Here is a 69,968-nt window from a genome sequence, read left to right on the forward strand (position 1 = left end):
CAAAAATAGCCCAGCTCTTCTTTGGTCCCAGGCATCACTGTGGTGGGGGACAGTCACCGGCCACTCGGAGTCACACAGGGACAGGACCCCGGCTCGGGGACACGGGGTCCCGGTCGCGTTGCTCCCGCCTCTCCTGCGGGAGGGACCCAGGCGATGACCGCAGGGCCTGGGTGAAAGGGGACTGTCCCACAGGAGTCTGGTCAAGGCAGCAGCTTGTGCAGATGAGCAGAGCTCGGCCGTGGGAAGGGGTGAGCGGTGACTTCAGGGTTGACTGGGGACGTTGCTTCTGGAGAAAGTAAAACAAGAGCTTTGTTGATGTCCTTTATGAGTGTTATCTGCCAGACCCCAGCTTCCTCCTGGCCTCTGGCCTCCGCTGTCTTCTCAGGTCAGCGCACCCGCGGCAGGGAGGTGGCCGCGAGGGCAGCGGCGCACGACAGGAAGCCGTTCCAGCTGTGTCAGAGCAGAGACAAGGCGCCCGCTTCCTGCCACCTCCGTGCCCAGAGCTGATCCTCCGCGTAGGACTCGGGTGCTTGCTGCCCGCCCTTCAGTTTCAGGAAGAAACTGTCCGGCCAGTTTGCAAATCCCAGGTCCGAGTCTCTTCGGGTCCCATCTCGGGAGCCTGAGCTGACCTAGTCCCTCTGATGGGGCCTCCACATGCGCAGTGGTGCCCGGACTCCTGGGGGTGCCTCTGCAAGCCCCTCCCTGTCCCCCCCCCCGGCCTGCACACGGCCGGCCCTGGGTAGTGGCCCTGCTTACTGCCCAGGCCTGACATCTGGCCGCTCAGCCTCCGGACTGGGACCCTCTAATTCCCTCCAATAACAGCCTTGCACTCAAAGGTGCACATTGATCCCTCCCTCCGCTACTGGACATGGCCTGCGAAAGGCTGGAGACTGGGGTTCTGGGTCTGGTGCTGAGCTCCCAGCAGCATCTGGTCTCACCCTCCACGTCCTCCTGCCATGCAGCTCTGGGGCGACTGCCTCTGTGTCACCCGCTCCGTCCCCCTTCACGGGCTGATCTGCTGGCGCTGGAGACGTACCCGCGTGGGGAGCCTCCCCACACCGGCTCCGGGCCTGTTCCCTGCAGCTCTTCCCATTACAGCGCAGTCCACTTTCCAGTAAATACCTGAACTGTTTTCTGTTTTTTCCTTGTTTAAAATGTATTTTTCGTTTACACTTGACACACAGTATTATAGTAGTTTCAGGAACACAACACCTTCCGGTGATCAGCCAGGTACCGGCACTGTTTCAATCCTCGGTTGGGAGTCCGAGAATGCAGAGGGCTGACTGTACTGGCCTTCTTATCCCCTAATTGGCTCATTTTTTTCTTCAAAATTCTACCTTCACAAATCTATAGGGCAGTGGTTCTCAACCTTGCTCATGCCGCGACCCTTTAATACAGTTCCTCATGTTGTGGTGACCCCCAACCGTAAAATTATTTTCGTTGCTACTTCATAACTGTAATGTTGCTACTGTTATGAATCGTCATGTAAATATCTGATATGCAGGATGTATTTAGGTGACCCCTGTGAAAGGGTCCTTCGACCCCCAGGTTGAGAACCGCTGCTCTAGGGGATCAAAACCCACCAACATTCCTCCCTCCCTCCCGCCTTCCTTTCCTCCTTTGTCTCTTTTTCTTTCTCTTTTCCTCACTTTCTTTGTTTCCTTTATTTTTAATTGTTTTTTGCATTCAGTGTCCCTGGATTCAGAAAGCAAACATGTACTGACCACCTGGTCTGACGCTGCGTCAGCTTTTCCAGAAAAGACAATCACTGAGCAGCAGGAACATACGGAGTCCTGCAGCGGGTGCTCACATGAGAAGCACCTTTCCTAACTTCGCATTCACAGTTCTCTGCGTGTGAGTAAAATCCGGTATAAAGCACTTACTCAGGGCCCTCGGTCACTGCTCAATAGGTGGAGCGTCACCCAGCCATGCCAAGGTTGTGGGTTCAATCCCCGGACCAGGGCAGACATACAAGAGTCAACCAATGAATGCATAAACAAGTGGCACAATAAACGGATGTCTCTCTCTCTCTCCATTCCTTTTTCTCAAACCAATAAATAAAAAGCATTTGCTAAGCTCTCATCTTTATGCCTACCACCGCTCCTGAGCTCAAGGGGTTCACCACTTAGGGTGCTCAATTCAAGTTGGAGGCGTGGTTGTCTTAAGGTAGTTTTAAGTGAGGGAGCCAGCGAGGGAGATGGGGATTCACACCCAAAGCTCTATCTCCGGAAGGGAGGCTTAGTCATGTGTTGCTTCTGCCTCCTATTGGGTCAGTTATGCCTGGATTTCTTCTTTGCAGGTGGCTACACTTACCTGGGGAAGCCTGAGCCAGGACAGGTCATTTGTATGGAAAAGCCACTGCAAACAACTCGGGTGGGGCTGCAAACTGGATGGGGCAGGATCTCAGGGAACGCCAGGGCCAAGTGAACAGTGTGGGGCATGCTAGAGGCTCAGATATGGCTGCCAGTCATCTCTACGATGGGTGAGGTCCCAGCACAGGAACAATGACCCCTGCAAGCAGCCCCACCTGGAAGAACCCCTAAGTTCTTGCCCCAGTGCCAGACAATCCAGTTCCTCCCTATATGTCCCTGGACCCCCCAAAGCTGCCACCCAGTGTTGGAGCCCAGAGGTAGCAAGTCCAAGTAAGTTCATGTTCTGGCCCTTTAAGAGGAATTGCCTGGGGCTCCAGCAACCTCCATGTCACTCAGACACATCCCTGCTGGTTTTTATAGCCCAAAGTTATGGAAACTTCTCTTCCCAGCTCTGGAACCCTGGTGTGGGGTTGGGGTCCCTTGCTTCTCATAGGAGGTCCCCTCAGTCGTGACATCCCTCCTGATTGAAAAGTGACACCACACACGGGTATTGGGCCGGTCTGTTCCATGTCTCCACCTCTCCTCCGTCTCGGTGTGCCTTCTTTCATTCTCTAGTTGAGGACTTCCGTTCAGCCAGATTCCAGGCAGTTCTGGATGACGGTTGTTCTGAGTTTTAGTTGTAATTTTGATATGGTTGTGGGAGGCGGTGAGCACCGGTGTTCATCTACTCCGCCATCTTCCATTTGGCCATTCTTCACTTGAATGAGCTTCTCCCAAAATGGGACCATTCCAAGTAATTTTCAGGCACATTGGGAAGTTACATCAATTTTTTTTCAGGTGACGGGTTTCCCCTTAATCAGCTCCTTTTCTCCCTCAGGTCTGCTGACTCTAAAGTGGGGGAAACTCACCCAGGAACATCGTCCTCATCAGCAAAAAAATGGCTGGTTTTTCAACCTCCCGTCAGCAGGTGACAATGACGAAGCCAGTATCTCACCACAGTGACCTAGGTGTATGGATCACCAGGATGACTCTCTTTAAGACTTTGAGGCTTTAAAATGTGCCTTCTTCCCACCATCGGCATCGAGATGTACTGAGAGAGAAACAAAGCGAGTGGGGGGTGGGGGAAGGAGCTCCTTTCCCTTACGAGCTGCAGTTGGAACTGTGCTCCAATATGTCTCTTTTATTGCCGATAGTTCATCAGTTCTGAGTCAGACGGGGGTGAGGCCAGAGATAAAATGAAGAAAAGCAGACCTTGTTTAATCACCAATGAGCCGCGTTTAGGAAAAAATGCCTGCACCCTGGTCACTTAGCCATGAGCAAATTATCATCATTCAGTTCCTTAAATAGGGACAGAAAGTCCTGGACATTTATATCCACAAAATTATAATTAAAGTGGAGACAATGTTCTAGACGCCCCAGATGGAATGTTGATATCCTTATTCCAAAAATATAAAGAGCCCCTTGCCTGCAGCTTATAAAAAAATTATAGATAACACAAGTCATATTTTCCAGAGACTGGTCACAATTCATTAAGAAAAATATACAGAAATGGGCAGGGAATAGAGTTTTAAAGAATTTTTCAAAAATAGCTGTTCATACTGGAATGGAAGAAAGCAGTGAGCAGGGAGGAGGGGTCAGTGGGGGGAAGAGGAATCTGTAATACTTTCAACAATAAAGATTAATTTTAAAAAAATCAAGCAAGCAAGAACTGAGGGTGCCCTGAGAATTAAGGTGTCTATTGGCTGTGAAACCCTAGGAGAGCACCGGTGAGATACTTACGTCAGGGACCATTGATGGGCCTGTAAGTGTGGGTGCAGTGCTGTGACCTCAAGTAAAGACACTCTGGAGTCTGAGTACAAACCCAGGGGTGTTGCTCCTGGAGTGGAGCTGACAACAGCCAGTGCCCAGTGAATGTATGGTGCCACAGGCCATCTTTCACTGGACGAAGAAATAGCTCCTAAGAGAAAACCAGGCACCCCCGACGGATGCGATTTTGATGCAAGTTGAAACACAATGTCACGTTTTACTACTGAGATCGTTGGAAAACTGCCAATGGAAAATATGGAGAATCCTATATAATAAAAGCCTAATATGCTAAGTGGCCGTTCAACTAATCAAAGCGTAATATGCTAATGATATGCTAAGGGCTCTCAACCACTCACTATAACATGTACTGACCACCAGGGGGCAGGTGATCCAACCAGTAAATGAGCTTGCTGCTGGGGTCTGGCTGATCAGGACTGAGTGAGATGGGTTGGACCTGCCCTGGAGCCCTCCCGTGGTTCCTCCCTGGCTGGCCAACCTCCAACATCTCTCCCCGACCCCTATCGTGCACTGGTGGGGTTCCTTGCCTGGCTTGCACCCTCTCACAATCCGGGATCCCTCAGGGGATGCCGGAGAGCTGGTTTCAGCCTGATCCCGCAGGTCAGGCTGAGGGATCCCACTGGTGCATGAATTCATGCACTGGGCCTCTAGTAAGAGAATAAGAACTTATCCAGGCCTTTTGGATGTGAGCAGACTGTCCATGATCCATTATCCTTCCTTTGGACTGTCAGTCATGATAGCGAGGCCCGTCCCCCCTCCACATTCCACGGCTCTGCCACTAACCTCTGACCTCTGACCTCCAACCTCTGACCTCCGACCTCTGACCTCAGAGCCACGAATCCAGGCCAAGATCCTGCCAGTGCAGTGGTGCCAACAGAGCAGGCAGAGCTTGGGGAGGGCGAGCTGGTGCTCTAAGGGCGCCTTCTCCTGTGTTTATGGGCTCAGCGAGGGAGATGGGGTGCCTTCTCCTGTATGCACAGGCTGCCTCACTGCTGGTTAAATCGTTCAGTGCTTAGTCATTCTGCTGTGCTCACGGCCCTTTTGCACGTGATGCCCAGCGCCACCTGGGTCTCTGCCCTGGCCCTCGTCTTTTGCGGCTGGATCCTTTTCGGGCTGGAAGCTCGTCCCTGACACAGGGTAGGTATTGAGAAACGTTAGGGTCTTAGACGACAGCCGGTGACCACACGTTGGATGACAACACTTCCTTCCGGAGGCGGATGGATGGGAGAGGGCTATGGCATCTTTTTGTTGTTGTTCAGACTCATTTGTCTAATTATGCAGATTATTCTTCTAGAACAATGCACGTCACCATCAGGGGACATCATTTTACACCTGAAATGTTCACTGACTTGTATTTGTCAGTTTTATAGGGACCACCCTTCATTTTAAACCTGTGTTACTTCTAGCAATACCTTTGCCTGATTTCTAGGTACACAGCAGGGCTGCAGCTGGCGGGGGAGCTTGGCTCAGGGTCAGGCCTTAAGACAAAAGGTGGGTAATTATGAGTGAAGGGAAGGGAGGTGTGAGCGATGGCCCAGGCGTGGAAGGTGGAAGTGACTCAGGAGAGGCGGAAGTTCTAACAATAGATGCTAACGATGTGGATGTTTGATGATATAAGACACAAGACAAAATTTCCTAAGAAAGAGTGACTACCTTCTAGAAGGTTCCCTGCAGTGGCGTTCCTCACGGCAAGTCCCACAGAGTTTAAGAAGCTGAAGCCCTGCGGCATGTTTGGAAACCAAGGCGCTGCTGCTGTGGCACTGGGCTCCCCTCATCCTGTGCGCTCAGCGGTTCCGGTTCCCGGCCTCGCCAGAGACGGGCAGTTTGGCCAGGGCCCCAGAGCTACCGTGAGAGCCGAGGGACCCTGCGGGCACACGTCCCCCACGGGGTGCCACGGCCGTGAAGCGCAGGCTCCACTCCTTTGCATCCTCAGCAGCAGCAGCCTGGCCCCAGGACCCGGTGAGCACGCAGGGAACCCCGCGAGGGGGGCTGCGCCCAGTTCAGGGCAAAGCGTCTGTGCACAGAAGCGGAGCCACAGCAGCAGCCGTCCTGGCCACCTTTCCTCGGAGACGTCCTCGGCGGGGGGTGGGGGGTGGGGGTGGGGGTGTGTACGCTTTCTCCCTCGGGATCTGGGAAGTTCGGCGACTGTCATTAAAGCTCAGGAGTGACTGTTCGCACAGTGGCTGGCCCATTGCCACCCTGAGGCTCTACAGGTCGTGGCCGTGCGGCTGGGCTGAACTGCAGCCCGGCTGGAGAAAATCCGGTTCCTAAACCCCGGGCCAGAGCCTCGAGCGGCCAGTGTGCTGTGGGGAAGCACAGCGGGAATGGCTGCCATGGGCACAGCGCCTAGCGCTTCAACAGTCCCCGAGGCCACGGGGCCACGGACCGTCCGTGGGCGAAGAGACAGAATGAGGGGGCTCTGCATAGATTTGGGACAAAGTGAAAATGGGGAGGCACTCTGCTTACAGAATTACAGAAAACTGGGGGGAAGGACTCAACGGGAGGGAAAAAGAGGAAGGTAAGGAAAGGACAGGAAGGAATTCATCCTGAGAATAACTGATTCCACTCACCCCAAATGGGGCAGTGCACCCCCGAGACAGAGCCACCAGGACTCCCCTGGGGAGAGGGACTGAACATGGGAGCGACTGCAATATCATGGGAAGGATTTAAAAATGTACAGGAAGATGCAGACGTGAGACGCTGGTGAACACCAACGCAGATACGAGGGCAGAGCGGCTGGCGGCTGTGGCAAACGGGCGTGAACGTCTGACCTCCACGCAAGTTGAGTTCCAGCTCCCAGGGAAATGTGATGGGCTGCCCCGCTGGCTGCGGACTGAGCTCACACAACCTTTTTTAAAGTTGAATTTATTGGGCTGACATTGGTTAACAAAATTATACAGGTTTCAGGTGTACAAGTCCATAACAAATCACCTGTACACTGTGTTGTGTGCTCACCACCCAAGTCAAGTCTCCCCTTTACCTGCTGCTACCTCCCCGCCCCCCCCCCCACCCCCAGTAATCACCACAGTGTTGTCTTGTCTATGAGTTTTTTTTTGTTTTTGCTTAATCCCTTCACCCAGCCCACAGCCCCTCCCCTCTGACAGCTGTCAGTCAGTTCTATGTGTGTACGAGCCTTCTCCTGTTCTGTGTGTGCGTGTCCGAGTCTGCTCATGTTCTGTGTGTCTGAGTCTGCTTCTGTTCTGTGTGTGTGTACGAGTCTGCTCCTGTTCTGTGTGTGTGTCTGAGTCTGCTCCTGTTCTGTGTGTGTGTACGAGCCTTCTCCTGTTCTGTGTGTGTGTGTGAGTCTGCTCCTGTTCTGTGTGTGCGAGTCTGCTCCTGTTCTGTGTGTCCGAGTCTGCTCCTGTTCTGTGTGTGTGTACGAGCCTTCTCCTGTTCTGTGTGTGTGTGTGTGTCTGAGTCTGCTCCTGTTCTGTGTGTGTGTACGAGCCTTCTCCTGTTCTGTGTGTGTGTGTGTGTCTGAGTCTGCTCATGTTCTGTGTGTCTGAGTCTGCTCCTGTTCTGTGTGTCTGAGTCTGCTCCTGTTCTGTGTGTGTGTGTCTGAGTCTGCTCCTGTTCTGTGTGTGTGTCTGAGTCTGCTCCTGTTCTGTGTGTGTGTATGAGTCTGCTCCTGTTCTGTGTGTGTGTCTGAGTCTGCTACCGTTCTGTGTGTGTGTACGAGCCTTCTCCTGTTCTGTGTGTGTGTGTGTGTGTCTGAGTCTGCTCCTGTTCTGTGTGTGCGAGTCTGCTCCTGTTCTGTGTGTCCGAGTCTGCTCCTGTTCTGTGTGTGTGTCTGAGTCTGCTCCTGTTCTGTGTGTGTGTCTGAGTCTGCTCCTGTTCTGTGTGTACCAGTCTGCTCCTGTTCTGTGTGTGTGTCCGAGTCTGCTCCTGTTTGGTCAGGCACCTTCTTAGAAGAAAGAATCAGACGGAGGCTTTGTGAACAGGCCTGACCACAGGCCGGGGACCTCTGCCTGACCACACCCTGCACCTGCTCTCACCCGCCGAGATAACCTGGGAGCCAGCCCATCCGTGTGGGCTCTGGCGGGGGTGGGGAGGGAGTAGGGTTTAACAATAAAAGTTGTATTTTCCTATATACCCCCCTCCCCAGCACACACACATGCATACTATCATCCCTGAGCTTCCACGAGGAGAGATCACCACTTTCTTACCAAACCAGGAATTTTGCTTTGCTGCTGAGTTCGTTGGCAACACCCCGCGGAGTCTGGTCCATAAGTCAGACTACCTGGGCCTGGAGACCCGACCCTGGGCTCCACCTGAGACAGGCACTGCGCCACTCGCCGCCGGGCCTGTGAGCCTCGGGCTGGGTGCACGTGAGTATCCTCCCCCGCACCCCGAGCAGAGGAGAGCGCCAGGAGCACGATGCAGGGCCTCTGTGGGCAGAGGCACGCGAGCAGCTGCTGGTATGAGCGCATTGAGTTTGAGGGCATTCGGTTTCTGGTCGACCAGTTAGCTGGTCAGGATTCAGTGTCAGTTGGTTAAATTCTATTCTAGACTCAGGACACAAAGATTCTGAGGAATAAGACATGGCGTTTGTCCAGCTCACATTGAGGAACTGCTGGGAAAAGGGGACAGAGGGATGGAAATAAAACAGATTAGTGCTCACTCCCCGGTGATACTGAGGAAATGCTGACCTTCTCTGACCACACCCCTCAGCCAGACACAGCAGCAGGCAAGTGGGCCCGACAGGGTTCTGCGAAAAGCAGCGTATTTTGTAGGCCATGAAGTCCATCGGATCATCATCACTGCTGCGTGTCATAGAAACTCCATGTAGCCCTACTTTTGTATGTGGGCAAACAGGCCCAGGTGAGCTCAGGTCGGGAGCCAACGAGAGGGGAACGATGCTTGTAAGCAGAAAAGCCATTTCTCGGGCTCCGAAGCCAACTATTACCCACACGTGGTGTTCCGAAGTGCACACTAGCTCTTCAAACAGACATTGATCTGGTTTTTATCACAAAATGCCCTCATGTCTTTGAAGTCTCATCTGCTTCTCTTTTCTGTGTGAGGAGCTAAGATCTGAATAAACCCTTTCATCTGGATTTCAAAAGCCCTTATCCTCACAGTGCAGGCGCTCCATAGGCAGCTGATAGCTGATAAATAAACAGAAGCTCCTCCCGCCAGCTAAAAATACACGTGCTGGCTGCTCCTGCCTGTTCTCAATCATTCCAGGGGGCGGGCGGGGAGATTTGTCATGATAAGAGACCCCCAAATGCCATTAAGCCTTTTTAGAGGATGAAAGCGCAGTTTCAAAGGGGTGAGATGAGCCCCACTCCTGCTCACCTCCTCCTGTGAAATACAACGGTGTTATCATGAGCAGTCACAGCAGCCACACCACGAAATCATCAAGAGTAATTCCGTTCTTTTCGGTGGTTAGCAAATTGTCTGGGGATGCGCAGGGATGGAGGACCTGAGAGGCGTCTGACCTACTTACACAGGGAAAGAGCAGAGGCAGGGTTGCACAGGCCGTGGGGCCGGTGTGCCTGGCGGTGACTGAGGGCGGCCGGCCGGCAGAGAGGGGCTGGGCAGGGCCTGGGCGCTCGCGAGCATCTGTGCTGTCATGCATCCCAGCTCTGGTTTTCCTCTCCGTCCCCTCTGCTCATCGTCAATAGACTTGCAAACACAGAAGCGGTGGTTTTGGTTGCTATTTAAAAAGCAGTCAAAATAAATGCTCAGTTAAAAGAAATAAGGGAACACCAATCTAGCCAGCCTAACTTATTAAAGGCTCTGGGCACCCATTCCTCTTCAAGTGTCTTTGATGTTTTCCTGGAATTCTGCGTGGGAGCCAGGAGGGTGAGGGCCTGCGAGGCAGGTGCCCATGTCACAGCCAGCAGCCCAGGCACCCGGAGCACCTGGATGGGGCCTGGTTTGGAAACGTGACTCATTAACACGCACAGGCCTGCCCTGAGGCCAGGGAGCCGCGGCTGCTCCTCCCCAGCGTGGCCCCCTAATGAAGTTCCGGCCCCGCTTTCACTGCGGGAACAGTTCAATCCTGAGAAGGTTAGGGCTTGACCAGAAAGTAGAAAAGCCTGGTATGTGGCCCAGGAGTCTCTCGATGGGACTGAGTCGGTGCAGCAGGCACTGGAGGCTGTGTGTGCGCGTGTGTGCGAGCGTGTGCGTGTGCGTGTGTGTGTGTGTGTGTGTGTGTGTTGGGGGGCGGGGGTTGGTTAAGGTGTTTGGGAAGCGATTTGTGGGTGAAATAATTCCCGAGACTGCTCACTGCGAACACGCAGCGCGGGGCGGGAGCTCTGAACGCCGGCTCTGCGTGGAGCCCGTTTGCCTGGGGTCCAACCAAGCATCTCCGCCGGCTGCCGGTGCACGGGGTCCCCTTGGGCGAGCGAACCGAGCAGCCTGGAGGGTATCGGTCTGACCTCTACGCCTGCTGCTGATTCACACAGTGGCCTGAGAGCCTCGCTCCACTGTGGGCGACACTTCCTGGTGGAAACTCTCAGAAACTCATCCACGATCATAAAAATGAAGAGAGAAAAAGAAGAATAAAAATGATTCAGGGGCCCTGCATCATGGCAACGGATGAGACGCGGTCAGAGACCAGCCAGGCCCTTGGGTCTGTCCAGCCACCCGTGTCCACAGGGGCCCCGTGGCCCCTCCTCCATAGACCTGTTCCCGTCCCCGCTTCTTTCTGAGGAAACGTGCTCCGCCCCCTCCCCCACATGCTCTCAGCCCTGCCACTAGCCCAGCGGTTCTCAGCCTGTGGGGCGCGACCCTTTGGGCGTCGAACGACCCTTTCACAGGGGTCGCCTAAGACCATCGGAAAACACATATATAATTACATATTGTTTTTGTGATTAATCATTATGCTTTAATTATGTTCAATTTGTAACAGTGAAATTGGGGGTCAGCACAACATGAGGAACTGTATTAAAGGGTCGCGGCATTAGATAGGTTGAGAACCACTGCCCTAGTCAATCAGGGCACCGAGCCCAGGGCCACAGAACTGAGCCCTGGGCAGAGGCGAGGGGATGGCTGTGCAGTGCCAGCCAGCACTGGAGCCATGGGACCTCGGGTGCTCTGCCGTCCTGGCTGGGAACAGCAGGGTCCCCCGGAATCCAAGGGAAAGCAGCCAACGGCGTGGAGAGAATGGGGCATGCGGCTGCTCCCGCTCTAGTCTGCCTGCTGGGCCTGTGAGGGTGGCGAGGGCGGGAGCTGTCCCAGCTGGTGTGGGGCTCCCCTGGCGGTAGAAGCACAGTGACCGGATAGGCCATCCATCTGAAGGGATTTTCCCTTAAAGAATGTTCAGGAGTCAGAAAGAACTCACACGAGGCTGTGGCCTGGGTACATATTTAATTAACATATGTGATCGGTTACAAAGTCATGCGGTGCCTTATTTACCGAAAAGCAGGAGTCACGCAGTACACAGTGTGTTAGACATAAAATCAGAAGATAAACAGAGTTCTTCCTAAATGAAATCTGACAATGGGTTTCCAAAACCTTCATTTCCAGCCTTGCTCCGAGCTGCGTCTCCTGAAGCTGAGTTGCCAGGTGCAGCATTTTGAACATTTAGTTCCCCGAATCCCGATACCGTGACTTAAATGCTCCAATTACTTTGGCCCAGTGACAAACCCCGCCGCACCCCCAGCCGCATGCTGCCCTGAGCGGGTTGGCACTTTCAGGGCATCGCAGCTCCGTCCAGTACAACCTGTGCGACGGGGCGAAGAGCGCGATGGCCAGGGAAGGCGGTCTGCTCTGCGACACCCGTCAGCACACCACGGACCTGACGTCCAGGACCTGCCGGTGGCCTGGGCCTTGGGTGTGGACACCTGGGTGTCAGAGTCCGCGCTCACCCGTTGCTGTCGATGGGGACAGTGGGCTCCAGGTCGCTTTTCTCTAAGCAAGACGCCCCAGGATTTCGAGTGGGGCTCCTCCCCGCTGTGCTGTCATGCAGTGCCTTCCCGCGACCTGCACCTGGTCCTGGACCGCGAGGGGAAGCTGCTTTTCAATCCCGAAGCCAGCAGCTCTGACCTGTCTCCTCCGTGGGCCCACACTCACTTCCTCACCACTTCCTCTCTCCTTCCCCTCTTCCCAGGACCCTTTCTCTCCCACGCCTGCTCTGTCCCAGACACAGGGTCAGGGCCTGCTGCAGGGAATGACTTCCCTGAGAAATGGTTAGCCTATTACGTGACTCTCCAGTGGTGGGATGTGTGAGGGGCGGGCAGCGTGGCAGAGCCCGGCGGGTGCTCGTTAGTTTACCGGACGGGCTGCTGGGCGGGTTTCCTTGAAGGTACTGTGTGGCTGGTGCTCATTCTCTGGGAGACAATGGTTGGCTCCCGGCTGACGGGAATGTGTGCCCATCAGCCCGGCCAGCGCAGGCTGCAGAGGGTCAGAGCGGGAGGCTGTCCTCGCAGAGCTCTTTGCTTTTGCTCTGATCTGCCGTCAGCGCCCGCTGTGCAGAGCGCCAGGCAGCCCTGAGCGGGATCCTTCCAGACGTCTGATTGTATTGGTTTGAAGGCAAAGTGATGGGACTGCCTTAGTGAGCTCTGGATTTCTGAAGGGGTCTGTCTGGGAGAAAGGACGTGTGTGGCAATGTGATTGTGTGTGCACACATGTATGAGTGTGAGTGTATGTGTGTGTGTGCATGTGTACGCACTCATGGGTGCATGTGTGGATGTATGTGTTGCGTGTGTGTGGGGAGTGAATGGCGTGTGTGTGTGTGTGTGTGTGTGTGTGTGTGTGAGTAGGGTGTTCATATGAACAAGTACTGCTTTAGTAGACAAACATGGAACACAGAATCCACAGTCTGAGTCTTGCTTCTGGTTCAACTTAAAACTACCTCAACCCAGGCAGAAAGACTCCGTGATGGCGTCCCTGGCCGAACCCTGTTCCCCCAAGAAGGAGACACGATGCCCCCCGCTCCCCTGACCACTGTCTGCACCCAGGCCGACTGGCTGTGCCTGCGCCCTCCGCACCGCCCTCCTTCCCCAGGGGGTGTCCTTGGGGAGGGGTTGGAGGGCGGAGCCACGGAGAAGCAGGTGGTGCACAGTTTCTTTCCCGGGAAGGGCATCCTAGGTTGTCTAACTGCCCAGAATAAAAGAATGTATTGTCTTTGTGTTACCATGGAGATGTCTAGTAACACAGTTTTTCTTTTTTCTCTTTTTTCTAAGTTTAAAAATACTTCCAAAAGATTTCAAAGACATTTTCTAGGGCAACTTTGATGTGTCTGCAATTTTTATTAGGGGGTGTGATATCTGTATTCCTCATTGTATTCATACAGTGAAGAGCTTCGTGTGTGTGTGTGTGTCTATGGCTTGACATTTTAAATCGTATGTACATGTATGTACCCATGTCACTGTGTGCCTGGAAGGTGTTCCTTTCTCTGTAGCCTCCATAGCTGCCCTCGGGGTCTCCCGCCTCTGCCTCCAGGGGTCAGCGTGTGCAAGGTGAACGACAAGTCCATACACTGGCAGGGCAGGGCGCGCGGTCCACCGGGTTCCGACAGCCCACGTCTGTCACTGGAGCCTCTGGGCAAGCCCTACAATATCTAGCTGATTCTCTGGGCATTTTCAAACATATGCATAACATATCTGAATTTTTAAGTAAATTTAAAATTTTCTTAAAAATGTTTTGGCATCCAAGGGAAAATGACTGGCCTTGCCCCTTGGCTGCTGGCTTCCGGCTGTGTGAGAAGGCGAAGGGCTGGGATTTAACGGCAGGTGTGGACTCGGGGGAGGAGGCGCCAGAGGTCCCCGAGCGGCTGCCCTGCTGTGCGGTCGCCTTCATGACCGAGGCGTGTGACCTGGCCCTACTGTCCAGGGCTGTGACAGCGTGTCCTTGAAGGGGCTTTCTTGACAAATGTGACCACTCACTCCACAGGGACGAGGCTGGCAGTGGCCTGCGCCGCCCGTGCAGCCTGGCAGCGGGCAGAAGGCTCTGGCTGCGAGGCAGCCTTCGAGGGGACAGGAACAGGAGGAATCTCCCCACACCCTCCTGCAGGCGGATGCGGTGACATAACGGCTTCATGCTCCTGCTCTGAGGGAACAGCTGCCACAGGGGCTGCAAACGTGGGAACCAGGAGCGCGAAAGACACGGGAAGGAGAGGGGCGGGCGCCAGCACGGAGCCAGGGGACCCTCTGCGGAACAGTCAGGATTTCATAGCCCTTCCCAGCACGTTCTCGTGGAATTCACTCAGCGGCCTCACCTAGTCACCCTCTTACTGGGTGATTCTCCTTATCACTCCGTCAGGTAAATGATGACTCATCCAATCTCACCTACTGAAGCGAAGACGGACCACCCAGGACTCACACAGCGGAATGCGGAATGAGGTGTGAACTCAGCAGGCTGCACGGGCAGCCGAGGCGGGCGGGGCTGTGCGTACTGTGGTGGCAATTCACTAACACGGCAGAACAGGGGGGGATGGGGCGGCTAAAGGGGTGTTACTTGGCAAAACGCAGGGTATTTTAAAGCTCTCGCTCACTTACAAACCCCCACATCAGTCAAGTGCACCTTCCAAAGACAACGGGGTGTTGTCATCGGCATTTACGAACAGACAGCAGCCAGGACGTCAGTCACTCCAGGGGATGGCGTTTCCCGGTTTCGTAGCCAGCCCCCTGGACGTTGGGGATAAACAGCAACTGCTTTAGTTCGCGTTCTGGTGTTGAAATGTCAGACTTTTATATGGGCACGGATTGGAAACAACGCGAACATGGAAGCTGTGCGCCCACACGCTGGAGAAGAGCTGCAGCTATGACAGAGCCCGTTGCCGATCTCAGGTCATGGATTTCATACAGAATTTGGAACTTTATGGGGGTGTCTGGGGAGGCGTGGGGAAGAATTGGTATCGATGTGCTCACATAGATGATGTACAAACACAACCTATTCCTGATTGTATCTCTTGCTTATAACCTCCAGCTACATGAAGATTCTCTAAGGGGAAGATCAACATTTTAAATAACTTGCATAAGAAATTGGATAGTGGCTGCCTCATAAAACTCTTGCCAGCTTTTACTAACCAAGGTCAGAAATCATTTGGCGGGTGACGCCCCGGATCAGAATTCAAACAACAAGACCCGTGACCTCCCTGCAGCCAGCCTCCACCCTGTGCTTTGCCAGACCAAGGCGGGGCGGTCCCTGCCTTCCCAACGCGGCCGCGCTCAGCGCTGCCCGCGCTTCCTATGGTCCCTTGCCTTGGGCAGAACTTGCCCGTGCTGATCGGGTTTGGCAGCAGCGCGCTCTCAGGCATATGATCTGAGTGGCGCGTAGTGAGGAGTGCAGGCAGGACGAGGACACTGGGAAAGAAGCCTTTCGGACAATGCTGGCAGAGCGTGTGAGCCGCCCGGCCCCGGTGGGTGTCGGGGAGCAGAGCCCGGAGGGAGGAGAGTCGTCTGCTGGGAACGCAGGGGTCGTGGAGGAGCAACTCACAGGACGACTCTCCGGCCGCTGCACGGCTACTTCATGAACTCCTGATAGAACTCGGAGCGCACGAAGCGGGGCAGCGAATCCTTCTCCATCAGGGCGTGCACCCTCTTCTGGGCCACGTCGAAGCTGCTGGGCGAGGGCTCCACCAGGTTCCTCACTGTGATGTCCTTGGTGAAGTGGTCGATGTTCACCTGCGGGCAGCAGACAGCCGGTCAGGGCGGGCAGGGACGGGGACTTCCCCCGGAGAGTGAGGACGGTGCTTCTACTTCCTAGGTCGTGGGGAAGGCCACTCGGGTTAGGACGCGGCCAGTTAGACACGCACCGGGCGTCAGCCTTTCCTCTGCGGGGTGGGGGTGGGGGTGCCTGTCTGTGTGAAGGTGAAGTGGCTTCTTCACGGTCACAGAGCTAAGGGGTGTGTTTGAATCCATGGGTCTCGCCTGGAGGCAGGCCGTTTAGTGAGGCCTCGGTCCTTAGACGGGCACCACCTGCTGGTGCTGGTAACTCAGCCAGGTCCTACCCATGTTGAAACTGCATTCCCAGGGCCTCGTTTCCTGACAACACCCATGTTTGCATGAGGGACTTGAGAACGTTTTCCAGGAGCCCTCGCCTGGATTCCATGAAGAGGAACGGAGTTGGTGGGAAGGCAGGTTAGATTGGGGAATCCCAGGTAGTAGGGAACTGTGTGTCAGATTTAACACGGAACTCATGTCCGTGATGACATCATGAAGAGAGACTCATGCTGGCAGGGAAAGTGTGGCCAGCGCCCTGGCTCCTCCTCACAGGCTGGGAGGCTGAGGGCGGCGGGGGAGGCCTGCAGAGGAACTCAAGCTAATTTCCACCGCAGCATGGAACCCCGTAATCTCCAGGACGCTCTCTCCCCCGCCCCTTGACCCACAGGCCCCTACACACCGTGCTCCTCCCTGCAGCTTCTAGAGGGGCTCACCTGTGGGTAGTAAGGTCTACACTTGGTCCATACATTCAAACATCCGCCTCTAAACAGGATTAGCGATGACTTATTCATAACCAGAGTCTGGAGAACATATGGAGGAAAGGGATATCGGGGGAGCCCCTCGCACCACCTAGAGAAGATGGCTGCCCACCTGTGGGGCTCCTCGGACCACGCGGGGCTGGCTGCAATCCCCGGCTGGGTTAAGGAATGCAACGTGGTCCTAGAGATCTGACCCAGCACCGAGCACAGCTGTGCTGTGGTGTCCTGAGTCCACACAGAGCAGGTATCTGGCCCCAGAGCTTTTCTGAAATCAACACATCTGGTTGTTGGTGGCCAATTGATGGTAGCCTGTCTTCCAACTGTGCCATCTGGCGACAATCTGACTTCCATGAGCAGGCACCCTGCTGCCCTGACCAGAGTATAAATGCATAAATGGGGGTGTAGACAAAGGGATGAGGAGGGTGGAGGGGAAAATGAGTTTACATGGGAAGAAAGGGAAGGGAAGGGGAAGAGAGAAATGATAGGAGGTAGGAACACTCACTAGTGTTAACTAGTTGGGACGCTGACGCGTGTGTTTTCACATCCACAGCTTATTGCCATCCTGACAGCCCTGCCAGGTGTCTTCATTCCCCCTTTTCGCGAAGGAGGGCACTAGGTTCGGAGGGACCCGCTGATTCATTCAAGACCACACTCGGGTGTCATTGCTGCTGCTGCTGAGTGAGACCACACTGCCTGCGCGTCCAGGCAGGATGAGTCCCAGCTGCTTGGCCACACTGCTCCGCCCCTGCACCCAGTAGGTGCTCAAGAAAGGTGGCCACGCCCCGTCAGAGTGGCCTCGGGCTGCAGACCTTTTCCTAGGTGTGACCCCTTCCTGGGACATCGCTGAGGGAGCCTCACAGACCACGCTCACCCAGCGCCCCCCTGGACCCACCTCTTTAGGGGCCTCGGTCTGGATGAACTCTTCATAAATTTTCTTCGCCTTCTCCGCCATCTTGGCCGCCGACTTGGTCTTCTTGAAGTCCTCACAGGCCATCCAGAACTCTAAGTTCTCCTCACTGAATTCAGACTTCAGGAAGCTCTTGAAGCTGGCGAGTCCATCTAGCAAGGAAGAAAGCCATGGAGGAAACGGACCCAGTACCTACCATCTCCCTGTGCCCTGTCTCTCACCCGCCTGTCACCTTCTGTCCGTCCCTGTCCTGCTGACTGGCCTGGGCTTCCTTACTGCCGATCTCTGTCCCTTACGGAGGAGCCTTACAACTGTGAACGCGTGGACTTCCCATTACGCACCCAGGAGGCAGGAGTAATTAATATCCTATCTTCCGGCTGAGGCCAGAGCGGCTCAGTAAGTGCCCTTAGTAACCAACTGGCAGGTGGCGGAGCTGGGGTGTCAGGCGGGTGTCCGTGTTGCGAGAGGCTGACCAGCGTAGGCATCCAGGACGCTGTGACCTGGTGCACTTGGCACTCGCTCGCTTAGGGTTCCTTTAGAAACTGCACTGGAAACGGATTGGCAGTGAAAGTGGCAGGAACACTGACGACCGCCCCGTTCTCTCTTTCTACAGGTGCTGTCTGCGCAGGTCAGGCGCTAGGATGAGTCGTTATAAGTAAACAGACGGTTCTGCCAAAGGGAGCGGGGGGAATCTGGGGAAGTAGGGATAGATGAAGAAACACAAAAGGCATGCAACAGTGAAGGGGACACCAGGAGGACGAGGAGCAGTGACAGAGGGGCCTCCCCGCCCCCGAAGGAGGGGCCGGCTGTTCAGGCCTGAAGGGGGTGGGAGCAGCGAGGACTGTGCCACCGAGCAGCGACCAGGCCAGCACTCACACATCGGTCTTTAAAACGTGTTAAAGGTACAGCCACACACAGACACGGGCCTGGGCCTGCCTGAGCCCGATGCCTGCCTTTGCTGGTTTGTTGCTTGTGCCCTACCCTCCACTGTAACCGCCACGCGGCAGGCAGCAGCGCGGTGAGGGAGGAGGCGCCAGCACGGAATAAAGGGACTCGCGTCTTCATGATCCCCCTCCTCTTTCGAGCTGACCGACTCTCTACAAACACAGATCTCAAACAGCGATTCTAACAAGTCTGCATAGAGTCCACGTCGTCCATTTAGCACCTCAGGAAGGTCCCCAAGGGAGGAGCAGAGGTGCCAGCTGCACTGGCAGCCACGGTGACACGCGGCCCTCCCGGCGGAGCGGGAGTGACTGTCCCAGGACATCGGGGCCGGTTTCCCCCTCACTGGCCCCATCAGCAGGCCTTCCGCAAGCTCGTAGCTCTGGCTGGGAACATTTTCCTACTGAATTCATTTCCTTTCACCTAATTTCATCTGTTTCCCATTCCTCAAGTTGGTCTCCTCCTTTTCACAGACTGTCCCTGTGTTAGTCGCTGCCAAGCACAGGGATTTCTACAACGGGCTGCAGCTCCGTGAGGGTTGAACCAGGACAGATGGGGTCCTGCTGTCAACGTCGCGTCTGGATACGTTCAGGGTCTCCGTGTCCCGCCAAGTCCCTGCAACCGCGTCCACCTCTATCGGGGCGGGATGGCTCCGCGATAGTGAGCCTGGGCCCGGGCACCGTGACCTGGATTTCAACAGACACTCGCATGTCACCCCCTCCCTGTGCTGACCCTGAAACACAGCTCCACTGAACACCTGAGAGTACGCCTGGCGAGGGCAGCTCTGATAAGCAATGTCCTCTAGGAGCCTGGCTGGAAAGTCACTTACAACCGTCTCACATGGTGGCCCGGGCAGTAGGCGGCTCCCTCTCTCCCTCTCATTGCCTGCGGCTCGCTGCAGCCCAGGGCCATGCTGTCACCCGCTGTGCTGCGGGAGCCAGGCCCGCTTCTCCCCTCACCGTTCTCTGTTTCCTTTTTGTTTGTTCGTTTGTGTTAATCCTCACCTGAGGATATTTTTCTCAATGATTTTAGAGAGAGTGGAAGGGAGACAGAGAGAGGGAGAAAGATGCGAGAGACACATCGACTGGTTGCCTCCTACATGCACCCTGACCAGGTTTGGAACCTGCAACTCAGGTACGTGCACTTGACTGAGAATCGAACCCTCGACCCATCAGTGCGGGGCCGACTCCCTAACCACTGAGCTACTGTCCAGGGCTCATGTTTCTTAAACAAAGGTGTCAGGTAGTCCCTGTGGGAATGGGAACCTTCCCAGGCACTTTCCAGATGCCAGGAAGTGCGGACGGGACAGCCTGCTGAGTTCTCACAGGATCGGCTCTGAGGCCGGAGGACACAGCCTCCCTGAGTCTGCGGCCAATTTCCTGCCGTAGCTCCATCGGGCACTCGGAGTCATTCTGCCTCTTTGTAAAAGGGAGAGAGAAAATTCCAGTGCCCCACTCACTATTCATCCTGAGGACAGCGCCAGGATTCCCAGACGATGCTCACAACGGAATGAGCTGGAAATACCCGTCTGGGCCTGGGCGCTGACGTCGCGGCGCGCACTGAACCCCACAATATTATTTCAAGGATTTTTGTCCACAGGCGCACTTTAAGCCCGGAATCATGCAATGGCTTTGTGCTCTGTTGGTCTGGGGGTGTTTAAAGCTGTTCTTTCCTCATCTGGCTTCTGAGGATTCCCTGGCGGCCCCTTACGAGGACCCTCTGACACCTTCCCCCCTCGTACCTTTCCCTCTTTAACCTCTGGCTCATTCCTCAGAGATGCTCTCCGTTACTCCTGGGGAAGTCCTAGTGGGTCTGACTTTAACAGACTCCAGACCACATGTCTCTATTCTGCAAGCAACACACGTCTCTTCTTTGCCCATCCCAGCCCCCTGCCCACTCCACACGCCAGTAGAGTGCCCTCCCCACATTCCTGACCATCTGCACAGCCTCCGGACACCTCCTGGCACACCTGGTCAGGCATCACTGCCGAGGAAGCCCAGACCCGCCTGGTCCTCCCCTGGGAACCTGGGCTGTGACGTCGGCGACAATCCCAGAGCCGCCCTAATGAGTGGGCCACACACACATGCACATATCTCTTCCCCTCTGAGACGCAGAAACTATCACTGCAGAATCTCTGGCCTTAAGCTCACACCGGTTTGCAAACTGAAAGACTTCAGTCCCTCAGCGGATGCTGAGGAGTTATCACTAACTGCCGCACTCACCTTCCCCATCTTCTCATCCCAGTAGCTTCATCCCCCAAAGCCTAAACCACAAGCTTACCGCCCTCAGCACCTGCATGGCTGAAACGGACCGTGCGCATAAATAACACCCTTCTCCTCAGTGGTTTTGACAACATGGAAATAGTTCTGCTAATTCTCAGGTTTCTGGACACTAGCAATAAACGCCCGGCCCCGGGCACCTAGCTCACAGTGCTTCACACTGCCGCCTGCCAGCTGGCTGCCGACCCAGAGCCCCTGCCGAAGACAGTGAGGAAGTCGGCTGATAAACATGAATGTTTTCCTCTTCGTTGACCTCATGGAATTTTGGGCTCCAGAAGCAACAGAATTCATTGTCACCCATTAAGTCACTAAACATTTATTGGGCACTTTATAGGTCAGGGCAGGACACTCTGTTCAGCACAAACCGTAAAAAGAATCAACAATGATTGAGAAAGTTCCAGATTGGAAGAGTTGGTGTTTTGCCTTGAGATGTTGAGCTGGTAAGCAGAAACTTTCCCACCCAAACAAGATAAAATGTCCGTATACAGTTGAACACACATTATTTGTTACATACTCTGCCCATTAGTCATGAAGATCCCGTGAAAAGGTTTGTAAATCCTTGTTTTCGCAAAGCATCAAACAAAATGTCACATTCCATTCTTGCGGTGAAGATGCGGAAATATGGGTTAGATATCTTAGGTAGAATAATGTCTAGCGTGAACTATTCAACAAATATTTATTTTCCGCATACTGTGCACTTCCTGTTGTAAAATAATGGGGGTCAGAAGGCCAAGGCCAGGCTGCCCAGCAGTTTGTAATCTATAGGAGGAGGGGAACGACTCTAAACGGAATACAGAGTAGCACATGTTGAGCTGAGTGGCCAGCGTGAAGGGGCACAGACAATGTGCGGACAAGTGTGTCTGGAAGCTCAGAGGGCGGGAAGGGCAGGCCCCGAGATGCACTTTGACAGGAGAGGGAGGTTCCCGCAGGAAAGGTGTGATGCAAAGCAGTGCCTGCAAAGGGCTCGCCCGTGGGAAGCCGGGAAAGCCGGCCGACGGGGCAGGCAGTGTGATGGCAGACCAGCCAGAGCACCGTGGAGAGTCTTGAACATTGGAAATGGCACTCGATCCCGTCAGCCTTGGGAATGCGCGGGATATGGGTCAGGGGAAGTGTGCCCACGTGCGCTGGCATTGCCTGGGCAGCAGTTCTCGCTGACACCTCAGTCATGCCTGGAATGAAGCTCTGATAGGCACACTGCCAGCGGGGAAGCCGGGCTGGGCCGTCACAGCCCCGGTCAGAGGGTCACAGAGCATGAGCAGCGCCCGGGCCCCACGCCTACGGGCTGACCCTGCGCTCAGCCCTTATTGCCCACCACAAGGCTCAGCTGCAAGGACAGGGCCTCCCTTCCTGATGAACATACTAAGGGCACACGGCCAGGACACGGGCACACAGGGCGGCGGACATGACATGAGCGTAAGCTGGCTCTCGGGACACTCACCCTCCTGTCCTCACCACACCCCTCGGCACCCTCCCTTGCTGAGGTCGCTTTGGAAATTTTAAGAAACGACAAAGTCAGGGGGAAAGGACGCGGCCTTGGAAGGCGTCCCCGCCTCCGGCCCTCGCGGCTCTGTCAGACCCAGTGGGGACTTACAGCTGCTCTGCAGGAGCTTGTCCAGGGAGTCGCGCCACTGCAGGGCCTCCTCCAGCGACGGCCTGGGTCAGGGAGACAGAATGAGGCGACGCCGTTAGTGGGCACAGACTCCAGCAGCCAGGCCTGTCCACAGCCCAGGGAGCCGGAGCTGTTCTCCTGCCCACACTGCGTTTGCTGAGGGGCTGCCCTCAGCGTCTGTCTGTACACGTTCACCTCTTTTTGGACAATTTGGTCAGGTCTGTCCCTTCTTAGACGTGGAGTCTATTCACCATGGAGCTGTGGGGTGTTCGTGTACATTCACGGAAGTGTTTTTTCCTAAACGTAACAATGAAAGCCTGGGTCCACGCAGGGATGCGCCCATGTTCTCGTCTCACAGTGCCCGCCAGCCACCTGGCTCGGCCCGCGAAGGGCACGGCCGCCACAGCAGGGCCGCCGCCACCTCCTCGGGCCTCTGGACGATGGGACGTCTCTGTGGCAAGTCCACACTTTAAAAATCTGGGTGCGTTTTCCCTGCCCAGTGAGGACAGGCTAGTGCCTGAGCAAGGGCCCCTCTTCTGAGGGGCAGTGTGGTTCCCCCAAGAGCAGGAGCGGCACAGCCCTCCTGGCGGGCTCCCAGGAGACCAGCCAGTGCCTGACTTCCCCGCGGGTGGTCACGGTCAGGCTGGGCTGGCTGGGGCCTCCTGGCTGGGGCCTCCTGGACTCACCTGCTCTAAGGCTCAGGTTACAACGTGACTTCCTCATCCTCACATCGCATCAAGGCAGACTAACCAGGCCTTCCTGAGCATAGTGAAGCCAGTTAAAGGCGTTTTTCCTAAATAGGAGTTTCCTTAGCTCTTGTGTACCTATAGCTCAGACAGTCCAGGAAAACTCCTGCTTCTGGTTTTAAACACAGCATCTTAGGGCTTTAATTGTTCAGACTGGCAGTGAGGTTGATGAGGGGATGCTACCACTCGCTTTGCTGCCTGAGCTAAAGTGCTAGAATAACTTGTTCGCATCTCGCTGCCTACCGGCAGAACATGTACAGATTTGGAGTCACAATTCTGTGACTTTTCATAGAGTTTTAAGTTTTTACTACTGAGAGTAGCAATTCTGGTGAAATACCATTAGGGGTTTCTTCTTTTTTCCTGGCAAGAATCTTAGGCATCATAGATCAAAAATGCAGTGCTCATTTTGGGAATTTAATTCTGCAAGCGACCCCCTTCCCGCCCTGGGTGCTGGAGTGCAGGAGGGGACGGGGTGGGAAGCGGGCTTGCCAGTGTATCCCTTTATTTTTCTGCCTCATTTTTTTCTACCCAGAAAAGGACCTGGTTCTTAGTGGCCTGAACCCTCCTGGCTCTCTGTGCCCCCTCTCCGCCTCCCCCCGCACCCCCTGAGAGCCTGTCCTGTTCTGCTTGATTCACACTGACATTTCTGACCAGGCTTCCACACCTTCCCTCCCTCCACGGTGGGCGAGGTGTTGCATGTTCTAGAAGCCCACCGAGCCTCCGTGGACCGTGGGTAGATACAGCAGGACACGAAACCACTGGATGAAAGAGACAGGCCTGCCTCACACCGGGTCCTCCCTGATTATGTGAAGCGACATCACCGCCCCTGTCCTTGTCCATGTGATTAAATTCTTGGAAAGGACACGTGCACAGCCCACTCAGGGGCTGGATTAGTGCAAACTGATCTGGGGATGCAGCCACACAAGACTCATGCCCGCGGCCCGCAGCCCAGGCTGCGATGAGCGCGGGGGGAACAGGCTCGTCCTGCCCGATTCTCAGAATCTGCGGCCTCGTTAAAGCTGACTTCTTCGGAAACAACATGGATGCAGCTCTGATGACCTCCGAGGGCGCTGGTCCGCAAGGCTGTGGCTGAGTGCGGCCTGGAGTGCGCCTCCTGCGGGTGTGGGCGGGGGAGCTTCCCAGGGAAAGAAACAGGCGTGAGAGCCAAGCGGCCGGCGAAGGCCACACTGTCCTGTGGGTCTAACAGCCAGGTGCGCGCTGGGGCAGGTGCTTGCTGCGGGTAGGTGCGCGCTGGGACAGGTGCGCGCTGCCCATCCTGAGAGCCCCCCACCCCGGGGTGCCTGCAGCACTAGCCTGCCCCCGGCCACTAGGACATAAATGAACAAGGGTTCCGTTTGCCCACAGGGAGTCTGGGCGAGGAGAGCCACAGTAACCCAGAACTTCGACAGGAAGCGTTTTAGCCGAGAACGACCCTGCAGCTCTGCCCTGACGAGGGGCGCCCCACCAGGCCTTCCCCCTCTCTGGGCACCAGGGCTCCTCTCGGTGTTCCACATCCACAGCCTCTCACCCGCCTAAGCCCGTCTGGCAGTGTCCCCACAGGCTCCCGCCCTCGGCAGGGAAAGGGCCTCGGCTCACTCCCTGGCACGTGTCAGTGCTCACTCTGCTCTCACAGGGCCCCGCAGAGCGGGCTGCGCAGGACTAGTCTCTCGTCCGTGAACAGTGACCGAGCCCCCCAGGGCCGGCAGCGACCGGCACCGAGGACGGGGAGCAGGTGAAAGCACCGGCCACTGCTGACGTCGATCTGGCCGGCACAGCGTGCGGACGGACACACTCCAGACCTGTCCACAGGCCGGGCGCCCCCTGTGCGTGGGCTCAGTCTGGAGTTACTAAGCGGGAAAACAACAGCCAGAGAAACGGAGTTAAAAATGGGTGACCCGGCAGGGAGAGAAGGAGCCTGGAGAGTGTAACCTAAGCGGCAGGAACAGTGACATACGGTGGGTGCTATAAGCCACGAGGAGAGACACGAGTGCCTGCAAACTGCATCGATGTGGCTGTTCATTTGCGGGCTGTTCACGGTGAGGACCGTGGCCGACACTGAGGGATGCTCCAGGAGACGGGGGGGGGGGGGGGGAGTGGAGCCTCGGGGGAAGAGACACGGGGTCCGGGGGGCCAGTGAGGGAGCTGGTGCTCAGGCGGCCGACAGTGGGCAGAGTCAAATGCTGGGGGGCAGGGGGAGCAGTGGGCGACTTTAAACCTGACGAGGAGGAGTCAGAGGGGAGGCTAGGACAGCGACCTTCCAGGCCCAGAGGTGCCCAACAGAAAGAGAGAAAAGGCCGGCACCGAGGGCGGGGGGCCTGGGCCGAGGGCTGAGGGCAGAGGGGCGGGAGGGCAGGGGGCGGAGAGGGGGTGTAGAGGGCGGGGGACGGGGGCTGGTGCCGAGGGCAGAGGGCAGGGGGTGGGAGGGCATTGTTCAGAGTGGACGGGCACCTGTCCCAGTGGGAGGGTCCAGGGGGACAGAGCGATTAGCCAGTCTGAACCTGGCAGGGGAGCTGGCTTGGGGGTCGGGACAAAGGCAACTTTTTTCTATTTTTTTCCATGATTCAATATTCTTTTTCCCAATGAGAAGAATAAAGATATATCCAAAAAGTAGAAAATGCTTGTTTAAAAAAGGTTGCTTTTTTAGCGGATGAGGGGGTTAAAAATACCATCAGGTTTATTTTACCCTCTGAGGTTTATTTCTGCTCTGGGAGAAGAACATGAGTGAAAAACAATTCAGAGGAATGTTAAAGTGGGGGCAGAGGCCGCGGGAGGACACGGTGCAGTCCTGTCCCGTTGGCTGGGAATGCGCCCCCTAGGAGGGGGCGGCTGGGCCGGGCCGCGAGCTCAGTGGGAACGGTCTCCGGGGACAGGACAGATTTTCCAAAGCAATTCCAACTCCTCAGGAAGACGGGGAGGACAGGAGAACGGTCCCGCAGCAGCTCAGGTTTTCTCCCAAAGCTGCTCTGCCCGGGCCCTGGGCACCGAATGGACCCATGGCTGCGGGCGTTAGGGCAGAGCATTGAGGCGGACTGTGGTCCGGGGTTCATTGTAAAACGAATTCCAGAGGCCAGTGAGCACCACCTCGCTCGCTTCAAAACAGACTCTCTGGCCCCAGCCGGTGTGCCTCAGTGGATAGAGCGTCGGCCTGAGGACCAAAGGGTCCGGGTTCGATTCCGATCAAGGGCAGGTGCCTCAGTTGCAGGCTTCTCCTTGGCCCAGGCCCTGGCCAGGCGCGTGCAGGAGGCAACCAGTCGATGTGTCTCTCTGGCATCGATGTTTCTCTCTGTCCCTCCCTCTCTCTTCCACTCTCTCTAAAAATCAATGGAAAAATATCCTCGGAGGAGGATTAACAACAACAAACAAACCGGACTCTGACCAGCTGCTGCTGCGGAACGAGGTGCCTGCTCACGGGACTGGCGCCCCTTCCTAAACGCGGGAAACTGCCCCTCTGAGGCTGGGGAGCTGGGAAGTGACGAGAACAGGAGGAGGGAGAGGCCACGCAGGCGAGGGAGAACGATGAAAAAGGAGGACCTGTCGGCTCCCACCAGGCCAGCCTGTTCAGTCCAAGGTCATTTGAACAAAGAAAAGCTGGGCCAATGGATACAGTTGATGACGTTAAAAAGAAAGGGCGGCTAAAAGGGAGTCCTGTATTTTTACACGCGGCTGCGGTGCCTCCGGTGTGCGGGCAGAGGAGAGATGGGCTTCGAGTCCATCTGGCCTGCCTCCTCCGGGCTGACCTCCTGCACGGCCCCTCCGGGCGCTCAGAGGGCAGGCGCTGGGTGTCCCGGCAGGACAGGCTGCGGCTGCAAGGCCAGCGTGTGAATGCTGCCCTGCTGAGCTATTGAGGAGCCAGTGCCGGGGAGCCGGCGTCCCTGACAAGATGCCTGAGTCTTTAGACCTACACCGTGTGTGTGTGTGTGTGTGTGTGTGTGTGTGTGTGTGTGGTGGGGGTGGGGGTGGGGGCCGCCGGCAGAAGCCCAGGCGGGGATACTGGGTTCGGGCGGGGAGAGACTGAGCGCTGTGCAGGACATGGAAAGACCTGGATGAGTGCACATCCTCCAGCAAGGAGCAGTCTGTGCCCCTCCGCTGGGCCTGGCACTGTCTGCCCCTGCACTGGGCTGGGCACTGTCTGCCCCTCCGCTGGGCTGGGCACTGTCTGCCCCTCCGCTGGGCCGGGCACTGTCTGCCCCTCCGCTGGGCCGGGCACTGTCTGCCCCTGCACTGGGCTGGGCACTGTCTGCCCCTCCGCTGGGCCGGGCACTGTCTGCCCCTCCGCTGGGCCGGGCACTGTCTGCCCCTGCACTGGGCCGGGCACTGTCTGCCCCTGCACTGGGCCGGGCACTGTCTGCCCCTCCGCTGGGCCGGGCACTGTCTGCCCCTGCACTGGGCCGGGCACTGTCTGCCCCTTCACTGGGCTGGGCACTGTCTGCCCCTCCGCTGGGCCGGGCACTGTCTGCCCCTTCACTGGGCTGGGCACTGTCTGCCCCTCCGCTGGGCCGGGCACTGTCTGCCCCTTCACTGGGCTGGGCACTGTCTGCCCCTCCGCTGGGCTGGGCACTGTCTGCCCCTCCGCTGGGCCGGGCACTGTCTGCCCCTTCACTGGGCTGGGCACTGTCTGCCCCTCCGCTGGGCCGGGCACTGTCTGCCCCTTCACTGGGCTGGGCACTGTCTGCCCCTCCGCTGGGCCGGGCACTGTCTGCCCCTTCACTGGGCTGGGCACTGTCTGCCCCTCCGCTGGGCTGGGCACTGTCTGCCCCTGCACTGGGCTGGGCACTGTCTGCCCCTCCGCTGGGCTGGGCACTGTCTGCCCCTCCGCTGGGCTGGGCACTGTCTGCCCCTGCACTGGGCCTGGCACTGTCTGCCCCTCCGCTGGGCCTGGCACTGTCTGCCCCTGCACTGGGCCGGGCACTGTCTGCCCCTCCGCTGGGCCAGGCCCTGTCTGCCCCTTCACTGGGCCGGGCACTGTCTCGGAGAAGAAACTAAGAGGCTTCAGTTGTCTGCCTGGTCGCAGCCTCTTCCTCAGGGCAGCCCCGGTGTCTCCCTGGGAGGGCGGCACCAGATGGGCGCCCGGGCCCAGCACGAACTGGGTCACAGAGTGTCACCTGCCCCTGGAGGCCGGAGAGCGGGTGGCGAGGGGTGGCACCTGCTGTCTATAGGGCTGGGCCTGGCTCCCAGCAAGGTCCTTTGTGTATAACCATCCTGCCACATGCACACTCACTCCCGGCTCAGGAGCCCAGAGAGGCGCATCGCAGGCAGCTCTGTGCCCCAGCGCCAGCGAGTGAGGGGCTGGGTGAGGACAGGGAGCACGCAGCCGCCCTGCGGACGCGCGGGGACCCACACCCAGGACTCACTTCTGGGTCTTGGCGGGCTTCTCCGGCTTCTCGTTGTAGGGAATGACCAGGTCGGCAGCCGGGTCTGGCTTCTGCAGGAGCGTCCCCAACTTGATCTTAATCTCCTTGGCCCTGAGGGGAGAGACAGAGGCTGAGAACGGCCCCGGACCTGACAGGGGCGCTGCCTTCTGTGTCGGAAACACAGTGAGCAAAGCCCGCTGCTCCCCCCCGCCCCCCCACTGCTGTGGCGGGAGGGACACTGTGCAGACACTGGGACCCAGGGTCCACGGCTGACGCTGGAGCTCCCCCTGCCCTCTTCTGCGCTATCTCCCCTTGATCTTGTTTGTGTGCGTCCCTCAGGCTGCACATGGCGGACACTGTAGCACGACTCCTGTTTCCAGGTGAAGAAACTGAATGAGACTTTAAATAGCTCACTCCGAGGCCGGCGTGAGGGGTGGAGGAGGCCGCGCCGTCTGCCTCGGGCGCACTGCCCCCTGGCGCTGAGGGGTCTCCGCCGGGCCCTGCCATTAATTAGACGCGGAACTTTTGAAAAGATAATCACGTTTCGCGGCCTGAGCTCTGTTCCTTCCTCTGTAAGATGAGTCAGTGCGGACGTGTTCTTCAGCTGTCCTGCCGACGCACACGGCCGCTCGGCCGGGCGCCTGTCCGCCATGGGGACTGTTTACCGGGCTGGTTTCCCAGCGCCCGCCATGTTCCCCAAGGGCCGTCGCCGTGTCCTCTGCACAGTGAGCCCCCACCGAGCAGCCCCCGCGGCCGCCGGGCAGCCCTCAGCGCGTCCTGCCCCTTCCATGCCCACGCGTGGGTGAGTCGTGTGGTCGGGGTTCTGGGCTCGGCTCCAACCGTGTGCAGGCCCAGTTTCCAAACTGACCTGCTAAGTTGTCTGTTGTTTCATCACGAGTCTGAACTCAAAAAGGCACCCAGCAAATCTTGAGCGTGGGCCCCGAGACCAGCGTGGGTGCCGGCGGAGCCCATGCCCGGCCCTGCCGCTGGGCGCCCCGCTGCCTGAGGGATGGAGTTTGTCGTATTGCGGGGTGGTGACTGATGTATGTGTCTGTTCTCCAAGCTAAAGGGGGAAACTGAGTCTTAATACCTTTTAATTCCTCTGCGTAGAGCAGTGCTTGGTAACAGAGTCAACATACAAAAATATTTGCCAAAGTGAACTAAAAATATCTCGCGTCTGTTGCTCACAACGTGCTACCATTAATCTCCCGGTCGAGGCCACCATAACCAAAGTCTTAAAGGGCCGGATGGACCACGCTGTGGCCGGAGAGGCTTAGCCATATAAACACTCCCTCGCCCGTTCACGCGGAGGTGGCAGGGCGGCCGTGTAAGTGAATAAAATGCATAAGGTTAGCGATGATGGGTGTTTAGGAGAGAAAGATAACACACTGTAATTTACAAAACTCCGTGACACTGAAGCGTACCATCGCTGCCTTTAGGGTGTAAACATGATTCCAAACTATGACTTGGAGCCCGTCGCCTCCACCCCGTCGGCCCTTTCGGCTCTTCCTGGTCTGTACGGCCCAGGACCTGCTCGTGGCCGAGCCGAGGGGCCCACACCGCAGCCGCCAAGCCGAGGGGCTGAAGGCAGACCACGGGCCCCTTTGATTCCAGGCTCTGCGTGCGGCTTGCATTAGCCGGTGAGCGTTCTTCTCTCCTCGCCGCCGGGACTGAGGAAAGGGCCGTCCTCACAGAGTCCCCATGGGGGGCACCGGGTCTGGGAGCCACCCCACACTGCAGCCTCCTCAGTCGCTCCAGCTGCAGCCCGAGCTCCTGACAAAACTCAGCCACGTGTGCCGTCAACACCCAGTTAAAGCAACCGAAAAAGCCCCCCAGTCACCAAGGACGTCACCCACCACTCCCCACATGGCCCCTCTGGAGAGGAGACTCGCCACGTTATATACGTGTCTAAGATAGGCAACATCTGTGCCACACACCGCGGGCCAGCGTGCAGAGCGGCCGGCCACAGCGCCCGCCTCTGGGGGAACTCCCTCCCCCGCTCCCCGGCAGGGGGGCACCTGCCTTCACTTCCAGCCTTGACCGAGTTCACTCTCCAACGTTTAAACAATGATCTGCTACTGAACACGTCCTGTGGGCTTGGGCTCGGGGGGCTGGTCCTTCAGGGTTTCATTTTGCTTTTCCCCTCTGTTCTCTCTCTCTCTCTCTCTCTCTCTCTCTCTCTCTCTCTCTCTCTGAGCTGATGGCTTTTGTGAGAGGCAGAGGGATATGTGTGCCTCCCGCTGGGAAGGGCAGCTGGGGAGACTCTGAACCGCGGGCTTGCTCTGTAGCACCGACTCCACCTGCCCAGGATTTCCGGGGTCACTTTTGGGCGCCATGTCCCCTCAAAACAGTGTCTGTACGTGGCGATTAGGTGACAAGACGGCCCCAAACCTTCCCACGCAGAATGAGCCGCGCGTAGAGCATTTCTCCTGTCACTGCTCAGGTGGGTTTAGGGGTGACCTGTACACCCACTGGCACCTGGAGCTTCACTGACAGAAGCCAGAGCCCCGTGCCCCCAGCACAGGCCCCACAGCCTGCCCGGGGCTGGGCACGGAGGAAGGCGGTCTCAGGGTCACCTCCAGGTTCAAGGTCGGCCTTAAGGGGAGCATGTGCGTGGGACGTCCACTAGGAGTTTGCGAGGACACAGAGTGAGAGTTATTATTGCGTCACACACAACAGGAAAACTTCAAGGCCGACAGACGCTGAAGCACGTGAAATATTTTGCTTTTTTTAAACAAGGATTAAGTGTCACTGTCTTTCTTTGCTGCTCTAGAGCTTCTGGAAGGATTTCATTCCTCGCCCCCCCCCCGCCCCCCCCCCCCCCCGACAACGCAGGGAGGCACCACCAGGGAAGGTCAGACCAACAGCAGCTCACACCGACCACGGGGTTTCCCCTCGAACGTGACCTCGGTGGGTCTGACAGAGGGGACGTTCAAACCACTCCCTCCGTGCAGAGCCTCCCCAGGAGTTTCCCGTTAGCTGGTGGGCAGGTCGGACGCTGCCTGGCGCTTTCCACGCGACATCGATGCTTGTGAGCGGCAGGCGGTTCCGTCCCCTCTCGTCTCAGCCGCTCCCTCTGTTCACCAGGGAAAGCTGGTTTTGAAGTAAAATCAACTGCAAACGCCTGGGTGGGCTTTTACTAAACGGTCAGAGGTCAGAGGACGATGCTGCTCTCCCTGGTGACCCACAGGAGGGGGTTCGCACGGCCCAGGGCGCGGGTAATTGCAGGCTGTGCAGCTTTAAGTCCGCGCCCCGCATGTGCCTGGGCTGTAATCAAATTTCAGAAAGTTCTGGCCGCCTCACTCCTTCCTGCTCACGGCAGACCGAGTGCACGCGTGGGAGAGTCCAGATCGCTAAAAGCAGAGACATGGCTGAGCTGTTAGAAACATTGTTACAGTCAAGCAACACTGCTCAACTATTCATAAAGGCCTGTCAAGGGTTCGAAGACGCCCCTCGCCTCGGAGAGCTGGGAGCAGCCAGAAGCGGGCGCACATGCGAAGTGCACGCTGGCTGCTCCCTGTCATTGATGCGAGCGGACGGGAGACCTGCTGATACAGAACAAGGGCCGGAGTCCAGGGCTCGGGCACACACTCTGGGATGACCCTGCCGCGGGACAGCAGCCCCACTGTCCCAGCCCCTGCGCTCCTCCACCCTCCCGCCCGGCACTCAGGGCTCACTGCCCATCTCTCGCAGGAGAAGGTCCCATCCCCGGGAGCACAGTCCATGTGGGTTCTTTGCACCCTTCTGGACACAGCCCTGGGCCTGGCATGAAGAAGCTCTACAAAGTCTGGCTCTGAAAACTGATGAATCAATAAATGAATGGATCGAATTGCCAGGTTATAGAAAAGCTGCATCCTGGGGTGGGGCATGAGACATTGGGGGTGCCGTCAAGGACGAGGTGTCTCTAATGGGACAGGCTGGGGCAGCATTTCCAACAGACAAGTGGGCTCCCACGGGGCATCTGCCTTGGTGCCTCCCCCAGCAGGACGGCTCTGCTGGGAAGAGGCCGGAGGGTCCACACAGTCCCCAACCCTGAGACCAGGCTCGTCAGGACTTAAGCAAGTAGCTCTGAGGCGCAGGTGTCCCCTGACCCAGCCACATGGGGGGCAGGCAGGCAGGAAGACGAGGAGGGGAGCTGGGAAGCTCAGGACGTGGACTCTGTAACCATTCCCAGAAGAGGTTCCTGCCTGCCAGGGCCCGCCAGGGACCACCTGATTCCATCCGGTCCACCCGCGCCCGGGCTGCGGGGCGGTTGGGCTGGATTGGACCAGATGGAGGACTGAATCAGTGGGGAGGGAGCTGGAGAGCGGACCTGCCCCGGGCTGTCTGCCTCAGAGGAAACCCCACAAAGCTGCTCCCACCGGAGTACAAGGACCGTTCTAGGCTCCCACAAACATAATGAATACCCAGGAAAGAGAACTGAGATGAAGAAAATGCAAAAAAGTGTATATGGTATCATTATTATTAATGTCCTATGACATAACTCTAGGAATGATAGCGGCGTGTCCGAACAATTAATCATAACCTGGTGGTGTTTTAGGCTTTTGCTCATAGTGGTGATTGATTTCCTAACGGCCACGTCAAACTATAAGATGCTGGGAAATAAGTCGACAATGGCAGGTGTATCCACTGTGTCCACGGAAGGCACGTTGCTCTGATATAACCTCCCAACTCTTGGTATCTCCTCACCTCTCCCTTCAGCCTGAGTAGCGTCTCCTTTTGCTCGCTTATTTACTCAACAAATAAAAATATGTTTATGAAATACTTGTCAGGTGCCACACACTATTACAGGTTTGCAATCCCATGAGACAAAAGACAGGGTCCTCTAGTGGAGTTTATATTTTAGTTGGGCAAGACGAACAGAAAACAAAGAAGGAGGGAAGGAAGGAAGGAAGGAAGGAAGGAAGGAAGGAAGGAAGGAAGGGAAGGGAGGGAGGAGGGAGGAGGGAGGAGGGAGGAGGGAGGAGGGAGGAGGGAGGAGGGAGGAGGGAGGAGGGAGGAGGGAGGAGGGAGGGTAGCACAGGAGTCCACACGCTCAGGTTATATCCCAGCTCTTACTGACCAGTTGAGTGACTTCAATTCTAAGCTTCCATTTCCTATGCAAAATGGTGACGTATGGTTTTCCTCTCATGTGTGGTGTGTGTGGTGTGTGTATGCATGTGTGCATGTGTGGTGTGTGCATGTGTGGTGTGTGTGCATGTGGTGTGTATGTATGTATGTGTGTGGTGTATGTGTGTGGTGTATGTATGTGTGGTGTATGGATGTGTAGTGTGTGTGGTGTGTGTGTGTGTGGTGTGTGTGGTGTGTGTGGAGTGTGTGTGTGGTGTGTGTGTGGTGTGTATGGGGTGTGTGGTGTGTGTATGGTGTGTGTGGTGTGGTGTGTGTGTGGTGTGTATGGTGTGTGTGTGTGTGTGTGGTGTGTGGTGTGTGTGTGTGGTGTGTATGGTGTGTGTGTGTGTGTGTGGTGTGTGTGTGGTGTGTATGGTGTGTGTGTGTGTGTGTGGGGTGTGGGGTGTGTGTGGTGTGTGTGTGTGTGGTGTGTGTGGAGTGTGGTGTGTGTGGAGTGTGTGGGGGGTGTGTGTGTGGTGTGTATGGGGTGTGTGGTGTGTGTGTGGGGTGTGTGTGGTGTGTGTGTGTGTGTGTGGTGTGGTGTGTGTGTGGTGTGTGTGTGTGTGGTGTGTGTGTGGTGTGTATGGTGTGTGTGTGTGGTGTGTGTGTGTGAGGAGGCTAAAGGAGAGTGTGATTAGAGTGTAGAAGAGCAGGTGGCACAGTCGACAGGGTACAGATGTGCCCTAGGCCTGACTCTCATGTACATCGGTCCTACTATCCCCACCCCGGGGTCTTACCCGTGGGTAGTGTTTGATGCACGTTTATGGAATGTATGGATAAATATATAGAATAGAACAGAACGCAGATCTGGGTGACGGATCCCGTCAGTGACTCTGAACGCAGAGAAGACATGTGCATCCCTGAGAGCCCCGCAGGGAGCGAGGAGCCCAGCACAGCCGACCTCCGTGTCCTATGCCCCCTGTGCTGCTACTGAAAATGGGGGAAAAACAAAACTGAGTATTATTGTTTTTTCAAACACAGCCACTCCCCATGCAGGGGTTCCCATGGACATGGCGCTGTTTCCCACGGTGCTATGGCCTGTCTCTCACCCCATCAGTCAGGGGGGCTATGGGGGTGATGAAGGAGAGAGCGAGGAGACAAGACAGATGGGGCAGAGGCATTTGTCCTTTGACCTTCAATTCCCTGTCTCATCCCAGATATTGTTGGCAGCGCTTCTGGGTTTTGGTAATTCAATTTGGAGGGCGGACAGTGACCAGTGGGAAATGGTCCTCGCGCTGAGGAAGACAGGACTTGGTGGTTTATTTTGAGTTCCCGAGGCGGAGGGGTCAGGAGGCGTTCCCACGGGAGCCGGGAGCCCGGCGGCCGCCCCTGCACTCAGTCCCAGAGGCTCTGCCGCCCGCGGCCCCCTCATGTAACCTGCTTTCTGTTGTACAAAAGAAGGGCAGGGGGGATAAAGGGTGTCGGAGAAAGAGGGGGAAAGGAGACCAGCATTCACGGAGACGGTAGTTGTCGTCGGCGTGGCCGACATCTCAGTAAAGCGAAGTCCCAGGCAGTCATGCGTCCTCTCATGAGAAGGTGTCTAACAGACACCCTCATGCCTCTGCCCGCTTGCAAACATCACCTTTGCCAAATTTCTAAGAGGGCTTGTTGATCCCAACAATGACCTATGCTGACGGCTTCTTGTCTGAAGGACGGAATTTGACCTCTTCTCTGCCCCGTCTTGTAGCAGCATCCCCTTGTCCTGAGATGCCGGTCCTCACGGTCTGCCGCTCACTGCTCACGCATGTTTCCATGTCCACGCCTCTCGGGCTCGAAGGAGCCGCCCCTGGGCCAGCACTGCGAGGGCTGGGCATCGCTCCTGACCGCACGCCGCGGCCACCTCGCAGAGGCCTCGCCTCCTGGGTGGGGCTGCCGGGGGTGGAAGGAGCCCTTGCCTGGAAGTTAGCAACTGGGACTCAGGATGGCGAGTGGACCGTCCGACCTCGGGCCAGACGTGAGAGTTCCTTCTCTGTGCCTCTTCCCTGGTGAGGCAGGGATGCAGGGTTAGCTAAGAGCCCAATTAGATAATAGCAAATACGCAGCCCAGGGGAGTCTGAGGACCATCGGGCCAGAAGGGAGATGAGCTACAAGGAAGATGAAACGTTGTGAGAGGTCACAGGACGGGTCGCTTCCCGAGGGTGGGTGCTGGGGGATCTGGCCGGGCCCGAGAGGCTGGGAGGAACGGGTCTTGGTTTGGATCCCAGCTCCCAGGGCCCTTCCCACAGCTGATGCAGCGCCCACATCTTCCTCAGACATTTTCTGAAATCACCTGTCGCAGGTCATAATCCTGGCACCTCCTCACCAGCTTTCTCACCGAATCCCCCCTCTGGGTGCGCAGCGAAGTCTGCCCGCGGCACCCACGCCTCCTGAGCTGGAGGACTTGGGCTCCCTGAATGCGGGGTTACTGGGCAGGAGTTAGAGGACTGGGCTCGGGTGGAACAAGGCCCAGGGACCCAGCACATGGTCACCCAGCGGCAGCAAGAGGATGAAGCGTGTCTGTGGGCTGAGGACACAGAGATCTGACAGGTGCGGAGCAGGTCCACGCGTGGGACAGGCAGTCACGGCTGGAGGAGGGCAGCAGATATGAGGTGCGACCAGGGAAAGGAGACCGAGGACTGGGAGCAGGGCCAGAGAGGGGCCAGGGACACCACGGAAAGAAGGGAGCAGTGTCTTCGGAAGGGAAAGCCCCCACTTAAACCCTTGGGATGCAGCCTGCAAACAGGAGACAGGACAGCCCGCGAGGCTCGGCGCCGGGCATGGGGGGGTCAGGTCCCAGGCAGCAGCTGCGTCCCCACCGCTCCTGGGGGGGGGCGGGGCACTAGCAAATGACCCCCACGTCCATGTCCTCACTCCTGGGCACAGTTGCCTCATGGGCAGAGGGGCTTTGCAGATGCTGACAAGTGAAGGGTCTGGAGGGGGAGCACCCCGGCTTTCCTGGCTGGGGTCCATGCCCCCGAGTCCTCATAAGAGGAGCCAAGAGGGTGGGGGTCTGGAGGTGATGGACAGTACAGCGGGGCATGCGGGGAGCTGAGGGTGGGGCCAGGAGCCAGGCCGGCAGGTGCCTCCGCGTGGGGACGCAGGGAAGGCTTCCTCCCTGGAGGCTGCGGAGGAACAGAGACCGACTCACTGCCCCGCCGCCCCGGGGTCAGGCGGCCAGTGTGTGCGGTTTGGGAACCACCGAGCCTGTGGCGGCTGCTCCACAGGAACCGGAAACCAACCGCCCTCCGGCTTTGGTTTTCCAGACGTGTTACCTGGCCACGCTGACGGCGGCCACTGTGCTCCCGTGTTCGCTCGTCACTCACATGTCTAGGAACAGACCGGCCTAGCTCTGCAGCCTCTCCTGAGTGTCGCCTTTGCCATGCTCCGTCTCTGACCTCCCTCCTGCGCCAGCTGCTTGCTGACCTGCTCCTCCTCCTCGCCTGGCCCCCATGCACATCGGGCTCCAGAAGCTCAGGCCTCAGTCTTCCTCTGCACGCGGAAGGGGCAGGTGTTGGCCGTACTCACCGGCTTCAGCTCACAGCACGTGCTGAGCTACCCTGGAGTCGTGCCCATGACAGTTATAGCTGCTGCTTTTTCATCAAATCAGTAACTATAAACTGCCCCGGAGGTCAGGGGAGGGGTTCAGGTGTGACAGCATCGAAGAAGCCGTGACGGACAGGTGGGCAGTGTTCACAGGAAGACGCCCTTCTCCTCCTGAGCGGAGTCGCCCTCCGGCCCAGATTCAGCCGCAGCCCATTTACCCTGTCCCCAGGCTCGGTGGGCTCTCCGCGCCCCTCTCTCGGGCCCAGATTCAGCCACAGCCCATTTACCCTGTCCCCAGGCTCGGTGGGCTCTCCGCGCCCCTCTCTCGGGCCCAGATTCAGCCACAGCCCATTTACCCTGTCCCCAGGCTCGGTGGGCTCTCCGCGCCCCCTCTCGGGCCCAGATTCAGCCGCAGCCCATTTACCCTGTCCCCCGGCTCGGTGGGCTCTCCGCGCCCCTCTCTCGGGCCCAGATTCAGCCACAGCCCATTTACCCTGTCCCCAGGCTCGGTGGGCTCTCCGCGCCCCCTCTCGGGCCCAGATTCAGCCGCAGCCCATTTACCCTGTCCCCCGGCTCGGTGGGCTCTCCGCGCCCCTCTCGGGCCCAGATTCAGCCGCAGCCCATTTACCCTGTCCCCAGGCTCGGTGGGCTCTCCGCGCCCCTCTCGGGCCCAGATTCAGCCGCAGCCCATTTACCCTGTCCCCCGGCTCGGTGGGCTCTCCGTGCCCCTCTCGGGCCCAGATTCAGCCGCAGCCCATTTACCCTGTCCCCAGGCTCGGTGGGCTCTCCGCGCCCCCTCTCGGGCCCAGATTCAGCCGCAGCCCATTTACCCTGTCCCCCGGCTCGGTGGGCTCTCCGCGCCCCTCTCGGGCCCAGATTCAGCCGCAGCCCATTTACCCTGTCCCCCGGCTCGGTGGGCTCTCCGTGCCCCTCTCGGGCCCAGATTCAGCCGCAGCCCATTTACCCTGTCCCCCGGCTCGGTGGGCTCTCCGCGCCCCCTCTCGGGCCCAGATTCAGCCGCAGCCCATTTGCCCTGTCCCCCGGCTCGGTGGGCTCTCCGCGCCCCTCTCTCTCGGGCCCGTGTCCCGGTGTCCCGTTTACTTTCTAACGTCGCCTGCGAAGAGCTGATCTGTTTGCGTCCGTCTGGCCGCCAGGTCTCCCAATACGAAGGTAACAGGAAAACCACACGCGAAGAGAGAGCACGCACTACCGGCTTACCCAGCACACAGGAGGCAAACCTTATGTGCTCATGTCAGTCCAGCGAGGCAGGTACACGTCACCCCGTCTGACACGTGGAAACCTGAGTCACAGAGGAGTTAGGGGGTTTGCCCCAAATCAGCCAGGAAATGAGCGTGGAGGAGTCCCACCCAGCCACTTCCAGCCCTCGCTCTCAGTCCCATCCACAGTCACCTCTCGGGCGTTGGGACATTCTAACTGCAGCTCATGCACAGCAGTGGGAAAAGTCCTTTCTTCTTAATGACTGTAGTTTGGTCACCAAAACATGTTGAAAGAGCCCTAGCTGGTTCGGCTCAGTGGATAGAGCGACGGCCTGCAGGCTGAAGGGTCCCGGGTTCAATTCTGGTCAAGGGCACATGCCCGGGTTGCGGGTTCTATCCCCAGTAGAGGGTGTGCAGGAGGCAGGTGATCAATCATTCTCTCTCATCATTGATGTTTCTATCTCTCTCTCCCTCTTCCTCCCTCTCTGAAATCAACAAAAATATTAAAATCAAAACAGGAAAAAAGTTTTTCAAAGATAGAAGAATAAATATTTTAAAAGACACACAAAATTCATTAATTAAAGTTCATCAGATAAAATAAAATGAAGGGACATGTGGAGACCTTGACCTGACTCCTCGCTCACTGTGGTCTGGACCTGCTTTCATCTGCAGGAGAGGGAGCTGCTCTGTGACCTGCTCCTCTTAGTCTGTGAGTCTGAGCTGCTCGTGGGGCGGAGAGGACACAGGCATCGCGGCAGAAGCCGTCGGTTCCAGCAGTCAGACTTGCACTGTGTGCCCGCGTGGGGCCAAAACGGCGCAAGCTGCCCCTGTGTACACGGTCCCGATTGTCAATTGTCTCGCTATTCTTGTCGTCTATGGAGACAGGAGCCATGTCTTAAGCCAGCATCCGTTTAATGAAATGTGTTCCAAAGTGGCTGACCGGAGCTGCAGTCCAGCCACCCACCCTCCCATTTCAGCCTCGCTACAACGCCATCCGTCTGGACCAGGAGGGGCACAGCTTGGCTGCTCCCGGTGAACCTGGAGGCTAGGTGCCCGGGGGCAGTTAGAAAGTTCTAGGAGCCTTTTTGAGCCTGTGGATGAGAACGTTGAGAAAATCCCCGCTTACAAAGAGCTTTTCCCAGGAAGCGCAGCTACAGAGAAAATGCAGAACGCGACCAAGGATGCCGGAGAGAGGCGGGCGTTCGCCTGGGGAGAGGGATCCCTCCGCCCGCTCCGGCCCCGCGGGAGGAAACTGCTTCCTCAGATCAGGCTCATCTTCACGCGCGTTCCACTTGTCTGCGTGGGTCTTAATCCATCTTTTTCCACGTCAAGAAAGTAGCAGGTGTGTGTGTGGGGAGATGTGTGTGAGCACGTGTGTGTGAGCACGTGTGTGTGAGCGTGTGTGTGTGAGCGTGTGTGTGTGAGCACGTGTGTGAGCACGTGTGTGTGTGAGCATGTGTGTATGTGAGCGCGCACATGCATGTGAGTGTTGGTGACTTGAGGGATGCGGAAGCAGAGTCAGACTGGAAACCCCTGCCCAGACCTCAGAGGCCGGCTCTTCTGAGAAAGGCCTGCTCACTGTGACCTTGCGCTGGGCCCACGGGCCAGCTGACTCAGGTGTGTCTCACAAACTATTAAATCAGTTGCCAAAAGACAGCCAACGGCATCGTTCATGAACATCCGATTCTTCCCAAGCTTCCCGAGTGCCCCCAGACGAGTGTCTCATCTGAAGACACATGCTCTGTACAAGCAAAGGTCAGGGAGGAGCGGCCGGCCACACGCAGGCCCAGGGCAGAGCGCGCCCTTTGTCAGGTGTGTTCACCTCGTGCTGCAGCTCTGGCTGCGAGAGCTCCGGCATCTTTCTAGAATGTAGTGAGACTGTCCAGAAGGGCTGGGGGTTGCTCTGAGCGGCGTCTGGGGAGCCGTGGGGAAGGAAAGCGACCCCTGTGGGAGGCGGGGTGACCTGCCCTGCGGTTCGGGAAGCTGCGTGCTCACCAGGAATCTACTGTCCGAGGCAGTCATACTTCTCGGCTGAGTCCTTTCCACCCCGAATGGCTTCCTTGTGAAGGAACAGCATTTCAAGCCTGTTTCATCTGGACATGGCGACTGAGCAGCCTCGCAGAGAAGCCCCTGTGGGGACTTGGCAGGAGCGCTGTGGTCGGGGGAGTGAGGCCGAGGTGCGTGAGCGCAGGCTGTGTGTGTGTGGACACTGCCTCCTGCGGGGTGACCGCCCCACAGAATTCCCTGGAAGGACCTGCTTCCCAAGCCTGGTCTCGAGGCCTGTGCCCTCCTCCAGGCGGAAGGAGCTGCTGGGGTTACGGTGCCTGGCGTGGGCTCGTGCAGTCAGAAGCAGTCTCCTGGGCGTGAGGGGCCCCCCTTCCCGTGGGGTGAAAGCAGTCGGGGCGCCACCCCCACGGTCAGGCTGTCCATCCTCACCTCACCTTTGTCCTCCTGCCCACAGGGAACTTAGACTTTTAAGAGGGAACTAGAGTAACTGTGAGCAAAGCATAAGACTCTCGGACCGTTAGGAGCCCGACGTCTGAGCCGATGGGCGTGCGCACCCTAAGAGTTACAGGAATCGGAGGCCTCCCTCCCTTTCCCAGAACCCCCCAGAACAAGGTCAGCCGCGCCCACCGCATCCACACCTGCATTGTTCACCAACTGGGAGTTGATTCTGAACTGTCACAAGTATTTAAAAATATATATTTGCCTTGACTTTAGAGAGGAAGAGAGAGAAACATCAATGATGAGAGAGAATCATTGTTGGCTGCCTCCTGTACCCCCTTACCCCCACTGGGGATCGAGCCCGCAACCTGGGCATGTGTCCTGACTGGGAATCTAACTGTGACCTCCTGGTTCATAGGTCCATGCTCACCCACGGAGCCACGCTGGCCGGGCTGTCACAAGTATTTTAAAGAAATATGGGTTCCTGGTTTAGTTCACTGGGATCCAAAGAGCTGGAAGGAAAAGCGCACGTTTAATTGAATGGCGCTTCCAGTCCGCATGCCAGTTCCCTGGCCTCCCTGCAGGCTGTGGGTGAGTGTGGACTCGGAGGAGAAAGGCAACCTTTCCCCAAACACGGTGTCCCAACTAGAAACAACAGAGTGGGCAAGCTGAGCGCTCCGGGGCCGACGCGCTGACCCTCTCTGACAGGTGGGTAATGAACCCCGGGCAGGCCGGCCAGCACCACGCCCTGCAGTGAGCGGAGGCCGGGTTCCCGCCAGGACCCCCGGCCCTCCCCCCCCTCCCCCCACCCCGGACCCTTTCCCTGTTTATGGAGCCAGTTACACTGAGAGGTCTGTCCTTCAAATAAAGACAGAAGCCTTTGATTGGGGGAGTTAAGGGACTCTCAACTCATCTCAGTGTGAGCCCTGGGTTTGTGTGATTCTGTGCCTGAGGGGGTCCTGGGCCGCCCTTCCAGTCTTGGGGCGGGGTGAGTGCATGGGTGCCAGCTCGGCAGGCCCCTGGGCAGAGGGCTGCACCACCCCCCCTGCTGGGAGGCAGGTGTGGAGTGAAGTACACAGATTCCTGTAGAGAAGCCGGGGGTGGGGGGGCGCTTGGTGAGGTGCTCTGTGCAGTCAGTAAGGGGACTTGAAGGGTGGGGACAGGCACTGGGGACAACCCCCTCCATCACACTGTTGGCGGGAGTGGGCACCTCCCACACCCGCTCGGTCAAGTGCTCCCACTAGGACGGCAAACGTCCCCACGCAGATGAGCACGGCCTCTGTCCCTCTGGGTCTTCCGCGTGTTTGCATTTGCGCAACCGCAGCCAGTAAACTGCAGAAGGAGCGCTGGTCAAGGGCTGGGTTATCAGCCTAATAGTAACAAGTTCAATAACAGCAAAAGCACGTGAGGCCCCGTTCGGATCTTGGTTCAAACACTCCGAATGCAAAGACCAGGGCGGGTGTTTGGATGCTGGCGGGATGGTTACTGATATTAAAGAACTGTTAACGTTTAAGTATGGTCATGGCTTTTAATGTCTCCTCATGTTTCATGAAGAGCTGGTATGGCTTTTACAAACAGACACCTGCCAAAGGGATTATGGATGACATGGAAAACACGCTGTCCTCTCTACAAATTCACCTGTTATTTAAAAAAGGTGAGGTTATGATGAGGAAGCAGAAAAAGAAATAAGTCTTCTCATTATTTCATTTATTTCCTTCAGCACCTCTCCCAACAGGATACACCCCTCACTTACAGGGAAATGAAACTGGGGGCGGTGGGGTGACTTCAGGCTCAGCCCGCGAGGAAGGCGCAGGCAGCGTCCCCACCCCATGTCCCTCCTCGGCCTCACCGCTGCCGGTGGCCTTACGGCAGCGGACGGACTGGCCACAGCCCTCCTCGCTCTGGGTTTCTCCAACATCCCAACACTGCCCTCTCCGGAGTCACCCTCTGGGGCCGCCAAATGTGAGCCGCGGCCCCGCTGTCCACCGTCGGGCACTCGGCCGGGCAGTGCAGCCGCCATCTGAGCCGAGGGCAACTGCAAAGGCAGGAAGACAGGCCTCCGGTCCCTGTTACCCATGAGGGGTCCTGACAGGACTAATTAAAGTTGAGGTCCTTTGCCTTCTGGCCAGCAGGACAGACAGAAGCCATCAGCACGGCCTCAGAGGCACCAGCCACCTCGTGTCATCTCTCCCCTAACAGTGCACAGTGCTCGCTAAGGAAAAGCAAAGCAGATGGCCTTCCCAGGCTGCCAGGCCTGGGCTCTGGGATCTCAGGGTTCTGAGTGGGGATCTGGGATTCAGCCCAGCCCAGACCACAGGCCCCGCCCAGGCCACAGGACTAGAAGAAAGGTGAGGACACAGGGGCTGCGTGTCAGGGGCTACGTGTCAGGGGCCACATGACTGGGGCTTCGTGTCAGGGGCCATGTGGCTGGGACTGCATGATAGGGGCTGCATGTCAGGGGCCACATGACCGGGGCCGCGTGACAGGGGCCGTGTGACAGGGACCACATGACTGGGGCTGCGTGACAGGGGCCGCGTGTCCAGGGCTGGTGAGAAACAGCAGTACAGTTTGCTGACATCCGCCAACAGCTGCAGGCCTGCCATCCTGGATTATTCAGTGCCTACTGCGTGCCAGGCACAGGCTGGCTTCTGGGTAATTTCATTTCTTAGGCAATAAAACTCTTTCCCCTGAGCACCTCTCTTGACTCTTGAGCTGTGCCTGCGGTCTGGGCCGACAGGCGCCCAGGAGGGACCGGCGATGGGGAAGCCGGCGACCCCCGGGGGCTGGGGAGAGAGATGGATTGTGCAAAGATGCTGAGCAGCACCCCACGCTGGGCAGCCCCCGCCCCGGCTGCACACGGCTGCCTTGCCGGATTCGCCCCCTCTTTCGGGCCGGACCTGGCTGACTGCCCGGCCTGTTCGGGGCCATGGTGAGCCTTAGGCAGGCATCACCCCCTGCAACTCGGGCAGCGTTCTCCCTGAACCGAAAGCTCCCGAGCCCCATGAGGTGCCCCCGCCCCCCGCTTTCTTAGCACTGGGAGCCTTTACTCCTTCACAGGGATCCCGACACAGAGGGCGGAGTTCTTCCTTTTCTCCCAAACTGGCCGACATGTCCTTGCAGGGCCTTCTGCCCTCATAGCTAAGGCAGGTGTGAAGGTTTGAAAGGCGAGCCAGGAAAATCATCAACACTGTTTCATCAATAAGGATGGAAACAAAGGTTTTCTCAGTGACCGCCCCCCCCCCCCCATTTCATTAAGCAGCCCACCACGCTCTGCACATGGCAAAGTGGCACTGAAATATCTGCACTGTCCTACGGCAAGGCTCCCCCGGCTGCTGCCCGCCTCACACTCACTGCTCCCGAAAGGGTGACGAAACCCAGCTGGACTTTGCCACTCTCTCGGGCCTGCGCTTCAGGTGACCCCAGGTCTGTCCGCATGACCTTTCCTTGGCCCCAGTTCATGGCCACAGCCTTTAACTCAGCTCAGCTGCCTGCAGGACTCGCTCGTGCCGCAGGGAAAGCGGTGTGTCCAGCCCCACAGCCCAGGAGCCTTGGCGCCTCTGCGGCTTAGCAACCTGGAAAGAAGGTTCCGTAAGGAGTGGTCCTGCTGACAGGCCCTTCTCCGGTCCAGACCGTCCGCGTTAGACCGATGGCGTCAGTGAAGAGGGTAAACGAGCGTTTAGGGAAACGAGGGAGCAGCGTCACCTGCCCCTTTACTGTGCGCAGCTCCTGACTCTCCCCGTGTCACCGCACGCGACACAGCAGAGGCCCGTGTGCACCGGGGACCACACGCACCCACACCAGCAGCCTCTGTGGTGCCACCTGCACAGGTGGAGGGGGCGGCCCTCCGTCAGCACCCCGGGGACATCCTCTGTCCGAAGCTGTGTCTTTGTTATCCTTCACCGCCCTGTCGGCTGAGACTGAACCTGGCATGGGACTTGTCCACAGGCGTGGACAGAGGCAACCATAGGCACCCGCCGCTGCATGTTATGGGTACGTTTTGGGGAACACTCTCATCTTTTCCCCAAGAGCAGTGTTCACTTTAGAAATTAAATTTCTTCAGAGAAATTCAAGAGACTCTGGAAATAAAATGAATGTTCAAAAGAAGACTAAATCCGAAGCTGAAAGTCGCTGGGAAAGCGAGGCTTCAGCTCGCCCAACTCCGTCCTCCCCCAGCACATGTCCCAGTGCGCCGCAGGGAGCAGCTGGGGGCGGCCTGGTGGCTCACATGCTTGGACTCTTTAAATATTTACAAATGTGTGAGTTCAATGTTGACTTTAAATAGGCAAAAGTCTCAAAAATCTAAATGTGTAAAGAAAGAATCATTTCCATAAATACGCCAGGGCTGACTGGGGGTTGGCGCTTCTCCACGCGTGGGGACAGGAGGGTCCCACAGGGCTACAGCCCCCCACCCCTGTCCATCTGCATCGGAGTCCCTGCGGCCACAGCCAAGACGGCAGCACCAGGTGGTTCTTGGCCATTTTTCGTTAATCGACTCTTTTCTGCTCTAAAACTTTTAGAGAGAAATTATTTAGGAAAATGTCCCTTTAATCACATCTCTTGCCAGTCCCTGGGTGTTTCTCACTTTACTTAAATGAATTTAGAATTGCCCGACCAGCATGGCTCAGAGGTTGAGTGTCAAGCTATGAACCAGGAGGTCACAGTCAATTCCCCATCAGGGCACATACCTGGGTTGCGGGCTTGATCCCCAGTGGGGGGCAAGCAGGAGGCAGTCAGTCTGTGATTCTCTCTCATCTTTGATGTTTCTATCTCTCCCTCTCCCTTCCTCTCTGACATCAATAAAAATATTTAAAAAAATAAGTGAAGCGAGAACTGGAAAGGACGTTAGTGAACAAGTGACGAAGCTTTCCTTTGTTGCATCAGGAAACAGAATCCTGGGAGAGAGAATAACTGACCGTGGGTGCAAATTCAGATCGTGACCAAACTGAGTCCGTCAGTCTGCTGCTCACCAGCGCTTTCCACTGTGACGAATGACGAGGTAATCGGGTTTTGTAAGCGAATTCTATTTCCAAGGCAATGGAGAACTCCCAGTTGAATGCTTCATGGAGCTTGCCATTAAAAGCAGGCGGTTTTGTAATGCACGTATGCTGTCCTGATTTGGCTCATGTGGGTTTTAAATGCCTGTAAGCACGGAGCCTCACCGTGTTCCCTTCGAGGGAAGGAATGAAAGGTGGAAGCATGGGGGTGTGGGGTGTGGGGTGGGGAGGCGGAGAGTGGAGCCAGGAGAGCAGGTTGGTTGGGAAGCATTAATTCAAATGTGGCTTTCCCGTTAGGATACTCGGTCTCTCCAGGAGTACCGTGTGCTACAGGCTCACCACCTCCATGTTTGCCAGCCCCACCCAGGCAGCATTGCGATCGGAACGGGGACTCCGTTTACAATGGTACCAAATGCTGAAAAAGACATTCAAGGAATAGGACAGTGATGTCAGAGCCTACCACACGCCAGAGAATCAAAAGGGTCCGGAGGCCCGTGCCAAAGGCGCTTCTCCTCCCGCCTCCGCAGGTCCTGCGTGAGCGTTAGTCATGTCCTGGACTTAGAGCGGACTGTGCACTAAGAGGGACAAGAAGCGGTACTGAATGTTGAGTGAATCAGACGTGAAGGTGAGCGGGTCAGTGCGGGAAGTGTTCCGTCCGCACGCCCCGGGGAGCGCGGTGCATGCTGACAAGAACGTCAAAGCGACATCAGTGCCACGGCCAACCGTCTGCAGGCAGCTGCCCGTGACAGACCAAACGCCAGGCGGGCTCCACGGCCCACACAACGCCCGGCACACCGTTGTCCCAACCACTCCCGAGCCGACCACTCCCCAAACAATACGGGGCGCTCGAGCCAGTACAGGAAAGTACAGAAGGATTTCAAACATCAAGTGGGCTCTAGGCACCTGTTTAAAGTTGTGACAGGCAGGTTGCGATTCTCAGATTTGCAAAAATAGAAAAGGAACTAACAAGGCATCATCTCATATTCAGGGAACTTGGGCGCCTCCCTCACCTGCCCGTGTTCTCCTGTCCCCGCCTCTCTAGAGAGAGGGACAGGCAGGGCACCGACAGCAGCCAGCACTGACACCTGGCCAGCACCACCCCTGCTTACAACCTATCTACATGGCAGCTCCTTACTGTTGCATGAATCTCTTTAATAATAATCTGTGCTTCTGACAACAGCGAGTAAGAGCGGGTTTCATTCCAGTCCCAGTGTCGTTGTGGACAAGTCCCTTTGCTACAATGCTACTCTTTAAACAGCATCTGGAGGTTATTTCTAGGGTAAAAGCCATCAAAAAGAAGGCTTGAGCTGAGAGACAAGAAGTCCTGGAGGCCCCCTGGACTGCTGGGCCTTCCTAGCCAGCGCCTAGGGGCGACTCGGGGCGCACAGGGATCACCTGGTTCCCTTCAAAAAACGGAGGTTGGCCCACCTTACTCAGACCCACTCCTGGAGAAACGCCCTCCTTGTCTGCATCGGCCAGGATTGTGGGTTAAATTTTCCAACAAGTCAGACAGGTGCTCTGACTGCTACGCCCAGACACCCCCCCCCCCCCGTAGGATCCCCCAGAAAACTGTCCAGCTTAAGGGAGCCAGGGGGGCTCACAAGCGTCTCCATCTGCCAAGAAGAATGGCAGCCGATACATGACCTCCATGGCCAGCGCCTTCTGTCCGCAGCCCTGCTGCTTCCTTCTACGGAGAGTGCGAAGGCCTGGGCCACGCAAGCCCCTGCCCCCGCCCCCCAACCAGGCGAACGGGGACTGTCACTGGGCGCAGGCGGTGTTGCCTTTCCACAGTCACCAACCCTCACACCCAGACCAGGCAGGCAGCTTGGCTCCCTTTCACCGAGAGGGAAACTGAGACGCAGAGAGGAAGGGAGCTGCCCGATTCACTCCGAGGGCATGGGGGAGCAGGCTTGGAGCCAGGCAGTGCGGTGTGAGTCCTGCTGGACCTTGAACGCACAGCCTTGCCCGTGTGCGCGGCAGATGCTCCAGGGCACAGGGTCCCCTGTGTCCCTGTCCTGGCTCCGCTCTCTCCAGCCCTCACCGGCTCACAGCGGAGACAGCTGTCCCTGCAACCAAGCACCGTCCACCTGCTCCCCCAGGGCTCTGGGTGCCTCCCCAGCAGACGCCCTATCTCCCCGTCCACCTGCTCCCCCCAGGGCTCTGGGTGCCTCCCCAGCAGACGCCCTATCTCCCCGTCCACCTGCTCCCCCCAGGGCTCTGGGTGCCTCCCCAGCAGACGCCCTATCTCCGCGCTTGAGCCGAGCCAGAGCTCACCTTTCCAGGCAGGAGTGGGGCAGGGCGGCCAGTCCTTTGCACATGTTGCCGGCGGGCTCTTCGCTGTGAGCACAGTCTCAGCAGATGCGTCTGCGAAGGAACTTCACTTCGGGAGTGTCTGGGCCGGCTCCCCCTCGACTCCAAGGGGGCCCTGGCGCCGCGGGGCCGGTGGCCAATCCAGAGCCCGCAGGGGCGGGGCGGGGTGGGGGGGCGGGGCCAGGCGGCCTGCAGACCCCGGGCTGGGATCCGCACCAGCGTCCCCTGTTCCACCGGGTCTGGAGCCCCGGCAGCCGCGGGCGCGGCGTGAAGCGGTGAGGAAGCAACTCAGGTCCGTCCAGGTCGCGCCCTGGCAGGACTTCCAGGGCCCCGTGGACACAGATCCCTCGATCCCGGGGATGAAGGATGGAAACGTGGACTAAGGCAGCAACACCTGTACACCTCCCTGCTATTTCCTTACAGTACCTGCTAACCCAGCGGTTCTCAACCTGTGGGTCGCAACCCCTTTGGGGGTCGAACGACCCTTTCACAGGGGTCGCCTGAGACCATCGGAAAACACATATATAATTACATATTGTTCTTGTGATTAATCACTATGCTTTAATTATGTCCAATTTGTAACAATGAAATTGGGGGACACCACAACATGAGGAACTGTATGGAAGGGTCGCGGCGTTAGGAAGGTTGAGAACCACCCATGACGAAGAGATCTGGGGGTTTGTCTTTGTAGTTTTCTTCGGAGCAGTGTAATTTTTAAAGGAAGACGTTTCACTGTGAACCTGCATTTAATTGCGTTACAGTTGAGATAACGTGGCCTGGAGATTTTAAGTTCTGTTGAAATAAATGTGTTGTGTTTTTGGTAAATATCCCGTATGTGCGTGGACATGTATGTCTTTCTGTTGGGGCGGGCATGGCCCTGCACATCTGTAGCTACGGTGACTACTTCACTCGAGTCTCCACACCTTTTCTGTGTATCAGTTACTGATGGAAATTCTTTAATATTCCCAATGTGAGATGATTTTCCAAGTTCTAGTCACTGGGACAGTATTTGCTTTGTACATTTTGAAGCTTTATTGTTAGGTCCCTACAAGGCCATGATCTTTGTACCTTTTAACTGAGTAGGCTTTCTAAGAATCTGTATCTAATACCTATGATTGTCTCTTTCAATGAATTTTGCTCTCAAATCTATCTTATCTGATATGAATATTTCTCCCTCACTTGTTTTGATTAGTAGTGACCTATGTTAGTAATTTCTGGTTTTGGTTTTTTTTTTTTTATTAAAAAACATATCTCCATGTTTCAAATCCAATAGTCTATGTCCCTTCATAATTGGTAAGTGTAATTCCTTTTCCATTTGTTGATCAGGCATGTGGTTATACTCTGTGTGAACATTTTTTATCCTTTTTCTAAACATGGAGTTTATTTATTCCTTTCCTTTAGGCTTGACTCATTTGATGGTTATGCATCCTATTATTTTAATGGCTACCCATACATTTTAATATGCTTATTAAATTCATTTTAAGTCTAAACTTTACTTAGTAACTCTCTCCTGGCCCCTGATAAAACAAAAGCCTGGGCTCCCACTCTACCTCCTCCTCCTGCTGCTAAAGAAAACCGCCCACACAACAGTAACTCACTGTTTCCTTTCTCACTGTCTCAGGGCTGGTCCACGGAGCTAGTCCTCGCCCCTCTGGGGTGAACCTCTGGCACTCTCTGTCTCCCACTCTACTGTCTCCGTTTATTTTCCCTCTTGTCTTAGTGTTTCTGTCTGAGAGGACCTGTGGGTGTGGACTTCACAAATCATTGTATTTCTAAAAAAAACCACTCTGCTGGTTGCAGAGTCTTAGTTGCAGAATTCAGTGCCTGTTCGCTGAGCAGTGTGATTTACCGCTTTCTCGCATCTGTGATTTGCTAACTGTCCCGTGGGCCGTGGCTGCTGGGGGTGAGGTCTCTCTGGGATCCATTGGGGTTTCCTCCAATGAGTAGAAAGGGCCTCGTGTGTCTCGGTTTCTAACCCTGCCAGGGTGTTTCTTCGGCGAGATTTTTGGACAAGGCTTCATTTCTCAGGTCTCTGTTCTCTCTCGGAGCTTCCAGTGGGCAAGGCTGAGTCACTTTCTGAACCATTTCCTGCCTTCACTTGATGTTTTTCATATCTTTAAACTTCCGAGTGACATTCGAAAGGGTTTTCTCAATGTTATCAGCCAGGTCACTAATTCTGAATTCAGCTGTGGCAATTCTACCCTTTACCCTTGACGTGAGGTGTTTACTTTCTTAAAATTTAGAGAGCTGTAAATTTAATTTCTTAGATTTCTACTGGACCTATTTGAATAACTATCCTTGTCCCAGTTTTATGAAGATAACGTGCTGTTTTATTGCCTTAACTTTTTTTTTTGCATTTGATACGTTATCGTCCCCCAATTACATTTGACATTCACTATTATTCTGTGTTGGCTTCAGGTGTACAGCATACTGCTAGGCAATCATACGCCTTACGCAGTGCCCCTGATGTTCCCAGCGCCCACCTGGCACCATACAGAGTCACTGCGGTATTTTTACTATGTTCCCCGTGCGGTACCTGATGTCCCTGTGCTGTTCTGTCACTGCCAATCCGCACTTCTCAATCCCTTCACCCTTTCTCCCAGGCCCCCTCCCCGCCCCCTGGCAACTATCAGTCTGTTCTCTGTATTTATGAGTCGTTTTATCTTTTGTTTGTTCATTTATTTTGCTTTTTAGATTCCACATATAAGTGAAATCATACAGCATTTGTCTTGCCCTGCTGGCTTATTTACTTAGCGTAATGCCCTCTAGGTCCACCCATGCTGTTTGTTACAAATGGTAAGATTTAATTCCTTTTTAGGCCAAGGCATGTTCCGCTGGAGACACGCACCATTTCTTTATCCAGCTCCTGCTGATGGGCACCTGGGGTGCTTCCATGGCTCGGCTAGTGTTAACAACGCTGCAATGAACATATGGGTGCGAGTATCTTTTTGAATTTGTGCTTTGGGTTTCTTTGCATACATACCCCAGGAGTGGAATCGCTGTGCCTTACATTGTTAAAAACACGTACCTGTATTTTAAGGGATGTCGCTAGCCTTCCAGGAGGGCAGTGTGGCCCCGTGGTTATGAGCACAGACCAGAGACAGAAAGGGCCTCCTTCGAGCAATAGCTCTGCCACGAACTCTGAGCGGAGTCCGCAAAACCTCGCAGCTGGGTGCCTTTTGCAGCGTGGAGCTTAAGGGGATGACGACCATGACATGTTTGTGCCCGGCTGTGCAGGAACTCACTGCAGACTCACTATCAGAATTCCCTCCTTTGTCTCTTTGAACTTTGTCTGCCGTGACCCGGAGGTGTCCATGGCCTTCCATTCCGTCTGGGATTTTACGTTTTGTGGAAGTGCCTCCTGTGGCAGAGCTTTCTCCCAGGTGTCCTGCCCCGGGTTCCGGACTCTGCCCCAGGTTTGTGCTGTGTCATGGCCAGAACCTGGGGGGCAGGGGAGGGCCCAGCTAACGCACCGGGGATCCTGAGCCCAGGCCAGAGGCAGTGGAGGAAGAGGAGGGGCTTTGAGGGCTTACTCCAGCTCGCTGACCAAGAGGATGACCTGAAGATGATGATTTCTGCGGCGTGCGGGTGAGAACTCCAATTGTAAGGAATTTGCTAGTGAGTGGAAGTGGAGGACGTTGAAGCAATATGTGAGGACCAGTCTTTCGGGAAGTTTGGGGCGACTGGAGGGGAGCAGTGATACGCTGACTTGAGCCGTGGTGCCGCTGAGAATTCTTTTAAAAACATGAACGAGAGGTGAGCGTGTCTGTGGGGTGGAGAGGGGCAGGCTGACGTCTGAAAGGAGGCCGCCCACCTGAGGCCCGTGGAAGGCCAGGACAGGCTGTGGCTCTAGGGAAGCTGTGGCGATGGGAGCAGAGGGGCGAGGGCGCTGTTCCCAGCTGAGGCGATGCAGGCGTGGACACTGTGGGACTCTCAGGCGCTCCCCGTGTGGTTCAGGAAGAATGGAGCTGGAGACCCCACGTTTTGTTACATTGTTACGTGTCCTGAAGGATGGGCTTCTCCTTAGGGATGGCCTCCTGCGTCCAGACGCCACCAGGTGCAGGACAAGGTGACCCAGGGCCGTTCCCAGAGCCTCTCGCCCTGTGAGAGGCCGGCAGAGCTGGGTCCAGACTCCACCCTTGCTGCTTCTACAAGGAGCCCCGTCTCTGATGGGGACAGACAGTCAGCAGAGGCGTGAGGTCCGGGGTGACTCCCAGGCCGCGTTCCTCCTCCTCTTCCGGCCGGTGCTGCGGGAAGGCGCGCCCCGGAGAGCACGCCCGGTGACTTCTGCCGGAGGAACCTTCTGTGAGTCCCTGTCCTCGCTGCGTACACCGTCCACCTGGCACGGGAGGGACTTTAAAAACAGCTTTTCTCGGTCTTTCTGAGCCAAATGCTCGGACCTCATTCCCTCCCGCGGAGTGAGCAGCCTCAGGGGCGGGGCTGGTCTCTGACCCCGGCCCCTCTCGGTGGTTTGGCTCCCACCTGACGAGGGGCGGGCTGCCCTCCTCCCCGCCGTGCCTAAGCGTGGGCTCCGGTGATCGCAGCCATTTGTGCCTTCAACCCACATGTGGACGGTCAAGGACAGTTTAGCTTAAGCTTCTGGAGGCTTCACAGGGATCGCGTTTGCCTTTGGGTCCCCAAAGCCTGTAGAATGGAGGGCTTGCTCCAGTGACCCTGTTCCTGACACCACAGGGAGATCATTCAGTAATGGCAATGCCCCCACACACTGTCCACCCAAAGGCCACCTCCCAGAGGACCTGCGGGAATGCCGACCGCCTACCCGGGGGGCCCTGGCCGGGGCTTGTGTAAGGTATGACTTCCCACGAAACGTGGGAATCGGGCCCCCAAAGCCCCCAGCAGGTGCCTGGGCCCTGAGGGAACAGCCATCCTGGGAACCACGCCCCCTCCCCCGCCTCTGAGAGACCCTCGGAGCGCCCCACCTCCCACCAGGCCTCATGCTGCACCTCGGGCCTGGGCTGGCCCCTCACCTCCCTCCGCGTCACCTCCCCCTGCGGGCACTGGCCTGGCTCTGGCTCCGCAGGGCGGCTCGCTCTCCCCACCGCTCTCCCCACCCTCCTTGCCTCCCCACCACCTCCCAGACCCCCAGGCGGAACTGCTCCTCACTGAGAGGCGCTTTCTCTATGTTGGTTGTTTCCTCCTGTCACATCCCCGGAGCAGGAGGTGCTGGGTTTTCCCTCCCGGTGCCTCTCACTTCATGAAGAGTGAGCCTCCTCGCTGGGTCACAGGTTGCCTTCCCCTCGGGCTCTGCTGGTCGCCTGCATGTCATTCACTCTCTTTCTAAAATAGAAAACTGGTGTTGAGTGGAGCAGCCATACATGCTCAGATTTTTATAAAATTAAATTTCCCTTGGAGCTGCAATCAGTCACATGGTTGATCGCGTGTGGAGGAGGCGGAACCCCCCGGGCAGGATAGTGGGAACTGCGTCCCTCCTCTCCCTCTGCAGGGGCAGGGACAGCCTCAGCGTGGGAACTGGTCTTGGTAACCAGGAGGCAGGGGTGTGCAGGCCAGAGCCACAGGGAAGGCGGGTCTGTAGGAGGGAGCCTGCTGGGAGCCAAGGGCACGTGTCTGATCCTGAGATGCGAGAGGACATGGACCCCGCGAGTGCCTGGCCGGCTTGGGGCAAAGCCACCCTGGACTTTTCCTGTGTCTCCTCCTGATGCTCCCAGGGTGTCAGGGCGTCGAGTTCAGGGTCAGCCTTCCTCCAGCTCTGCTCCCAGGTCCTTGCCACCATCACTGTGATGTCAGCGGGGGTGTGTGTGTATGTGTGTGTGTGTGTCAGCTCATTTCTAATTCGTGTGGTTTCTCTCCCTCCAGGACTCAGGATTTTGTCAAAACCAGAACTTGCACCTCCTCCAAAATCTCAAATCCACACCCTTTTCAGACACCAATTCCTGTCCTTCAAGATTAATCGCTCAAGTAACCCATCAAAATCATTGTCGGACTCACCAGACTCACGTGTCTCGACTCTCCCATCACCCGGCAGCCCTTCCTCCAGGGACCGCCCAGGCGAGACCCTGGAACTGTCCACGTAAGAACATCCAAACACCACACACATGACCTGATCCAGAAATCCCTAACCGTCCTATTTGCCCAGGTTCTTGCGTGTGCTGTTGTCTGGACATCGTCACAGGGAAGCTGGGAGGCCCTTGTTGGTTCCAGGACACAGCTCTGCCCGTCCCAAGAAAACGCTCAGGACGCCCCACATCACGGCGTCTTCTTTATCACCTATAAATGTCTCTTCATTTGATACATTTTATTACGTGAGTGTGTGCTTCTCTGAAAACAAGAAACCCGGTTTTGCATATTTATTTAGAATCTACATAGAACAGAATGATCCTGTCTGAGGTGGTCCACGTGGGCTCCTGTCTGTCCGCGTCGCTCACTGGAGATGCTGGGTATGCCCTGTGCTGAGGGTTCGAGGTCCTTCTGAGCGGGCGCGTTGTGCACGGATTAGCAGCAGGGCCTGGAGCTCAGCTGCTGGGTTTAATCCGAGCCCTTGCTGCTCACCAGCAATGAGACTATTCGCTCTCTGCTGTCAGCCACTTTACCTATAGACGTGCTTAATGAAGGAGCTGCGTGTTTGGATTCACTGGAGATTAAACAGTTAACCTATGTGACGCGCCGGACACGCAGGCCCACAGGGAGCGAGGCCTCCATAGGAGAACAGGTGCCAGCGATGAGGAACTCGGAGGAGGGCTTGCTCTCAGGGACCAGTTACCACAGTGTAGGCAGTGGCGGGGGGCGGGGGGCGGGGGAGGTGGCTCCTGCACAGCAACCCAGGCCGAGGCGGGGAGTGGGGCTGTGAGCCTGGACAGGGGCTGTGAGCAGGGATGGGCTGGGAGCGGGGACAGGGGCTGGGAGCGCCCTGGGCCCAGCTGAACCAGCTGTCCCCGGCACAGCCTCAGCCCGCGGGGCTCCGCCTGCCCTCCCGCGGGCCACCCGCCTTCTCCCGGAGCACTGCCCGGTGTTGGTGTGAACGCAAACGAGACTTCAAAACTTTATGCACACAATTTTCAACACGAATAGACAAACACTCTTTCAGGGTGTTCCTATTTTAAGCCCACTCTCAATCGCTTTGTGGAAGATTTATTTTTCAGCTAAAGAATCTGGGTGTCAGTGAAGGTAGATTTCTGGTGATGACATTGTAAGATACAATAAGAAAATGAGGTGAGTCACCCGTTTCATCACTGGTGGGATGTCAGGCAAATTCTTCACTGTCACAACCTGGCAGTAAAATATTTCTCTGACCCTTGCCCTGGCCAGTAGTTGCTCAGTGGTCAGAGCATTGGCCTATGTACCAAAGGGTCTTGGGTTCGATTTCCAGTCAAGGGCATGTACCTGGGTTGCTGGTCTGATCACCCGCCCTGGTCGGGGCATGTGTGGGAGTCAACCAATCAATGTGTCTCTCTCACACCAATGTTTCTCTCTCTCTCTCCCCCTACCTTCCACTCTCTCTAAAATCAATGGAAAAATATCCTCAGGTGAGGATGAACAAAAATGAATGTATGTTTCTCTGACCCTGACCCCACCTGTGGTCCTTCAGCCAGACCGCGGCCTCCTGCCCAGCCCACTGTGCTCGGCACATACGACAGTGTGGAGGGAGCACATCGGTTTTACTCTGATATCGGAGCATTTCAGAGTCCGAACGATGTAGGAGTGAGGTCAGGCCTCCGTCCGGCTTTAGCTGGCAGGTCAGGGGGAGCACGGCTCTCGGGCCGGATGTCCTGAGGTCCCGCCAGGGCGGTCTCTGTCCAGGGACCTGGGCCGTGAATCATTCTTCAAGTGGTGACAGAGCTCGGATGAGGAGCGACAGACAGGTCAAGCCATAAAGAAGTGTCACTCTCAGGAAGCAGGAAGCCTGGTCTCGGGCAGGGTAGCTGCTGAAATGACCGTGGCCTTCATGCAGGCCGGACGTCGCTGTGCGGGAGGGCTGGCTCCAGACATGACAGCCAGGCAGCAGCAGCTCCCACCGCACAGGGGTCTGGTGGGCCCCCGCACCATCCTGCACGTGAACCGCCCCAGCGCCTGCTGCTCCAGCCGCTCCTCACATGCCTGTTCGCACTGTCACAAGCTTGTACGAAACAGAAGTCCCTGCAGGGTCTCCCATGAAACCTCGGCACCAAGAAACACGCCAGTCCTTTAGAAGTATCCACACATGCGCTTGTCTTTGTTTAACTTACTTTTTCCACTCCCAAACCTCGGAGTCCAGATAGAATTTAGTTCTCCCAATTTCCTGAGAAAATTTCCAAAAGATTTTTTACTGTGCCTTGGATGTTTTAGAGAAAAAACAGTCATAAGCCATGTACGAGCCAATGAATGCCAGGACCTCCTGGGGCGGACGGAAATGAGCACTCACCACCGAAGAGGAGACTGTGAGGTCAGTGCTCTTCCTGGCTCAGTCCCAGGAGACTGAACAAGTCCCCCTGCAGGCCTGCTCTTCCCCACGTCCCCCCTCCCCCCGCTGAGTCCCCCTGCAGGCCTGCTCCCCCCCCACACACTGAGTCCCCCTGCGGGCCTGCTCCACCCCCCCCCCCCCCGAGTCCCCCTGCAGGCCTGCTCCCCCCCTCATGCTGAGTCCCCCTGCAGGCCTGCTCCCCCCCCACACACTGAGTCCCCCTGCGGGCCTGCTCCCCCCCCCCCCCCCGCTGAGTCTCCCTGCGGGCCTGCTCCACCCCCACACTGAGTCCCCCTGCAGGCCTGCTCCCCCCCCCCACGCTGAGTCCCCCTGCAGGCCTGTTCCCCCTCCCCGCATGCGGCTTCACACAGAATCTAATATCTACTAGCACCCTCGTTCCCTGAAACGTGTTTGTCTTTTCAAAAAATACTTATCTCCTCAGTCCCGTTCACTGTTATAAAGAAATGTTTTGCAGGTCGTGTGACCATCCTTAGGGACTCTGTTGGCATCTGTAACACCCATCCGTGTGGGGCACCCTGATCGGGACCACGCCAAAGACAAGTCCAGTCCCTACTCCTGGAAGCAGGCTCCCTGGAATCGCCCTTTAAAAGGGTCCCTGGCCCTTGAAGTCTTAAATACGGAGAACACCTTGCCCTGCTGGACCTCTGTTGACACTTTCATTGGCCTCAGGGATGACCCGGCACAGGCGAAGCCTGTGGCCATGGTGCCAAGCTTGTGGGCTGGCGGAAGGGTGGGCCGCGGGCGGGTTAACCAGGCCTGGTTCTGTGTTTATGCTGATTTTTAGAGATTCCTTCTACACGATGACTCACAAGGTCATGAATTCCAGTTGTATTTCTAAAAGTACCATTGGATTTTCAACAATGTTTATAGTGTCTTTTCCTCCAAATCTTTTCATGAGTCACGGATTTTAGCCTTTTTGGTTACATTTTCTGTCGTGGTGTAATGCTGTCTTTCTTTTAGCTCCTTATATGGTCCACTCCTCCAGACTTATATCTGCAGTTCCTCTGGTATTTAAAATATTTTGCCAATTATCTTCACAAAGTAAAAAGTAAATGATCATATGAAACAAAATCCACATTTTAGATTAATATTTGGACACACCTCTGAGCATTGTGAGGGTATGAGATAAGAATGCTCTATGAGATGTTTCCTGAGTGATGTGTTCCTGGGGTTTTTCTTGTGTAGTTTTGCCCGACGCCTCCATCCTGGGACCCATGCCCGGCAGAGCTCACTTGGGGAAGTGACGGTGGGAGCGGACAGCCTGGGCCCTGGCGGTGGCGCTGGGCTCCGTGAGGTAACCCCTGATGCCTGGGACCTCCTGTATGTGATTAACTGACTCTTCCTGTTCAAGACTGAACCAGGGCTGTGCTATCTGTGATGCAAACCTCAAGACACAGAGATCCGTGGCTGGGAGTGCCGTGGGGACAGATCCTGACATGCAGAGTCGGTGTGAGAGGCTGGGTGTGGCCAAGAGGAGCCGGTGTGTACGGTGTTGGCAGGTGTGGCCCACTTGTGACCTCACACAAGGCAGAGCCGCACACGCTAAGGGTGGCCCGTCTCACAGCGGAGGGGCGAGCGGGAGGTGGGCCGGCTGCAGCCCGCTGACCACCTGGACGGAGAGTCGCGGTTGGGAGCCGTGCAGAGTTGACAGGAGGAACCTGGCCCGCGGGGTCTGTCTGTTCTCCACGCATCTCGGTGCTTCGAGGCTCCGTTAATAAAGTCCAGAGCATAAGCATACGTGCACCGGGACGGGGGAAATTTACATCCTTCTTCACGAGCCCCCCCCGAAATCCAGCATTTCCTCTCATTCCACACGTAGCCCAAGCAGCCAGCCCTGCCGCTGGACCTGTGACCACCTGGCACAGTAGCGTCCACAGCATTTTACAGCGAGAACCTCGTGGTTACTACAGGCGTCGCAGATATCATGGAATCCATGGCTGCTCTGGGCGCGGAGACCCACCGCTAGGCACTGAACTGATTGTAAGTATCTTCAGTATGAATTCCACGAGTGAACGCACCTGGGGCATCACACAGGTTTGTAACGTTTTCACACCCGCCTTCCCCGACTCTCCTGTGACCTTGTGCGTCTCACGCACTGGAAACGTTATTCTGTGTCTGAGCTTCACCAGGTTCCGCGGGGTCCGGGCATGAAAAGGCTGAGAACAGTTACTGCGGCACCGAGAGTGGGTGCGTGAGGGTGGCGGTGAGGACCGGGAGGGGGTCAAGGATCAACGCCCCCGGGACCGCAGTTCGTGTTCTCCGCCCACAAAAGGGACAAAGGTCTTCACGGCGCAGGAGCATCTGGGGAGGGGGTGCGCCCACCTGAGCCCGGAGGGTGGCCACGCCCACCTCCTGCTGGGGGGACCGGGCCCCACACTCAGGGACATGTCTGACCGGACTGAGGGCTCCAGTGGAAGTGACAGGAGCGGCGCACCAGGTGCTCGTGTTTCGGTGTGTTTCACACTTTACTGACGAGAAATGTGTGCACAGAGGAGCATCACAGGCTCAGGCTGCGTTTTCACAGACTGAACCGCCCGTCAGCCAGCACCCAGCACCCGGCATCCAGCACCCCAGCACCCAGCACCCTGGGCACCCGGCACCCCAGCACCCAGCACCCTGGGCACCTGGCACCCAGCACCCCAGCACCCAGCTCCCAGAACCCTAGCACCCAGCACCAGGCACCCGGCACCCGGCATGCAGCACCTGGCACCTCAGCACCCCAGGCACCCGGCACCCGGCACCCTGGCACCCCGGGCACCAGGCACCCAGCACCAGGCACCTGGCACCCAGCACCCTGGGCACCCGGCACCCCGGGCACCCAGCACCCAACACCCAGCACGCAGCAGCTGGCACCTGGCACCCCAGGCACCCGGCACCTAGCACCTGGCACCTGGCACCCTGGGCACCCGGCACCCAGCACCTGGCACCTGGCACCCGGCACCCGGCACCCTGGGCACCCGGCACCCAGCACCTGGCACCTGGCACCTGGCACCCGGCACCCGGCACCCTGGGCACCCGGCACCCAGCACCTGGCACCTAGCACCTGGCACCCGGCACCTGGCACCCCAGGCACCCAGCACCCCAGCACTCGGGCACCCTGCGCCCAGCACCCGACACACAGCACCTGGCACCCAGCACCCGGCACCCCGGGCACCCGGCATCCAGCACCTGGCACCTGGCACCTGGCACCCGGCACCCGGCACCCTGGGCACCCGGCACCCAGCACCTGGCACCCCAGGCACCCAGCACCCCAGCACTCGGGCACCCTGTGCCCAGCACCCGGCACATAGCACCTGGCACCCAGAACCTGGCACCTGGCACCTGGCACCCCGGGCAGCCCCCGGCCACACTCTGGTCTGACTCCAACAGCGTAGCATCGTGTGGCCTGTCCCTGAGCTTCCTAAACACAGGGGGCCCCTGGGAAGGACTCGGGGGGCCAGGCTTCCCCGTGAAGCGTGGGCAGGAGCCCAATGGTTGTGCTGGGGACTGTGCAGTCCCACGGCCAGGGGAGCAAAGCAGGGACGCCTGGGCCCGGCCGGTCCGGAGTGTCCACGAGGCGTCAGCATTGTCGTGGTAACGCTGAGACACCTTTGCCTTTTCGGATCTTTCTGTCCTGGGCGCAGTGGCGGCTCCCAGAGGTCCCGCGATGTGAAGGGCACTCAGGTGTTTGTGTTTTTAAAATTCCTGTTTCCATTTCGGACGCGGTAAAAATTAACAGCTGTAACTCAGGAACACACCACCTGGTCCACCTCCCTAGTCCCCACCGCGTGGTGGCCCCGGAGCACTCGTGGCTTGACTTCGCCAGGACCCGAATGCCCACCGCGTGTACGAACAACACGGAAATGGGCTCCACCCTCTTCCAGGCGATGCAGGACACGTGACATGAGCCTTTGGCAAAGACAGCTGCCAGGCCCAGGGCCCGGGCTCCCCCAGGTTCCCGTCCCGAGCAGAGGACCCCAGTCGCTGCTGGCTGCCTGCAGCCACCCTCAGGCCAAAGCGGTTTCCTTTCCTCGTTCCTCCGCTTCTTGGAGTCACCACTGTGAACGGCGGGCCTTCATTTCAGACATGAGCGGCAGGAAGCAGGCCGGCCTGAGCAGCGCTGGGTACCGGCCCGGCCGCCCGCCCCTCGCACTTGACAGTGACTTGGAGTCTGTCGTCGTCCCCAGGTCTGCACACCGCACGTGCTGCGATGGCTCTAACTCCACCGCCAGCTCAGAGGCGTCACTCTCTCCAAGTGGCTGAGAAAAGGGGAAGCCGGGTCACAGCTTCTCCCTCCATCGGGGCCCAGCTCCCGCCTGTCCCGCCCCCTCACTCTGTCCTGCCACACGGACCCCTCCTGCTGCTCACACTCGGGACACCTGGCCTTGCCAGTCTCTGTCCCAGACCCGCCCCCAGACACCTGCACCCAGCGTCACTTTCTCTCAGTGACTCAAGTTCCCCACAGACGCGCCCGCCCCCCTGCTCCATCCCCGGTTCCTCCCACCCTGAGCTCCGGGAGACGGCCCAGCCCCTCCAGCCCTGCTCCCAGCGGTCACTCAACACTGTCCAGGGTCATTACCGAGGACTAAGGGGCGGCAGCCTCCTGGGCTCTGTCTCTGCGCCCAGGGAAGCAGCGTCTGTCTCTTCATAAGGAATTCACGCCTGGACACCCCGGCCATCGCTTCCCCATCGGACGCATTCACGTTGCACCGCCAGCTGTGAATTCATGAGCACAAGACCTTTGGGCTCTGCACGAGAAGCGCTGACACCCGAGATGTTCACATTTAGAGGAGTAAACACAGGCTTGGCCCGGGTCTGAGCGCTGCACAAGCCGCAGGGCCCCCAGCGAACTGGCCACATCCACTCCCCGTGGCGGCGCTGAGGACACACAGAGCGCGCGGTGGCAGGGGTGCGACAAACGTTGGTTCCCTCCTCACCCTCTGGGCACTCAGGGAAAACCCCCAGGTAACAGGTGTACTGTGAATGCTACGCCTGCAGGAGCCACTATTACCTGTCTGAGCGGTTCATTCTAGAACACTGAGGTCTGTGCCTGCTGCGCCCCCTCACCCACGGCTCAGGCTGGCAGTGCCTCCAGGGACACAGTCTGCCACGAACCTGCTGCCACCATTATGATCAGTCAGGGCAGAAGGGCTCGCGAGCCTGGATCGTGGCCGCAGGAGCTCACGGCATTGGCATTTGCACGGAAAGGGCACCTGCGTGGACTTGGTAGAGCAGAGTCCTCTGAAACCCGTCTGATCTGATTATTTCCAGACAGTTTCTGTCACACGGCAGTCACAGCAGGGCCTGGGGAAGGCCACAGGCCATGCTCAGGAATCAACCCTGGCCCATCCCTGTGCCCGTGATCAATCCTAAGATGCAACTCTGCACATTCTGTGAACTTTGTAGCCGTTGGTGACATTGGCTTCGCTGACCAATCAAGTCAGGAAACATCTTCTGGGTGAGACGGACAGAGAGAGAGAGAGCAGGCGGAGTGGGGGGAAGTGGGCTGAGGGGGGGAAGCATGTGGAGGGAGGGGAAAGCACAGGCGTGTTGGGGTGTGACCGCCACAGGGACAGGCCGAAAAATGCGTCATGAGACATCCTCCCACGTCTTCTCTCTTCAGGATGCAGTCGTGGGAGACGTGTGCTCGGCCAGCAGCCACGCAGTCCTGGGCTCCCTGGGTGTTAAAGCTCCTAGAGCCTTCACAGGTGTCGTCATAATCAGAGCTAACACCCCGTTTGGGGCCAGAGGCGATGTCAGGACGTCCCCGTGGCGACAGGAAGTGTCCGGGAGGGGAAGTGCTTGCTGGGGTCCCCGTGCTGATGGGAGATGAGCCGTCACTGAGGAGGGCCCGTGGCAGTAGGTGTGCGGAGCACTTGAATGGCGGGTCCCAGTGTGTGGCCGATCAACGCAGCTTACCGCCTGTGTCCGCCCCTCAGGGAGCCGCGAGTCCGTCTCCGGTGGCTCCTCAGGCCCAGTGTGGCCGCGAGGGAGCCGAGAGCCGCTGTGAGCAAGGCCATCCCCAGGTGCTTAGGGACAGCTCCCGCCCCAGAGCGTCACTTGCCCGTGAGGCTATCGGAAAGCCTCCCCCAGGTGCATGAGCCAGTCACCTGGATAATTCAGGAACATGTCGATGGGAAATGTGAGTGCTGCACGTCAAGGGACCTGGCGAGCCTGCAGGGCTCTGGGTGGCACCTCTGAGACACGGGACTCTGGCTTCAGGTGGATCTGGAGTGCAGTCAGTAACTAGGGGTCTTACCTCTACCCAACACTTTCAAATCCTCTGTGGCTCCTTCCGTCCCAGAAAAGATACTGTAATTGGCTTGAAGTTGATCATCTTATATACAGGTGTCCCCCCAAAAGGTATACACACTTCAACATGATGGCTCAACGATGTTCCTTTCGGATTTAACCCATTGGGGTGAATACTTATTCGAGGTGCACACATTTTTGGGACACATAAAGTTGTATGTCCATATCTGCCCATATCTCCCGAGGGCCTCCTTGCCTGTCGCACAAGCCCTTTCACAGCCCCGCGGACACTGCTGCCTGGGGAGGGAGGACGACCACAGATTCCTCTTTTGACTCTGCTCCTACCGCCCAGCACAGGGCTGCAGGGAGGTGATCAGTCATCTTGGTTCTATCCACCAATCACTGCATTTTCTCAGCGTTTCCTGCTCGGTCACCGATCTGCCCCAGGACTGAGGGATCCTCACCGTCTCTGGGCTCTGCCCTCCGAGGACAACAAAAAGATTTGAGTCTCTGAAATTTTGTAATTTTATGAAAACAAAAATTTGGGGTGAGAAGAGACAGGAGACACGGTGGTTGGCCCGATGGTGAGGGTGTGAGGAGGCAGAGATAAAAGCACCTCTTTCCTGGACCCGGCGGCCCAGCCCCCCCCCTCCACCCCCCCCCCCGCCCCTGCACGCAGAGTCAGCTCTGCGGCTTTGATGTGGGTGGAGAGCGTCCCCCACAGCAGCCTCTGGTTTGAAGGTCTGTGGCCAGGCGCAGGGCGCAGGGCTCTGCTGTTCATCTCCACCCCTGTCCTCTAATGGCTCCTGACTCCCCCAGGGCCTGGAGCCCCAGGGAGATCTGATCACTCTAAAAGGTGAGGTGACAGAAAGCACACCAGCCTACAATGTCCTGCCAGGAGCCTGAGGGGGAGGGTGGGGAGCAGCGTCACCGGGTTTGAGATGAGCCACTCTGCTCCTTATTGTAGGTCAGGAGCTGAAGACACCGAGAAACCAACAGCTCCTTGTTCTGGCACTGGCCACGCAGGGAGGCAGTGACCAGAATACCAGAGGAAAGCATTCCTGGCAAAGCGCTGGCCTGTGCGCACTGGCTCCACTCCTCTCCCTCTGCCCCTCCTTCTGGAACTCTCAGGTGCCAATTGCTTGTCCTCTCCTGGAAAAGGAGAGAAAGGGGAAGAGCGCCCCCTTTCTGAGGGCTGGTCAGTGGCGCTCACAGTGCGCAGAGCGGGGCGAAGCTGGGTTTGAGGGGGCCTGGATCCTGGGCCAGCCCGGGACCATCTGAGCGCATCCCCAGTGGGATCCATGTACTCACTCGAATGGCAAGGTGGAGCTGGGGCATCTGCCTGCTGCTTGCTTAGTGAGTGGAGGAGGCGGTGGGAAACCCTGCCCCTCCTACCAAACAGGGCAGGAAGTACTGGATACCAGGAGAGTGCGGGAGAGCGCAGCCCGCTGCCTCCTCTTCACCAAACCTTAGTCGGTCCTGGAGGAGCCACGCTCCGCACCGCCCCTCTCCCCACCACTCGGAGGATGGCCAGGCGGTGCCGGGCATGCATGCTGGTGGAGAGCACGGGGCAGTCCCCACAGTCACCCTCCTGCTCTGCCGACCCGCTCGGGACAGGTGCCCGTCAGCAGGTGCAACCACAGCTCCTCGACCAGGGGTGGGCAAACTTTTTGACTCGAGGGCCACAATGGGTTCTTAAACTGGACCGGAGGGCTGGAACAAAAGCATGGATGGAGTGTTTGTGTGAACTAATATAAATTCAAAGTAAACATCAACACTAATAAAAGAGAAAAATGGTAATTGGCCTACGAGCTACCCTTTTCATTGGCTAATCAGGGCTATATGCAAATTAACTGCCAACTGAGATGGCAGTTAACTGCCAACAAGATGGTGGTTAATTTGCATATGTAGGCACAATGCAGGGAGGCCAAAGGGAAAGCAGGAAGAAGCCCCCTGCCACTGACAGTGATTGGAAACCCAGGGGGGAGCTAAGAGCTGGGGGGCAGGGCAAAGGCGGCCCTGGGGCCGCCTTTGCCCTGCCCCCCAGCCATGATCAGAGAATCAGGTGCCTTTTCCGCCCTGGCCAGTGATAACAGGAAGTAGGGGTGGAGCCAGTGATGGGAGCTGGTCGAAGCTGGCAGTCCCAGGAGCTAGGGGTCCCTTGCCTGGGCCTAAAGCGAAGCCCACGATCGTGGGGCCGCTGCAGCTGCGGGTCCCCGCTGCCCGGGCCGAACGCCTAGGCCAGAGGCATCAGGCCTGGGCAAGGGGCCGATCCTGCGATTGGAGGGTGATGGGGGTCAACGCCTGAGGGCTCCCAGTATGTGAGAGGGGGCAGGCTGGGCTGAGGGACACTCCCCCCCCCACACACACCGAGTGCACGGGGATCAGCGGAGCCGCGAGGCCTCCCGGCACCGGCATCAGTGTGACAGGGGGCAGTGCCCAAACCCCCTGATCGGCCCTGCTCTGTGCCTGATAGGGGGGAGCTCCCCAACCCCCTGATCGCTCTGCGGCTCTGTGTGTGACAGGGTGCAGTGCCCCAACCCCCTGATCGGCCCTGCTCTGTGTGTGACAGGGTGTGGTGCCCCAACCCCCTCCCCCCCCCCGCCCCCCCCAACGGGTCCTGCTCTGTGTGTGACGGGGTAGAGCCATAACCTCCCCTTCGGCCCTGCCCTGAGTGTGAGAGTGGCGGTGCCCCAACCCCTCTGATGGGCTCTGCTCTGTGAGTGACAGGGGCCAGCGCCCCAACCCCCTGATTGGCCCTGCTCTGTGCGTGACGGGGTTGCGCCGCAACCTCCCCATCGACCCTGCCTTGAGTGTGACAGGGGGCGGTGCCCCAACCCCCCAATCGGCCCTACCCTGAGCGTGACTGGAGGGTGGCATCGCAACCTCCTGATCCTCCCTGCTCTGTGCATGACAGGGGGCGGTGCCCCAACTCCCCAAATGGCCCTGCTCTGAGCCCGACCAGGGGCTGCACCTAGGGATTGGGCCTGCCCTCTGCCACCCGGCAGCAGGTCTAAGCCAGCAGGTCGTTATCTCCCGAGGGGTCCCAGACTGGGAGAGGGCACAGGCCGGGCTGAGGGACCCCCCCCTCCCTCCCCGAGTGCACAAATTTTTGTGCACCGGGCCTCTAGTCATTACATAAAAGGGTACGGTGTTTTTTTTCAATAGTTTTATTCATTTCAAATGGGCCCGCGGGCCGTAGTTTGCCCACGGCTGTCCTAGACTAACGGCTTGAGGCTGGACATTGCCCGCAGGTCTCGCTGCCCAGGACGCCAGGTCCCGCAGGTGACCGTCTGCAGACATGGCCCGGGCTGGGGGTGCGGGGCCACTGCTGGCCCCAGAAACCTGACGCTCTGAACAGAGGCTAGAGACACAGGAGGCAGCCCTAACCTCACGGAGAGTCGGCGCCGCCGGAACCGGCCCTGAGAAAGCCAGACACGTCGGTGAAGGACATCTGTGTCCAGAGCCGTGGCCTTCGCATCGCGCATCTTGAGCCGACCCTGAGTCCTGTGTCGGGGCCACAGCTGCCTGTCAGGTCACGTGCCCACACACAGGCCCGGGGTCACCTCTGCTCAAGCCCCTGAGGGTGCTGTGGCAGAACGGGGACCCTCATGTGGCCGGTGCCAGCGCAAACTCTCACAAGCTGGTCTTTGGAAAGAAAATGCCTTTTTCTGCTCAGCTCACTACCTTTCAGCTCTTGTCCACAAGACCTTGAAAAAAAGTGAAAATATTATTAGGTTAGAAAAGTGCCAATTTAGCTAAGCTCAGTGGCATCACAGTTCAACAGGAGGTCGGTGGGGACGGCAAGAATGAGTAGCTTTTTCCCAGGGCATTTAAGTTTACAATCCCTACAACTCCATCCACAGAAGGGAAAACATTGGACATAAAAGTTACAGACACGTCTGCCCAGGCAGGAGCTAAGCTGCAAACCAACCATAAGGCCATGAGGCTCTGAGGGTCCCTCCACCCCCACGCGCACTCGGGGACCAACTCAGAACAAGCAGAAGGGACGGGGAAGGTGGGGTTTCAGCCTCCTGGACGCCGGCTGCAAAAACACCTCCCATGTTAAAGGGGACGCACATACGTGAGGTGTCATGCTGGACCTGCCACTGTCTATGTGACGGGGATCGGCCACTCCATTCTGGGCCGAGTTCCTCATCTGGAGAACGAAGGGGTGGAGCTGTTTAATGGGGCACTGTTCGAATTCACGCCAGCTCAGCACCGACTGAAACGCAGGGCTCTTCTGTGCTGGAGTCCTCGCAGGGTTCTGAGTAGCATCGTCCAGACACGAGCACGGGGTGAGCTTAGGTGGCACGCAGAGCTCTGCAGAGACCGCGTGCTCAGACGCCAGACGTCAGGGCTCCCCTCTGCTCCTCAGAGCCACGTGTGGAAACAATCCTCAACCCGGGCCAGGAGGCGGAACCCACAACCGGTTCTCTTACTTCTCATCTAAGGCAGCCGAAGACCAGTGCTCAGGAATGAGTGGGGCCAGATGAGAGCACCTGTTTTTAGTTAGTCTTCACCCGAGGATATTATTTCCATTGATTTTTAGAGAGAGTGGAAGGGAGGGGGAGAGGGAGAGAGAGAGAAACATTGATGTGAGAGACACATCGATTGGCTGCCTCCTGCATGCGCTCAGACTGGGGCCAAGGATGGAGCCTGCAAGGAGGCATGTGCCCTTGATGGGAATCGAACCCTGGACCCTTCAGTCCTTGAGCCAACGCTCTGTCCACTGAGCCAAACAGACCTGGGCGAGACCATCTTTCGGAACCAGAACTGTAGCTGGAGCTGGGGGAGGAGGGCGGGGTGAGAATGAGCAGGGAGCCTGGGTTATCCCTGCGGCAGCAGCAGCCTCACGTGAAAGGAGTTTCTCATGCAAAAGTGCATCCCCAGGCAGTGTGAACTCAGCTTCAGAGGTGCTTTTCTCCCCCCTGTCACCCTGAGCCGGAGCCACGAACACTGTGGGTGCATGGAGGGGAGGGACGGTGACATCATCGTCGGCCTGAGGACACAGCCGTCCTGGCGGAGGGGAGGTGTGCAGGCCCTGAGAAAACCGACAGGCTTGGTGGGAAGAGCACCCTCACCCAGTCCCACGGACACTGGAGAACTATGTGGTTGATTGGATCCATCGAAGCTTAACAGTCTCAGATTTAAAGGACACGAAAGGCAACCATCAGCCACCTGCCCCCTTTTCTGGGCTCAACAAGGAGCGGCCAGTCTCGTCCAGGTTGGGCAACAAAGAAATAGTTGAGTTAATGTGAAGTGGTTTTTTTGAGATATATACGGGAAACGGAAGAAGGCTTAGTCCTGCCGGGGTGAGCGGGACCCCACAGGAAGGACGGTGGTTTGGGAAGGTGAGGTTGGAAAGGTGTCCTGCCCTGGCTGGTGTGGCATGATGGTTAGAGTGTTGACCCACCCACCAAAGGGTCTTGGGTTCGTTTCCAGTCAAGGGCATGTACCTCGGTTGCAGGCTCCATCCCCAGCCCTGGTCGGGGTGTGTGCAGGAGGCAACCGATCGAAGTGTCTCTCTCACATCGATGTTTCTCTCTCTCTCTCTTTCTCTCTCTCTCTCTCCCTCTCTTCCTTCCTTCTACTCTCTCTAAAAATCAATGGAAAAAGTCCTCAGTGAGGACGAACAAAAAACAAACAAAACCAAAAAAAGAGGCAGGCTCCTTGGCAGAGGATTGTTAAATCCAGACCCGCTGGGGAGCTGGCCCTCCAAGCTTGCTCTCTGAGGTGCTGGCATGGGGTGGGGTCCTCAGAGGGCCAGCTCCCATCAAATGCCACAGGGCCCTGTTTCTGATTGAGAGTTAAAATTAATCTTTTCTGTTCTCTTGCGTCTATTTGGCTCCCGGGAAACAGCACGTAGACTTTCCCGACGGGAGCGTCTCCGGCGCGTCCGGGCCGAGGAGCCTGAGCCTGGGAGGACAGTGGGCCCACACAGGCCTCTCTCCTGGGGGCCTGGCCCTCGCCCGCTGCCCCTCCCCCTCGCTCTCGCTCTGTGCCTGCCCTCCCTGGGCTGCTATTTTCATTTTTGCACGTCTGGCTATTTTCATTTTTGCCTCATTTTCCCGTGAAGATGCTCCTCTCAGACGTGACCCCAAGACCACGGGCCCTTCCCCGTGGGGGGCCCTTCGTGGAGGTCAGTGGGGGCCCTTCATGGTTTTGGGGTCTCTTTGTGGGATTCCGGGGTCCCCTCACAGGGGCCAGTGGGGGGCCCTTCATGGGGGTCAGTGGGGGGCCCTTCATGGTTTTGGGGTCTCTTTGTGGGATTCCGGGGCCCCCTCACAGGGGTCAGTGGGGGGCACTTCGCGGGGGTCAGTAGGTGGAGGAGCAGCATGGTGGGAGCAGCAGCGCCCCTCCCTGGGCCTCAGACCTGCAGTGACCGGTCCTCACGCTGCAGCTGTCGCAGAGGCAGGACAGGTGCCCGCCGTGTGACTTGGGGAAAGGAACCCCTCAGGTGCTGCATCCCCCTCTGCGCTGACCCCTCCCGGTGGCCTGGCGGGTCCTCTCTGCGAGGCTCACCCTTCGGATTTACCCGAACAGCCTTCCCGCGGGAGAACCCGGCGCCCGTGCCGTCTCAGCCGCGTGAGGGCCAGGGCGCCTCCTTCACCTGCTGGGCAGACACCTGCCTCCAGCTTCCGCCAGCCCCGGGGAGAGGACATGGTCTCGGTCAGTGGTGAGGACACGCGGTGAACAGAGGGTCACACGCACCCGCACCCGGGCGCAGGGCGGGCGGCAGGGACCTGACTGCAGGAGCCGCAGGAGCCGCTGCTGTGGGACCCCCGGGAGCCGCGGTCCTTCCACTCCTTCACCTGCAGGAGGGGCCTGTGGTCGCCGGTGCCGCAGGGTGACGGTCAATAAGGTCACTTCTGTGAACCCGCTGCACGGTCACCGGATCACAGCCCCCGTGGTCACGCGGCTCCTGCCAGGGCCCCGCGCCTGCATCCCCGCCAGCGACCTGGCCTTGAACTCCGGCCCCACAGCACTGAGCCAGGCCTGCGGTGGTACCTCCCTCGGGGATCGGTCTCTTCTCCTCACACCACTGCATCCCGAACGCCAGGTCCCTTCAACCTCCTGCAACGTTACTTTCTATTCCCTCCTCCCCCAACCCCTCCCTTCCCTCAACTCCAGCTTCCCTGGTGTGTCCCTTCTCCTCCTCCTCAGTCTAAACCCTCAGTGAATCTCTCTCATTCCTCTCCCCAGCGCCGGGGCCGCAGCCCCTCTCCACCCTGTCGATTCACAGCCGCCATACGCCAGCCCTGCGCCTCCTCGCTCGCCCGCGGGATCGCTGAGCGTCAGGGCAGGACTGCACCCGTGTCCCGGCCGCTCACACGTGGGCTCGGCCCAGGGCCTGCCTGCT

The 69,968-nt window shown here is 57.5% G+C and overlaps 1 protein-coding gene across 1 annotated transcript; it reads right to left on the bottom strand.

The window, feature by feature from the left end:
• Window positions 1-11,431: 11,431 nt before the first annotated feature.
• RGS5 (regulator of G protein signaling 5) lies at window positions 11,432-48,050 on the bottom strand. Its single transcript, XM_059675134.1, has 5 exons — window positions 47,902-48,050; window positions 28,341-28,451; window positions 22,226-22,287; window positions 17,399-17,565; window positions 11,432-15,709 (listed from the first exon to the last, which is right to left on the bottom strand). The coding sequence occupies exons 1-5, from the start codon at window positions 47,943-47,945 to the stop codon at window positions 15,548-15,550; spliced, it is 546 nt and encodes a 181-aa protein (XP_059531117.1). The 5' UTR covers window positions 47,946-48,050; the 3' UTR covers window positions 11,432-15,547.
• Between the last annotated feature and the right edge of the window lie 21,918 nt (window positions 48,051-69,968).

Source organism: Myotis daubentonii, chromosome 18, assembly GCF_963259705.1.
Source record: "Myotis daubentonii chromosome 18, mMyoDau2.1, whole genome shotgun sequence".
Classification (NCBI taxonomy): Eukaryota; Metazoa; Chordata; class Mammalia; order Chiroptera; family Vespertilionidae; genus Myotis; species Myotis daubentonii.

Excerpts from the sequence above, each read along its gene's own strand:
- RGS5 (XM_059675134.1), bottom strand. The coding sequence starts at position 47,945 with ATGTGCAAAGGACTGGCCGCCCTGCCCCACTCCTGCCTGGAAAG. Across the intron at positions 22,288-28,340 it reads AAGCCCGCCAAGACCCAGAA|GCCGTCGCTGGAGGAGGCCC; the intron begins GTGAGTCCTGGG and ends TCCCTGACCCAG. Across the intron at positions 15,710-17,398 it reads AGACCGAGGCCCCTAAAGAG|GTGAACATCGACCACTTCAC; the intron begins GTGGGTCCAGGG and ends TGCTGCCCGCAG.